Below are 72,089 nucleotides of genomic sequence, written 5' to 3'. Positions count from 1 at the left end.
TTATCAAATTGCAGAGTTTTGAATTTATGCATGAGAACCATGTCGGGTACCAGACTAAGCTTTTTAGCATCCATACCAAATTCATCAATGGATTCCATCGCTTTGACTTTATCATCTAGCTTCTTATAACAATCTTCCAATTGTTTGGCTATTTCAAGCTTAGCCTTTTCAGCCTCAGTAAGAAGATTGAAATCAGGGATTTCATTGTCGAGGTACTCAACATTGTCATTGAGGTGAACAAGATGTGTTGTAGATCTCTAGGTGCGTTAGTTCAGATTTCCCCTCCAAGTAACACATTTTTGGGTTGATCATTCACATGAGCTTATGAACCATGATCAACCATGTTAGAACCTTTGACATGACCATTTACCTTAGGGTCCACTCCAAGAAATGCGCTAATTTGATCTACCACATCTCTTTGAGACTGTGCCACTTGGTCCCTTGGGTCATTTTGGATGTTCTCCAGCTGAGTTTCTAGGCATTTTTAGCCTCTTCAAGTTATCTCAATTTATCTTTTATGTTCTCTTTGGTTTATTCTTGAGTATTATACTAGTGATAAGAACTTTTACTAGGAGCCAAAATATCTTTGAATGAATGAAATCTCAAATTTATAAAAGTTTTTATGAATGAATATGAATATAAGCGTAAATGAATATGAATATGAATATAAACGTAAATGAATATTAACAATGAAATGAAAATGCAAAATTCCGAATTGAAAATACATGAATACAAGAGGTTTCGATCTCGAAAAGTTTTCTATCATAGAACAATTTTCCAAACGAAAACAAAGTCTCATGCGCAATGATTTCTCTCTACAAGTACGACCTAGCTCTTCTACTCAACTCTTCAATCTTGGCTATCAAGGACAATACTCTCTTGTTGCTTTCTAAAATTGGGTCAAAGTAATGCTACGTATTTTAGACCGAACAACCAACTCTCCTAAGTATCGAGCGATCTCTCTCATCTGGATCAATGCCTCAGTGATGACACGCTCCCTAGCAGCATTTTGATCCTCATAGGTGTCAATCACCTCATGTCGCTCATCCTGGGCATCTTTAATAGCGTGCTCTAAATTGGATACCTGATTCTGACAATGTTATAATTCCTCCTTGAGGCCGTGAACCTGACAACATAAGGTAATCCTCTGCTAAAGAATCTTGTTGAGATATTCAAAGTCAGACAAACCATTTCTCTTTAAATAAATAAATGCAAACTCAATAGACTGGACACATGATCAGCTGGAAAATTGTCCCCTCTCCCCCTATGTAGAGCCTCATACCACTAGCGTAATTCTACACTGGGAACCATATGATGAAAGCTTTTTTTATCCATGTCAAGCCTTCTATTTCCATAGCTGACTAAAGATCCAATACCTTTGTTTATGATGATAAAATAAGTGCAAGGAAAATGAAAGAAAAGAAAAACAAAGAAAAACAATGGTTAGTATCGTCATAGTAATAAGTAAAATACAATAGTAATAATTAAAATAAAGATAAAACCTAGTCCGTATGATTTTCTAGTTCACATGAAATGACATAAAAAAGAGATAAAGGTTTAGAGTTAATTTCTCCTTCATGTACTTAATCGGGTACCTACGGTGAAATTTCGGTAGAGTTTCGCATCGGGTGGATCTACAATAATTTAGATGCATGGTTTTGGATCTAAAAGGATAGGGTACTCGAAATTATCCTTGTTGATGCCCCCTTGGGCGAGTCAGACCCTCAATCCTCACCCATTACAGGCTTATGGATCAAGTTAAATTTTGAGAATGAGGATTTCATTATGCCTGACACGAGGAATAAATTCCTACGAAGACATAGGTACTTTGAACTCTGAAAGTTACTCGCTAGGTCTGTACAGAGAATAAATTCCCACAAAGACGTCGTTTTCACTCTCACTTAAAAAGGACAGCTCGGGTATAGAGCGAATGTCATGAATGTGGACGTGTTGTGTGTGAGCAAAATTACTCAAACCTTTAATCAAACGATCAGAGAAATGAACCAAATAAAAAAAATTGTCTCGAAAATATTAGAACATATGAAAAAGTAACTTAAGTCACACATTAGTACATCTGGTTAGAAAAATTAGGGAAATTATGAATTTTAAAGAAGATTAAAAGAAATAATATATAAGAAAAGAAAATTACGAGGAAATTAAAAAGATCATGAAAGAAAAAAATCTGAATTTCTTATTTTTTTTAATACATGGACAAAGTATAATTGTTTTAAGTCCTGACAATCTAAGAAAACAAAGGGTTTTGGTTAGACGTCCCCAGCAGAGTCACTAAGCTAACGCGACAACTTTTTCGAAGTGGCAAAAATTGAAATAAATTTAAAAATTGAATTATATAAAAGATTTGAAATGTTTGGAGTCGCCATCAACCTTTGGGATTAGGTAGGTTGAAAACCTGGGATACAACCTTTTAATAAGAATTTTGAAAGGACGCAATATGGTTTTCCATTCAGAGATTTTGGGTTTGGGAGTCGATTACGCTTGGGGAATGATTAGTACCCTCATAATGCCCAAAATTGGCACCTTCAATTATTAATTTGTCCCTACATTAAAAATTAAAAAATCAAATATTTATTTAGTTAATGATCCTTTTATTCTCTAAAATATTTTAAAATTTTAAAGAGACTAACAATATTCGTTATTTCAAAATAAAGAAGAAACTAACCCGCTAATTAGAAATAAGGCGGTTATTTCTCATTTTTTTTAATCAAAATAATAAAATATTTCCATCCTTAAAATTTAAATAATTAATCAATTATTAAACCCTAAAAGAAAAGATTAAAAGGTGAAAAATTAATCAAATTATTATTAAAAGAATAAAGATGTTCTTAGATTTAAAAAACACGAAGGCCAAGCCTTTGACAATAATCAAACAAATCGTCCTAAGCAATTTAAACGTATGAACAAACTTTACCCTTTCGTTTAAAACTAATGAACCTATTTAATTTTTATGGTGATCACTTGATAAAATATTTGTTTATTTGAAAAATATTGAGCAAGAATGTGTAGTTATTTTATGACAACCCCTTCCAATATTTAGGAATAAAAGAATATTTTTTAATTAATTATGAATTTGTATTTATGTGTTTCTAATTAATTTTATTAAAGAATCTTAACTTAAAAGTAATTGCTAAACTTATTGAGTACGAATTAAGAAACCTAAACTAAGGTTTGAATCAATAACTAAAACACTTAAAATTAAGGCTTAATTAAAGAACTAATTAATATTTAGTGATCAAATTAAAAGATTGAAAAAAATATAAAGGTTTTATTTAATAATTAAAAAAGTGAGCAATTTAAAAGATTCACAAATTAACAATTAATATTAATAATTAAACACATTCAATAAAAGATTCAAGGTAATTGAAAAGGAATTAATGACTAAATTGCATTCAATTAAATTTTGGAGTACAAATTACAAACAAATGGTGACTAAAATAAAATAAATACAAAGCCAAAGCCCATATCCAAAACACGCGTGAAGTGTAGTGTTTTAATGAAACAAATATCCCAAAAATTTAACACTATATGAGCCAAAACAATTAGAAACAAGCTCATCTTTACAACTCCAAAAATTCTCCTACCCCCTAAATGCTCTCCACCGAAAAATTGTAACACCCACCTTGTTCATCACTTGTTCTTGATGTTCTTCATATATTCAACCCAAAAAACAAGCTTAGATCCAAAACTAACATCAAACACCCATATTTCCTAAGAAATATCAAATGTTCATCCTCTAAAACCCATTTTAATCCTCCACAATACCCAAAAACCATCCAAACTTATTTTTCAAAGATTAACGTCAACCTTTTCCCTTAAAATCTCCAAGAACACCCAAATATAAACCAAACTCTTCTTAAACCCCTAAACTTAAGAACACCACCCAAAAACCCAACATCCACCAAACCAAAAGTCGAAACACCTTCCCGTCTTCGGATCCAACGCTGGCCGACCACCCAAATCACCGGCTAAAATTCACCCAAACCAAGATCTATTCGAACCGATGTTGAAAACATTTTGATGTTTCAATATAACAAACTAAGTATAAATGAATTTTAAGATTTTATAAATGATTTGCTAAAGAATATTCGATACAATTATTCTAATATTCAAATTGTTACTCCAAGTCCTTCAAATGTCATTTTTAATCCTTACTCAAAGTGTAAATTTTAGTTTCAATCTTAAAATAATCTCAAAACAATTTTACAAAGTATTTCAAACCTTTTCAAAACCAAAAATTACAGTTTGTCCAGAGGGAACCGATTCCCCCCAGGTTTTTGGCTCCGAGAGAAACAGAATGTCCAGAGGGTACCGATTCCCCCCTGTATAACAGTCGAAATATTTGAATTTTACACTACATGAATCGATTCCCTATGAGGGGGTATTGATTCTCCCATGCTCCAAGTTGTTTTATTAATTGTTTTCACATAACAACGGCTCTATTAACTCCACCAATGATCCCCCAACATTTAGAATTGATCCAAGGAGTATTTAAACAAGCTTAGAAGCCATTGATCAAAAATAAGAAAGAATAATCAAGTGAGAATCAAAGAGAAAGCATCAACTCATTGTTTAAGCACTTCAAGCCTATTTTTTATTCAATATTCATCTTGCTTTCAAGAACACCATTTGTGCTCTATTGTATTTATCTTTGAGTGTTATTTCTTTGTTCTAGAATTGTGCAAACAATCTACCTTGTGAGGTTTTCCTTGTAAGTTTGCAAATTTGTGTATTTCTCTTTGAAAAAGAGTATGCTTAAGAATTTGGGGTATAATTCTTGAGGGAGTTGTAAGGTTACTCTTTGGCATCAAAAGAAAGAACAAATTAGTGAATTTGTTGGAAAATCCTTATTGTGGATAGCTAAGGTAGTGGACATAGACTTTGGTTGAGAAAGTCGAACCACTCTAAATCGCTGTGCAATTATTTTGAATTTTCTGCAAAAGCTTCCACCAAAATTTTAATTGTCAATTCACCCTCATCTTGGCTATTTCGTCGATCGATTAACTCAACAACCGAAAATAAAGAGACTCACCCAAAAACGTGCTTCTCTTCGGCGAGGAGAAGCTTCCCTTCCTTCTTTCCTTTCAAACTTTTAATGATGCTTCTGCTTGTTAAATCTTGGTGTGTTTAATAATAATAATTAAAGCCTATTTATATTGATGATTTTGGTTCTTGATTTCTTAATTCACGCTCAAAATCATTGAGAAAAACGATTGCAATAGCTCTGAATTCCATTAGAAGCTTTATTTTTTCCTAATTTTTCGTGATTATTGCATGCTTCGAATACAACAGATGATGGCAACGTACGACGGCGGAGTGACAATAATATGGCAGCGGTGCAACAGCAGTTCATTGGGGAAGACAACCAGACCGGTGTGCGAGTCACATGAGCCAGTGATGCTTAAGCAAGCCCCCGATCGATGACAATGTTGGTGATGACCTAGTTTCCTTGGAGTAGACAACATCTTGGCCATTGGATCTATTTTTGACTCAATGACTTAAGATGCTTTATGTTTGTTTGATGTGGATCGATGGTGTGGCCTTGTGTGAGTCATTGGATCAAGTTTCCATCCAAGGGTCTTCATCTACTTATGTTTGTTTCACTAGGATTGAAGCACCCATAGTTCTTGGATCAAGGCTCATCAACGGTGGAGATTTATTTTGTTTCTTTTGCCTTGGAATGATGTTGCAAGCTTCCTTGAGAGTTGGGTCATTTAATGCATTTGACTTTGAAAATCAAATCAAACTCCTTCCCTCCTACATCAAATAAAAAACGGCAGTAAAGGCATAGATTAGGGTTTTTTTTTTATTATTAATGCATATATTATGTAACAAAAAAGTGGGCTATGTATTGGGCCTATGTAAACTATTGCAAATGGACCTATCTATTAATGCAAATGTACTTATTTTTTTGGTTATTTATTTATTTATTTATAACAAAAAAATAAATAAATGGGTTATCCTAATATGAATTAATCTAACATGCAACTATTATTTCAAAACTATATAGTATATACAAACTATATAATATGCAATGTAACACACACTAATTATTTAACTATTTAACATGCAATGAATAATGAAATGCAACATGAAATACAATATGAAATGCAATATGAATTAATACTACGCAATTCCATGCAATTATTTAATGTTATAATATCTAATAATTGCAACTATACCAATATGCAAAAATATAACCACATCATGTAATGCATTTTAATACTTAAATTATACAATATATACTATGCCCACATTATTTACTATAAACTATATATTATAAAAATGAAACGTCCCATGTGTGTGTGTCACCACCCAGATAAAATGGGTGATGACAGTATTATTATTGAATTTATATTTTTATGCAAATTTAGATCATGAAAAACGAAAATTATAAAATATATATATTTTATTACATGATTATATAGTAATTAGTTTGAATGTTCATCATTGATTTTAGATGTTTGAATCTTTATATTTTGATGAAATTCATTCTTTTACTTTTACATATTTGCATATGTATGTTTTGTTTTTACTTATTTAATATGCAGATGCAAATGGTTAAATGTTGATGCATATGTTCTTATTAACAATTAATGTCCACATTAAATCCATGAAATTGTGTAATACTTTATGTATGTGAGATTTAATGTGTCATTTCTAGTTGTTACATAGAGTATAACAAGTCTTGAATTTATTAAATTTAATGTGTTACTAACATGTTTTTTCATCTGCATTGAAATTCAATATCTTTCTTAAGTGTCAAAGTTTTTTGTAGTAAAAGATTCATGGAATATCTTATTAAGGGTAGTTTTTTTCTCAATTGCTCTTCCGTTTATCTTACTTCCATTTTTATTTTATGTTAAATTTAGTTTGAATTATTTTTTATATAATAAAAAAGGGATAAGTAAGTTGAAAATTTCAATTTCTCAAAGAAAAATGGGACGTTTAAAATATTTTTAAAATAGATTCTATTTTTCAAATAATGTTTTGCTAAGGGATATTTTATCAAAAACATTTTTAAAGGTTTTTTTTATAATAAAAAGGGGAAGATTATTGAACCTGTATTTTGATATAACAAATATTTGTAAAATTAATTTAAGACTTAATTAAATATTTCAAAATAGTTCAAAGTCCAAATGAACTTGAAATTGTGTTTCTATTTAACCAAATATTTTCAAACATCTTCTCAACCTTTTTTTCACATTTAAATGTTTAAAACGAGTCAAAATTATTTTTCAGCTTTGAAGTATAGATACTATATGAATAATATCAATATTGTTCATGTAGTACCGATACTACTCTTTGTTTTCAAAATCTAGAAAATTCTAGTATGAAAAATATGATATTGATACTCCTAAGAGTAATGATACTCCTATTTCCCAACAACTATATTTTTTATTTTTAATGCAAATAGTATCAATACTCCAAAAGGCAGTATAGATTCTATTATGGTTTGGGCAAATTTCAATGCTGAAATTAATTACTCCAACAGTTAGAATTTAATCCTAAAGACTAGAAATTCATTCCATCATATAAAAACGATCCAAGTACACTTGAAGAAAGTTACTACACCTATCCAATCTTAAAGATCAAGAGAAAAGAGTTTTCATTCTTATTTTCTTTATTTTCTCTTGTACACAGTGTATTGAGATTTATTGCATTTCTTTTTATTTGATTCTTTCTAAAATTAAATTTGTAAAAACCTACCTTAAGAGGTCTTTTTGTTTACACAAAGTAATTCTTTGTAAAAGAGGAGATGTTTTAGTTTAGCCTTTGGAAAAAAAATATAGAGTTGTAAAGGTTACACCTTATCCTTGAAATATAAGAACAAATTAGTGAATTTGTTAAAAATCCTTAGTGTCGATGCTATGGTCTTGGATGTAGACTTGGTTGAGAAGTCAAATCACTATAAATCATTCTACAAATTATACCAAGAATTTTTAAAGATCGATTCACCCCCTCTTGGCTTATTTCAATTGATCCATAGAGCCTCAATAATCCCAAAAAATGAGACAGGTTCGAGAACTAAGGCTCGCTATTTCCAACTTGTGACGGATAGGCAAGGCATCGTGACATACCCACCGACGAATGAGTTTTATTTTCGACAATTTTGGAAGTTTCGAAATGACTCTCCAAATTGGTGATCATTCTCGAATGGATCTACCAGCCATAAGCAACCAGTTATATATGAATTTTAAGGAGTACGTATAACTCTATAAAAGGAGTAGATTTTAAATTCCTTTATGTGATTTATGGTTTGAACTTAGGTACATTTCATTGCATATTTATTTATTTTCATGTCCTTTGTATGTAATTTTTGTTTTACTGCATTTATTTTGTTTTGTAGTGGAAAATGTGTTGTTCGGTTTGTTGTTGGTGTGCAGGTGGAAGACGGGATGACTGAAGGCAATCAAAGGAGAAGAAGTTGCCAAGGCATTTGAGGAGGAAGGCGATCTACCAGCTAGAAAGCTTAAATCGGTCTAACTGTGTATCTGTTGACCTAGAAACCCTAGGGATTTCAAAACAAGGAACAATGGACGAAGATAAGAAGGAGGAAATTTAAATTTGGAAAGCAAACCTTGCCTAAAAGAGAGGTGCACGCATATTATAAAAAGCCAAGGGTACTTCATTAAGCCCTTTGCCAAAAGTCTTCATCTTTCCTTACCCTCATAAGTAGTTGTTGTCAAGAGGAGTTGATGGTGACCCAGGCCTGTTACGAGAGCTTTGAAGAATATCATTGATTGCTTATTAGTTCTTTTCTTCTTTCTCCTTAGATTTTTTTTTCAGTGTTATTGAATACTTTTGCAAATGGTTTTTTCCTTGCCATGAACTAATTTAATTGACTAGGGTTTTGTGGATTTTATGATGTTTTAAACGGTTGTTATTTTCATGGCAGTTATTTAATTTGAATGTTTATTCAGTAATTGTGTTTAATTGGAAGTTAAGTAGTTTAGAAATAAATGCTTGACTTTATTCTATTTACTTAAGATTCAAAAGACTTGAGTTAATGAAATACATTGCTTGAATACATGTGTTCATTATTTGAAAGTTAATGAAGACTAATTTACCTTAGACATAAGGAGATTTCATGCGAATAAAAGGAGTGAATGTTAATTATGCCAATCGTTCAAGGTTTTCAGGGCATGACTTACTATTACTTGTGATGTGTATACTTACACCATTGGTACATCACTAAAATCACACAATAAGTTTTTGGTCTTCTTATTAGGGATCAAACCCGAGTCACCTGGGTGATAGATGGGTATACTCACCACTATACTACAAAATAATTATGTCTAACAGAAGACCTATTGATAATTATGCCACGATAATACATGTCTGCGTGAATCATGGAGTGATTATCACCAATTACACTCACTCCTTTGAGTGGCTTGAAATACTTCCTTATGTAATCGATAATACAAACCCAAACATTGAATCAATTAAGGAAAGATGAAGAAGAAATAAGAGTGATCAAATCAGATCTCTTCCATTGTCTTATTGCTAGAATTGAGGGGTGCTTATGGGCTAACCCTTCGTCGATAGCCTAGTGTGATGAGTGCTCGATCTTAGTTCCAACAATGGTGATTGCCCCTCATGATGGGAAAAAGAAGAGAATTAAGGTTTCTCACCCCTGCTTCACCTTTTTTTGTGATCAATGCCTCCACCTTTTTAAAGACAATATATTCCCTTAGTTTAAATATTTCCTTAGAAGATAATTCCAAATTTGAAATATTTCCTTATCTCTTTTATCTTTAATTTAAATAGGAGATAACTCGAAATGAATTCAAACATTTCCTTATTTCTTTTCAAAGAAGAAATAATTTAAAATAAATATAATATTTTCCTTATCTTCTCCTTTAATTTAAATCTCTGAAATTCAAATCCCCTTATCATTGTTGCACTAGCTTTCCTATTCAAATCTCTATGTATTTCGAAATTTTCTTAATGTAATCGAATCTATAACACCCTAAACCCGAATGGGCTTAAAGTGACACATTGGACTGTTGAGATAACCACTAAAATTTAAAAAAAAAATCATTTCCATTTAAAACACCATATGGTTATTAAAAGACATTCATAACTGTTATAAAACACTTTTACAAACCAGAGCTTTGTAACACTTAGTTTAAACCAAAATAACATAATCATAGAGTTTACAAACTCAATACAATTAAAAGGGTCCTATGAATATGCATGCCCACTAAAAGTATTAATATAATACTTTGGAATTAATGTTGGAAGTCCTACTGTGATGGTACTCCTCAAGCGTCTCAAGCTACTAACCTGGAACAAAAACATCCAAATGTCGAGCTTATGAAGCTCAATAGTAAAATCGCCAATCTAGAGTAGCATTATGAATATCATAAACATAAGCATGCTAGAAGACATGGTAATAAGAAGTAGGTACATACATGGTCATAATCAAGTGCTACCTACATAAGGTTCAACAGTTCCATCTCAATAGTACGGGTTTCATGCTTTCCTTAGTCTACTACTAAGTTTATGTCCATGAGTATATGTATATTGGTTCTTTAACCACAATATCATACAACTATGCATCATCATAGCTTATGCACAATCATTACACAAACACAATGATAACACCCGGTGCAATCATAGTTGTTAGGTACTAATCATTTATGGGGGAATCTGATGTCACATAGTACTTAGTAAAATTCTCACCAATAAATACAAATGATATCTAAGTCTCAATATAGTAATCAAGTATAGATCATGGAGGGGAACCTGATCTCAACATAGCCTCGGTATAATTTTCGCTCAAACATAGCATTCACTCGGTGTCATAATAGAAGAAAAGTCAACCATTATAAATATACAACATAAATGAAATCCCAAATACATTCAAGGGTGCCCATAGGCTACACACATCAATCAATTCCACACAATGACAATTAAGGTAGCTATAATACTCACTATTATATTTCATCACTATCAGGCGAGGTCATCCCCTCACTCGTCACTATCTCGCTCGTTCTATCATCTAGAACATTATGAAATGGTTTATTAGTCATTTTACATCCATTAGTTCATTAAGTCACACTATTTCGGTCCCTTCCATGTATAAGGGCATTTTGGTTATTTTTCCTCTAAAGAAGTCTTATACTGTTTTATGCTCATATGATAATTAATATTATCACTACCCACTAGGTAAATTATTTACTAACCATATACTCGAATCAGGGTTTATTATTCATAGTGACTCTCTAGTTAAATTCATCACACGTTCGTATGGTATATCATCTCGCTTGTAGGCATATCCTTCACAATGATCATTCTATCGTGATTGTTCAATACATGTTTGATTAGGGTTACTCTGAAGTATTTTATCCATTAAGGATATTTTGGACATAAAAAAACTCCCAAGAGTGTTTCTAGTCAATTTTAACCATTTAAGCCTCCCACAAGCTAAATCTCATTATTACGGGTCATCCCTCGCTCTCACAGGCCTTAATAAAGTCAAACTTGACACTTAAAATATGTAGTATCGATACCATACATGTAATATCGATACTTCCTTGTCATGTATCGATACTCCCTTGAGTACTGATATGAAAAATAGCTTCGAAGTTACAAAAAAATCACTCAATATCGATACCGACACACAATTATTGATACCATAAGATTAATATCAATACTAACCCTTACAGTATCGATATTACCCTTATAAAATGCCAACAATTCAGCCCATCTCATAGAGTAGCGATACTCAAACCCATCAATGCCTATTTTAGGCTTAGGAAACACTAAAAAAAGCCTCTCAAACAGTTTAATCCCAAATAATGTCCTAAAGCTTAGAGAAGTTATCTAGGGTCATCTAGTACCATAAAAACACAAGCTTTACAACAAAAACAACATTTATGACATAAATCAAGCAAGATCCCTAACATGCTTAAACACCCAAATCTTAATAAAGTATCATGATTATGGAAGCCATAGAACCAAAAAGGGTTAGAAATACACTGCTTGATCGAGAATCCTGGAATGAAGTTCTTTTCCTCAACTACACTTGATATTTATTTCTATGAAAAAAATCCTTTATTAAGGTCAAAATAAACTTAACTACTTCCAATTAAGTCAACATTCGACCCAACGACTTCAAATACAAACTCCACATGATCCACATATCTCTAAAGTCAACTATTATTTGTAAACCTAGAAATATTGGGTTACAAAATCAGTTAAAGTGATTTTGACTTGAAAAATTCTCTTCGACTTATCATGGAAACTCTTTTCCTTGGGTCGGTAATTATCATGTAAAAATCAAGAAAAACAATAACATTTGTCCATAGAAAATAAAAAAGAGAGACAAGGTACAAAAAAAGGAAAACATTAAATATATGCAAGAAAATATAATATGCAACCAAAATATCCCAAAGTACAAGCATTCATTGTTATAAAGGGATATAAATTTCACTACTTTTGTTGACGTATCAAGTACATATATGTGTTGTTGTTCTCCCATAAAACTTGGTCACCCAAAGATGGGGTGATTATTGTGGCCAAAATCTTCTTTTCATCTTACTCATGAAAGATCTGTCACACCTTATTCTCATCCCACCCTGCCTTTCCTTATACCGTGAAATCCCCACATTGGGTGGGTTACTCCATATTATCAACATAGTTGGTAGAACAGATAATTGAATGTGAGCCTCCCCAACGGTAAAGGAGCACTAGTGTAAGGCTCTTAATACCTACTTTCCAAAAGAATCATTCTTTAAGAGTTTTTTTTTCTTTGAAGATGATTGTCCATATATATGAGACTTTCTTATCAAGTTTAGCTTAAAGAAACGAATAACTCGTGAAGTACTTAGCTTTGAAGACTCAAAAAAGAAGAGACCTCAGATAATGAAGATAACGCCACACTTGTTTCCCAATGAGCAACACGTTGAAGAGCATAAGATCACGAGATTCCATCATCTCACTTGGCTCTACACACTTTATCCCAAGTAATCACTAAGAAAAAAAGAGGATTAGCGGTATTTTTACCTATAGCAGCATTTCTAAGCGCCGCTAAAAACACTTGCGGCGATATGAAAAATGCCACAAGAAGTACCGGGAAAACCAGCGTCACTAAAGTTGTCGGCATTTGATAACAAAAAAATGCCATAATATGTTAAGAGATATAGTGGTGTTTTTGGAATAAATGTCGTAAAAGGTCGAATATATAGCGGCGTTTGTGGGACAAACGCGGCAAAAGGTTGAGATATATAACGACATTTTTTTGATACAAATGCCGCAAAAGGACTATATCTATAGCAACGTTTTTAAAAACACCATAAAAGGTCGAGATATTTAGCAGCATTTTTTGGATACAAAAGCCGCAAAAGCTCTATATCTATAGCAGTGTTTATTACAAACGCCGTAAAAGGTCTGTTATATAGCGGTGTTTTTTATACAAATGCCGCCGATTATCTAAAATTTTGTGTTGCTTTTATGTAAAAGGTCGGTATTGTTTGTTTTATTTAGCGACATTTTTTACTACAAACGTCACTAATGAACACATAATTGACAACAATTGATTTTTTTCTTCGATTACCCCAAACCTTTTTTTCAACCTGTTCTATTATCCAACAAACATGACATCTATAACAACAAACTCTACTTTCATAACAACCAACATCAAATCCATTATAGTAAATAAAAGTTTACATTAACGTAATAGTAATGCAATTAAACATTATTTAGTAACATTAACAAAACATATAACATAAATAAGACCTAAGATGGTGGATTCTGAGGCTGTGTTTTTCGTATCAACTGCATCATTCATTCTAGTCGATTTTCAAATTCTTTACATTTCTGCTGATATGATGCTTCTCTCTCTGCTTCCCTCGCTTTATTTTCGACTTTCATGTTAGCCATTTTTTGATCCATTTCAGCCAACTGTTGTTTTAAACGACTAACTTCTAATTGGGAAGACTGAGATTGTGATGACATGTATTGAGATGAATTGGGTCCAAAATATTTGGTGGGAGTAACAAATGATCCTTGACAGTGAACCCGGCCATATCTTTTAGAACTCAAAACTCATTAATAACTTGATTTTCAATGTCATCCACATTAAAGACCATGACTCAAAGCCGTAGCTTCATACTCCGCCCTTTTATCCCTCAATTTTTCCTAATAATAAAGTAAATAATTAATTCAAATAAAAATGCCATACTACGGATATAAATAAAACATTATTCAAATCTTCTATCCAATAAATGTACCATAATTTTTGCAGCTTCAGCAGTCATAGGAGTGTCGTCCTTTTTTGTATGTGTCATGTCGAAGAATTTGATTCGGCCAACTAGAACCAGATGTATTTTCCTACAATGTACCATAATATAATTAATTTGAGTTAGTATGTACATGGAATACAAATAACTATGTGAATAATATATAATACCTCGTCATTAACTATACAAGCAAAGCTTTTCGATCCAGTCGTGTGAGTAAACTTTTGTTGTTGCCTGCTAGCAACACCAACATGCTCTCGGTCCTACATTTTCAAGAAACCACTTATAAAGTCAATATTATAATTCGTTAAAATTATTTTTGAAAAATACATCATACATGTCCTTTTTGTGAACTCCAAAATCTGACTGTATCTTCCCATTGATACCTGAGCATTCCAGGTGGGACAGTTTGTAACTTCTCTTCAAGGCTGAGATCATTCTTAAAGTATTTCTTTTTTAATGAACTCTTGTGGTCTCTCCTTCTCTTCCCTAACGCTGCTTCAAATAATCGTCAGAGACCTCTAAAGAAAATTTCTCCTATACAACAAATAAGTGTTCAAAGTATAAATTACTATTGAATTATTATAGAGTATCTATTATAATGGTAGTATTACCTTAACAAAATTCAAAGCCTGATTTTTGTTACTGTTGAAAACATTTTGATGTTTCGATATAACAAATTAAGTATTAATTAATTTTAAGATTTTCTTGAATTATATATTCGATTAAATTATTCGAATACGAAAATTATTACTCCAAGTTTTCAAAAGTCTATTTCAATCCTTACTCAAGTGTAAAATTAAGTTTCAAACTTAAAATATTTTTTGAAACAATTTTTACAAAGTATTTCAAGCCATATTCGAGCCAAAAATAAAAATTATTTAGTATGGTATCGATAACCCCCTATAAGGTACCGATACCCCTGTGAACACTTTTTTTCCGAGAAATAACAGAATGCTCAAAAGGTATCTATACCCCCCATAGGTATCGATACCCCCATGCAATGGTATCGATACCCCTCAGATGGTACCGATACCCTAAGGCATATAACAGACGAAATATTTGAATTTTACACTACATGTATCGATACCCTATGAAGGGGTTCTGATACCCCCCACACTCCAAGCTATTTTATTAATTGTTTTCACACTTAAATGGCTCCATTGACTCCAGTAATCATCCCCAATATTCAGAATCATTTGAAGGTGTATTTAAACAAGCTTAGAAGCCACTGATCAATAACAAGAAACAACAAGCAACTAGAATCAAGAGAGAATCAAAGAGAAAGCATCAAACCTCAAGTTTGTGCATTTCAAGCCTATTTTTCATTTAATATTCATTTTTCTTTCAAGAACACTACTTGTACTCAATTGTATTCATTCTTGAGCGTTCTTTTCTTTGTTCTAGAATTATGCAAACAATCTACCTTGTGAGGATTTCCTTGTAAGTTTGTAAATTTGTAATCTTCTCTTTAGGAAAGAGTGTTCTCAAGAATTGGGGTATATTCTTGAGGGTATTGTAAGGTTATCTCTTTGGCCTCAAAAGAAAGAATAAATTAGTGAATTTGTTGGAAAATCCTTAGTGTGGATAGCTAAGGTAGTGGACGTAGACTTTGATTGAGAAAGTCGAACCACTCTAAATCATTGTGCAATTACTTTCAATTTTCTGCAAAAGCTTCAACCAAATTTTTAATTGCCAATTCACCCCCTCTTGGTTGATTCCCTCAATCGATTAACTCAACAATTGGCATCAGAGCTTAACTCATTTGAAGGTTTAACCGCCTCTTGAGTAGATCCGAGAAGAGTTACATCGATAATCAAAGTCATCAATGGCCTCCACTTCAAACGTCGACTCTGGCTCGATTCGATGCCCGTCAACAAGCCTCATTTCTTGAATGGAGCTAAATATACCTATTGGAATAATAGGATGATGTATTTCATTCAATCTAGTGACATGGGAGCATGGAATGTTGTAGAAGAGAAATATATCAAACCTCTCACTCATCCAAGATTGTGGAGTGAAGGAGAGACAATAATGTTCCAGCTCAACTCCAAAGCTATCCATATCATATTTTATGCTCTTGGACCAGATGAATATGGAAGAGTTTCATCTTGTACAACCGCTAAAGAAATATGGGATAAACTACAAGTCACTCATGAAGGCACTGACGAGGAAAAAGAATCTAAAATTAGTCTTCTAACATATAGCTATGAAAATTTCAGGATCAAACCAAATAAAGATATCAAAGCTATGACGGATAGATTCTCAACTATTGTCAATGGTCTCAAATCGTATGGAGAGATCATTCCTAACTAAAAGCTTGTACTTCCAAAATCATGGCAATCCAAGAAGACGTCAATCATCGAGGCTAAGAACCTAAAGTCCTTAAATCTTGAAGAGCTAATCGGTTTTCTCCTCACTCATAAAATGATGCTTGAAGATGAGGTGGACCTCGATAAGATTAAAGAGACACCGAATGAGAAGGAGAAGAAAAAAACATTGGAGTTTCTCTCAAATCCTCAAAAGATGAGAGTGATTCGGATGAAGATGAAGATGACGATGACGAGGAAATAGCATTGTTTAACAAACGATTTAGAAAAATTACGAGACCTTACCGAGGAAGAAAATTCAAATGAAATGAAGGCCTCAAAAATAAACCAAAAGAGAATGACCCTATCATTTGCTATGAATGCAAAAAGCCAGGGCATGTCAAATATGATTGCCCATAATTGAAAAGAAAGGGTCAATCAAAGAATAAGCACAAGGCTCATGTGGCTACATGGAGCGATGAAGATGGTTCCGATGAAGAGGAACAAAAAGTAGCAAACTTGTGCTTGATGGCATTCAGGGAAGATTCTAAGGTAACCTCTAACTCATCTGAATTTGATGATTTATCTTATGATGAGCTATTAGAGGAATATAATGGGTTGGCATCGGATTATGAGAAATTGTTTTTAAAATATAAAAATGATGTTTCAAAATTGAAAAATGAAAATAAACTCATATCCAAAACCAACAACGATCTTGAAAGTAAAATCAAAGATTTGCAAATCAAACTAGAAGAGTTTGAAAAGAAAAATTTGGATTTGCAAAATTTACTTTCAAAGGTCAATGATAATCATCAAAAGAAAATTAATGATCATAAAGCTTCTTTTGATAAAGTTGAAACAAAACGTTTTGAAAAAGGAGAAAATTCAAAAACCAACTTTGTTAGAAAAAGTTTTAAAAACTACAATCATAGAGGTCCCCGAAGAACCTCTAATGGAAAAATTGTTAGAAGTATGTGGGTTCCTAAAGAACTCATTACTACTAAAGATAAAGATATCCTACACAAATGGATACCTAAAGGGACTAGGATTTTGGAAACTAATGAATATGGACCCAAAAGAATTTAGGTACCAAAAATTAGAAATTAATCTATGTCTGTAGGAAAAGGAGCATGGCTACAAGGCACAGGAAACAAATTCAAATTCATGGTACCTTGATAGTGGATGCTCGAGACACATAACCAGTGAAAAAAGCCGGTTCATTGAGCTTAACGCCAAAAATGGAGGAGAAATGACTTTTGGTGATGATTCAAAATGTCACTTTGAAGGTATAGGTACTATAGGTAATACATATTCCATACAAATTAAGAATGTTTTATATGTGAATGGATTAAAGCATAATCTTTTGAGTATTAGTCAATTTTGTGATAAAGGATTCAATGTCATGTTTAAAACTAATGGTTGTAAAATTATTGACATTGCATTTAATCGGATTATGCTTGTTAGTCATAGAATAGAAAACATTTACATGGTGCATTTAGATTCTATTAATGTGACTAATTTAAGCCTAGTTGCAAAAGATGAACATGATAGTTGGTTATGGCATATGAGACTAGGACATGCTAGCATGAGTGTTTTGCAACGGTTAATTCATGGAGACTTAGTAAGAGGGATGCCTAAACTGAAATTTGATAAAAATAAAATCTGTGATGCTTGTGCTAAAGGAAAACAAAAGCGTGTTTCTTTTAAATCCATTAATGACGTATCAACTAGTAGAGTATTACAATTGATCCATTTAGATCTTTTTGGGCTACTAGCTTGGGTGGAAAACAATATGCATTTGCCTTGGTAGATGACTATTCTAGATATACTTGGGTTCTATTCTTAAGTACCAAAGATGAAGCATTAGAAAAATTCATCACGTTTTCAAAAAATAATCCAAAACGAAAAAGGTTACTCTATAACTAGTGTTTGGAGTGCTCATGGAACTGAATTTGAAAATCTTGGATTTACTGAGTTTTGTAATTCTAATGGTATTAGCCATAATTTTTCAGCACCTAGAACCCCTCAACAAAATGGAGTTGTTGAGAGGAAAAATCAAACTTTAGAAGAAATGGCTAGAACCATGCTTTGTGAAAACAATTTGCCAAAATATTTTTGGGCGGAAGCCACAAATACTGCTTGTTATGTTATTAATCGAGTAATGATTAGGCCTATTTTAAAGAAAATGCCATATGAACTTTTCAAAAATAAAGAGTCTAACATTTGCTATTTTCATCCTTTTGGATGTAAGTGTTTTGTTTTAAACAATGGTAAAGACAATCTTGGCAAATTTGATGCTAAAAGTGATGAAAGAATTTTTTTTCTTGGTTATTCCTTAAATTCTAAAGCTTATCGAGTATTTAATAAAAGAACTTTAGTTGTAGAAGAATCTATACATGTTTTTTTTAAGATAATCTCCTTCCGAGGAAGGATTCTTGTGTAAATGATGATGTAGGCATTTTAAATACAAATGACGTTAGACATGACGTTGGAGAACCATCATCAAAAAGAAGAAACGAAAGATGAGCAAACTCATGATCCTCTCGAGAATCCAACCATTGAAGAAAGGGAAGTATCTTATCTAAGAGAGTACAACTATGTCAAAGATGGTGAGATTATAGGTGATCCATCAAAAGGGGTAACAACTGGATCCTCTCTTAGAAATATTTGTAATTATGTGGCATTTATCTCATGCATAGAGCCTAAGAATATTAAAGAAGCATTAAAAGATGAACATTGGATTATGGCTATGCAAGAAGATTTAAATCAATTTTAGAGGAGTAAAGTATGGACATTAGTTGAAAGGCCTAGTAATAAATCTACTGTAGGTACTAGATGGGTATTTAGGAATAACCTTGATGAGAGTGGTAATATAGTGAGAAACAAGGATATACTTGTTGCTCAAGGCTATACTCAAGAAGAGGGCATAGATTATGATGAAACATACGCTCCTGTATCTAGGATGGAAGCAATTAGAATGTTATTAGCTTTTGCATGTTTTCATGAATTTAATATCAAATGGATGTTAAAAGTGCATTTTAAATGGTTTTATAAAAGAAGAAGTGTATGTGAAATAACCTCCTAGTTGTGAAGATTTAAAATTTCCAAATCATGTTCTTAAATTGACAAAAGCGCTTTATGGTTTAAAACAAGCTCCTAGAGCTTGGTATGAAAGATTGTCAAATTTTTTAATTGAAAAAGGTTTTTCAAAAGGGAAGGTTGACACTACATTGTTTTTAAAGCATAAAGGTAAAGATTTATTAGTAGTTCAAATTTATGTTGATGATATAATATTTGGTTCTACTAATGATGTTCTTTGCCAAGCATTTTCTAAGCTAATGCAAAGTGAATTTGAGATGAGCATGATGGGGGAGCTCTCATTTTTTCTTGGGACTCCAAATCAGGCAAAGAAAAGATGGCATCTTCATCAATCAAGCTAAATATGTCAAAGATATGCTCAAGAAGATTGGTCTAGAAAATGGGAAACCTCATGACACTCCAATGAGCTCATCAACAAAGCTTCACTTAGATGAATGAGGTAAATGTGTGGATGTTAAATTTTATAGGTCAATGATTGGATCTTTACTTTATCTAACTGCAAGTAGACCGGACATTATGTTTAGTGTTTGTTTATGTGCTAGATTTCAATCATGCCCTAAGGAATCACATTTACTAGATGTTAAGAGAATCTTTAGATACCTTAAGGACACTCTTAGTTTAGGACTTTGGTATCCTAGAGACTCTAGCTTTAGCTTGCATGCCTTCTTTGATGCGGATTATAGAGGATGCAAATTAGATAGGAAAAGCACCTCCGGTACTTGCCAATTCCTTGGAAATATGTTGATTTCTTGGTTTTCAAAGAAACAAAATTGTGTTGCATTATCTACCACTGAAGCGAAATACATTTCAGCCGGTAGTTGTTGTGCACAAGTTTTATGGATGAAACAACAACTTTTTGATTATGGAATTGAAGTAGGTACCATTTCTATCAAGTGTGACAATACTAGTGCTATTTGTCTCACTAAAAATCCAATCCAACACTCTAGAACTAAGCATATTGAAATTATATATCACTTCATTAGAGACCATGTCGTTAAGGAAGATGTAGTTCTAGAATTTGTTGATACTTTGCATCAATTAGCGGATATCTTTACAAAGCCTTTAGACAAAGAAAGATTTTGGACACTTAGGAGATAATTAGGTTTAACTGACCTATCTTCACTTAGTGTTTAAAATAATTTTAGCACTTTTAAGAATAAATGAAAAATGCATAGATTGCATTCATTGTTATTAGTTAGGGGGGAGTTTATGTTGCTCGATGAAAATTAATTTTATGTTCAAATGTAGTTTAAGGATTAATTTGATTGATTGAACATGATTAATTTTCAATATATGAGTTGCCAATACCACTAGAGCTGATTAATTTAGAATTTTGAGTGTTTTAAAAAACGGATTTTTTGACCTTTTTGTGCATAAGGTATAGATACCCTTGAGAATGGTATCGATACCCCCTTTGAATAGGTATCGATACCTCTTCAATAGATATCGATACCCTCCCTTGAATGGGTATCGATACCCCCTGATGGTACCGATACCCTCTTCGGATTTTGTTTTAAACAAACCCAAAATCCTCATTCTCTCAAATCCTCCTTTCTCTAAGCCTTGTCATTGTTTCCTCCCTCCTTCTCCCTAAATCACTACATTGCTTCAATACATCAAATTTTAGTTGAAATTTGGTTTCATATCATCTCCCAAACCTGCTTCAATCATTGATTTGTGCAAACAACATCAAATTCCACTCAATCTGAAATTTTTAAGGTATTTTTCAAAAACTTTTATCTTTTCAAATTTTTGAACTTAAGACTAGTTTGCATTAGTTCTAGGTTGAAATAATTATCAGGCATTGATCATATGTTGTTTCTAAACTAGATTCTACAAGTAATTTCATCAAACATACAATTTTTTTTATATCTTTCTAAATTTCGAAACTTTCCTATTATTTAAAAAAATGTGTTTAATTGATGTTTTTGATTCAATTATGTTGTTTTTATGAAAATTATACATATTATATTTCTCAAACGTTATTTTCAAAATAATTTTCAAAACTTTGCCCATTAGGATTGTTTTAGAGAACCTTAAAATATTGAGGACTCATTTGAGTTTTGGGAATTGATATATATATTTGCATACATGTGTTTTCAAAATTGCAGGTTACCTATTCTATTCCGATTTCATAAGCCATGTCGTACAAACGACCTAGGTCATCCTCTTGTCGATTAAACCGACCTCAAAACCCTCCTCCATATCCAAACCCTCCTATTCATCCTCAAATTCCTGATTCCCTTATGACTATAGGTAATTCGTGCTTTAATGAACCTGGAAGTAGGCAAGATCTCTACTATAGGTATTCTCATTACTTTGAGTCATATAAAATTCATGAAGAACGCATCCCGTCCCTTCAAGCTATGGTAGATATGAACTTTAGATATCTACCTATCCTATTAGATTGGAAATTTGATAAACTCTGTCAACTCGAACCTATTGTTTACCAACAACTCGTTCGAATTTTCTATTCCAATGTCGTTTGCATTCAAAATCGAGAACAAACCGCAACCATAGGGATCCGATCCTATCTTCTAGGTCAATTCATTCACCTTGATTCTCAGTATATAGCACATGCTTTTGGCTTAGATGATAATAGATTATGTGATGAAAAACAAATCGTAGGTTCCCGTTACAAGGTTAAATCGAGTGTGAGTATCTTATATCATCACGATCGATTTCTTTATCTTATGATCTCTTGGTGGTTTAGACCATCCAAAGGAAAATACTCAACTCTTAGAGCTTTAGATTTGTGGTGGATACATTGTATCCAGAATAATATGAAAATTAACCTTCCTCATATCATTTTATTTGTTCTCGTTGACACCGTGAATCTCGCCCCTAATAAGAAAACTTGTCCAAGTCTAGTTTACGGTTGTCTACTGAGCAACTTGTTTAAGAAAGTCGAGCTTAAGGTACAACTTGATGTAGCCATTCCCCTCAAAAACCAAATTAATCTTCTTTCCTTAACAAGATCGGGATGGATAAAGGATAAGGAGACCGGTGAATGGATTCGATCTTCTGAGGAAACTCCAGGAGCTAGTTCTTCACGCGCTCCACCAGGAGCGGACGATGATCCAGAGCTTCAACAATTAATGCAAGATATTGACGAAGCCAACGACGAGCTGGAGCAGCCCGAAGAACCAGCACCACAAGACGATCAAGTGCCTCCATATTTTCGTTCGTTTTTGGAGACATTTGATCTACGGTTTTCTTCCATCGATTTCCATTTAACTAAAAACACCGAAGCGGTGAATCATCGATTAGGCACTTTGGAAGCTCAATAGATGGAGTTTCAAAAGGAAATGCTTGCACGTATGGATGCTCTTTCTCTTGAGATGCAAGCACGTTTTCCTCCTCCTCCTGATCCTTCTATGGACGAGTAAACCTTGATTTGCTTTAATTGCCTAGGATTGAATTTCAAACTTATTGATTTTATCATTTTGATGCTTTTGTGGATGTTTAAGCTTGCTTTGAATGGTTTGACTTTATTTTGGATGTTTTGGATGGTAATTATTGGTTTGAATATGTTTATTTAAATATTGAACTTAAAAGTCTGTCAATTTTGCATCATTTAGAATATATGACCAATTTCCATTGCACATTTATTATGAATATTGATCATGGAACTAATGGCTAACTTGTCTCTTAATTTTGATCTTAGAAGCTTAAGCTTTATCTAATTAAAATCAATTGGCAAAAACTTGTTTTCTAAAGTTTTAGCATCTTCTTTTTGATTTAACAAAAAGGGGGAGAAGTTAAAGTGTTAGAGTAAGGGGGAGTAATTCAAATTTGATTTCAATTTTTTTAAATCTTAAAATTACTAAAATGTTTTGTTATATCAAAAAGGGGGAGATTGTTGAAAACATTTTGATGTTTCGATATAAAAAATTAAGTGTTAATAAATTTTAAGATTTTCTTGAGTTATATATTCGATTAAATTATTCGAATACGAAAATTATTACTCCAAGTTTTCAAAAGTCTATTTCAATCCTTACTCAAGTGTAAAATTAAGTTTCAATCTTAAAATATTTTTTGAAACAATTTTTACAAAGTATTTCAAGCCATATTCCAGCCAAAAATAAAAATTATTTAGTATGGTATCGATACCCCCTATAGGGTATCGATACCCCCTATAGGGTACCGATACCCCTGTGAACACTTTGTTTCTGAGAAAAAACATAATGCTCAAAATTTATCGAAACCCCCCCATAGGTATTGATACCCCCATGCAATGGTATCGATACCCCTCAGATGGTACCGATACCCTAAGGCATATAACGGTCGAAATATTTGAATTTTACACTATAGGTATCGATACCCTAAGAAGGGGTACCGATACCCCCCATGCTCCAAACTGTTTTATTAATTATTTTCACACTCAAACGGCTCCATTGACTCCACTAATCTTCCCCAACATTCAGAATCATTTGAAGGTGTATTTAAACAAGCTTAGAAGCCATTTATCAATAACAAGAAACAACAAGCAACTAGAATCAAGAGAAAATCAAAGAGAAAGAATCAAACCTCAAGTTTATACATTTCAAGCCTATTTTACATTCAATATTCATTTTGCTTTCAAGAACACTACTTGTACTCAATTGTATTCATTCTTGAGTGTTCTTTTCTTTATTCTAGAATTGTACAAACAATCTACCTTGTGAGGATTTCCTTGTAAGTTTGCAAATTTGTAATCTTCTCTTTGGGAAATAGTGTTCTCAAGAATTTGGGTATATTCTTGAGGGTGTATTAAGGTTATCTCTTTGGCCTCAAAAGAAAGAACAAATTAGTGAATTTGTTGGAAAACCCTTAGTGTGGATAGCTAAGGTAGTGGACGTAGACTTTGATTGAGAAAGTCGAACCACTCTAAATCGATGTGCAATTACTTTCAATTTTCTGCAAAAGCTTCCACCAAATTTTTAATTGCAAATTCACCCCCCTCTTGGTCGATTCCGTCAATCGATTAACTCAACAGTTACTATTAGTCATTGTTAACTTCCTAAAAAGGCTACTTTTAAAGCCTTTTTCACTTAAGTTATTGTTTGTTTAAAAGCTCATTTTAGTCATTTTAGGATCATGTAGTTACATATAGTTGCATTTGTGGTGGTTGTGCTATTTTATTTCTTAATGGTGCTGTTTGAGGGAAAGATGCAGTTTGTCTATGGTGTGTAGGGAATAGCAAGAAAAAGGATTCTTTGGGAAGTAATGCCGCGGCATCACACATTGCTAAAGCAGATTGAAATGCCTTGGCATTTCTGGCGCAGAAAAAGACAAAAAAGATATTTCTGCATAAGGACAGCTGGCACTGGACAGCTGTCTTTGCACGTGAAGGACTGCTGTAACTGCCTGCCAGAGCTGCCAAAGGACCACTGCCACTTGGAGGATAAGGTTCATGCACAACATGTGATTCTAGGGGTATGAAGGGTATTTTGAACCCAATAACCTCATCATTACCCCTAGATATTTTTATTATATATGACACCTCATGGGAGAGAAGAAAAAAAAGACAGAGAGCACACGCATAAAGCAGAAAAAATCACATTTTTATTTCTTCTTCCTTGGGATATTCCTCCATTGATAAAGCTCCAAGGAGTGGCAAGTTAGGTGTCGGAAGGAGCTAGCGAGCTAGGTGGTTCGTGGTGGCCGATAGGAGACTTCCGGTGGCACGTCGAAGGCTTCTTCTCACTTCCCTTTTGCTGCTATTTTTCTATTAATTTGTGGGTTGTTGGAACGAATATTTTCATGACTTTGTGTTTGGATATTTCAAACCCCACCATGAACTAACTTATTTGGTGGTGGTTGGTTGAATGATTGTTTAAACTTTATTTTTTAAGGTATATTTAAGTTTATTTTGGGTTCTTTATTTTCTTTGCTTATGAATGCTTCACCATCTAGGCTTGTAAGAGGCATGGAAATGTCCATCTCTTAGATGAAGGTTAGGTATTCGGAAGAATCCTAAGCTAAAAATACTTGTAAGTATTCAGAAGAAACGCAAGATAAGATCCTCATAAGCAATGGGTTATGGTATTTTCAAGGGGCTTTGAACCAGCCTAGGAATATTATAACTTAATCCCTTAGATCTCGGAAGAGACTAGGATAGGATTTCAACGACTAAAAAGGGTGTCTTTATCAATAGGGTAGGATATCCAACATCGTTGAGTGAGAGCAGATGCCTTGGCATCCTATTCTGTTAGGTTCTTTTGAACACCTTAGGAAAGCCCTGTTGAGTAAGTAAAGACAAGATAGCTTAAATATACTTGAGAAATAAGTTTAGCAACCTTAGACCAATCCTTACCATTCATTTCATTGGAACCTTAAACCAATCCTATTCCACTATTGTCGGGACTTGAAAATCCCAAGTCTAAAGACCCTGTTCATGAGCAATCTGCAGGTACTTCAGAATAGAATGCCGAGGAAAGGTTACTTGCTCTCGAGGAAGCTGTGACGCAGACTCAAGCTCAACTGCATACTTTACACGGTGACATCCATAATTTCTTTGGATACGTGAAGCATAGAGATGCTGTGGTGGAATCGTTGTTTCAAGAAATTATTCCCCACGGTCAACGAAATTTCCCTGGTTTCCCAGACGAAATTCTGTCGGCATTCAATGTCGAGGCATCTCCAGAGCCTGAGCATGATGCACCCGATCCTCCTGCTGCTTACCCTACTCCTGATACACATCAGTCCGAGACTCCTGAATATCTGCCCACTGTCCCTGTCGAAGAAACACCCAGCCCCGTCCCAGCACCCAATCCTTCTCATGCACAACGTAGTGGTCACCGCACCAAGACCACGGCTGGACGCATTGCGCACTATTACTCCACTTCTTCCGAGTCCAGCCCAGTACCTATCCAAAGCGCACCCGACGAGGAGCTACTAGCACCTCCAAAGCACCACCACCACGTAAACATTGAGGTACCTCTCTTGCATCCATTTTCATTTAGTTGCATTTCATTTCATAACATATAGTTTATAGTTAGTTTAGTTCTCTTTAAAGCATTGAGGACAATGCTTCCCTTAAGTTTGGGGAGGTATTGTTCTGGTAGGTCATATGCATGATAGCATTAGCATAGTATTATACCATGGCATCAGTAAATGGTAGGACAGTTAGATGAAATGTTTTGAGGATACCCGATGATGATAATTTTGTTAGGCTAGAATCTGAATGTAAATGACTGTTGAGAATGATATAACTCACTCTAGGGCTTGATGCTTTGTGAAAAATATTTACACGATTTGTATGTTTTCTGTACTTAGAAAATTTAGGAAATTTTTATGAAGGAACTTTAGTTAGTCTTGGCATTGAAATATAGTATGGTGTTTAAAAGAAAGATCAAAAACAAACTCCCTTAGAAATGAAACTGTGAATAAATGCTTAAGCATAGCTGTAGAGGGACACTCCTCTTTGCCGTGGCATTTCCTGGAACTTTCTTTAATAAATGGAAGCCTTGTGCATATGAGTGAATAAAAGAATTCATGGGATGACTCTACTTAACTAGCTCGGGGATGGAAGGTATGCTCTCGTTCATCTAGAGTGTGGGAGAGTAGGTGTGATGAGCTGACTCCCTTCGTAACAGCATATAAAAAAATCAAAGAAAAGGGAGTAAAAATGTGCTTAATGATAAGTAAATGCCTTGACAAAAACTAGGGGACTTGATTAGAAATTGTCTAAATTCTCTAAGTATAGATTGGATACAATCACGCACACACTACCACAAAGGATTTGACCTAGGGAAAAGTACTTGAATTCTTGATAAGTCTAGCATGTTGAAGCCTATCGTTCTGAGGGTTGAAATTCAATTTTGTCCTACTGTCTTACTATCGAACTTTGCCATGACATTATGCTTATGTAACTGCTATCCATTGCTTGAGGACAAACATAGCTTAAGTTGGGGTGTGTTAACTTCCTAAAAGGCTACTTTTAAAGCCTTTTTCACTTAAGTTATTGTTTGTTTAAAAGCTCATTTTAGTCATTTTAGGATCATGTAGTTGCATATAGTTGCATTTGTGGTGGTTGTGCTATTTTATTTCTTAATGGTGTTGTTTGAGGGAAATGTGCAGTTTGTCTATGATGTGCAGGGAATAGCAAGAAAAAGGATTCTTTGGGAAGTAATGCCGCGGCATCACACGTTGCTAAAGCATATTGAAATGACTTGGCATTTCTGGCGCAGAAAAAGACAAAAAAGATATTTCTGCATAAGGACAGTTGGCACTGGACAGCTGTCTCTGCACGTGAAGGATTGCTGTAACCGCCTGCCAGAGCTGCCAAAGGACCACTGCCACTTGGAGGATAAGGTTCATGCACAACATGTGATTCTAGGGGTATGAGGGGTATTTTGCACCCAACAACCTCATCATTACCCCTAGATATTTTTATTATATATGACACCTCATGGGAGAGAAGAAAAAAAGGACAGAGAGCACACGCATAGAGAAGAAAAAATCACATTTTTATTTCTTCTTCCTTGGGATATTCCTCCATTGAGAAAGCTCCAAGGAGTGGCAAGCTAGGCGCCGGAAGGAGCTAGCGAGCTAGGTGGTTCGTGGTGGCCGAGAGGAGACTTTCGGTGGCGCGTCGAAGGCTTCTTCTCACTTCCCTTTTGCTGCTATTTTTCTATTAATTTGTGGGTTGTTGGAAAATATTTTCATGACTTTGTGTTTAGATTTTCGAACCCCACCATGAACTAACTTATTTGGTGGTGGTTGGTTGAACGATTGTTTAAACTTTATTTTTTAGGGTATATTTAAGTTTATTGGGTTCTTTATTTGCTTTGCTTATGAATGCTCACCATCTAGGCTTGTAAGAGGCATGGAAATGTCCATCTCTTAGATGAAGGTTAGGTATTCGGAAGAATCCTAAGCTAAAAATACTTGTAAGTATTCGGAAGAAACGCAAGATAAGATCCTCATAAGCAATAGGTTATGGTATTTTCAAGGGGCTTTGAACCGGCTTAGGAATATTATAACTTAATCCTTTAGATCTCGGAAGAGACTAGGATAGGATTTCAACGCCTAAAAAGGTGTCTTTATCAATAGGTAGGCTGTCCAACATCGTTGAGTGAGAGCAGATGCCTTGGCATCCTATCTGTTAGGTTCTTTTGAACACCTTAGGAAAGCCCTGTCGAGTAAGTAAAGACAAGATAGCTTAAATATACTTGAGAAATAAGTTTAGCAACCTTAGACCAATCCTTACCATTCATTTCATTGGAAGCTTGTCACGTGAGGATTATTTTCTTCTTATTTATTTATTTTTTTTATTACTGTCTTTACCATTCTCATTGCCTCAACATTCACATACTCAACATTAAACATCCATCATTGCCACTGCATTTCCATTTGCTACACCATCATTGCCATGACATTTGTATATATCAAGACTAACTATACTTAGATAGAATATTGCATCGCTTTGGTTAGACTTTTTGTGATTTCACCCAATCCCTGTGGAGACGATACTCACTCATCATTATATTACTTGAGCGATTGTGTATACTTGCACATTATTTGCGTATATTTTATAGTACTCACAACACGCGAACAGTCATTTCGCGCCATGACTCGTAATTGATCGGTAAAAGATTAGCATTACATCCAACTATGCCTAAGTAACAGGATAGAAGACGAGCTTCTGGGCCAATAGGTTGACTGACATCTTTTCTTGAAACTTTGACACGGTGCCTATGAGGAAGTTGGTATAATTCCTTCAACGATGTACGTTCTCTAGTCTTGCGTGTTACAATATTTTCAACTATATAAGAAATTATTAAATGTAAGTTTTCAAAATGAACAAACTATTAAATAAAGTGTCGAACATTACCTTGAATATCTACAACTTCTTCAACAGTTATAGGAACTTTCAAAGATTTAACAGCATTCCATTCCTCATTATTTGTTTGTTTATGCTCTTTAGAAGCTCGAACAATCCACAAATCACTTATTTTTCTCCTCAGCATGTTATCTGTAATAAACAAACAACATTTTTAGTAAGAAAACGGTTTAATTAATGAATATATTGAAGGACAATATGTTAAAAGTTATAAAATTATAAATAAATAAATTAAGATATAAAATCTTACGATACTCTTATGTAATATCAGTTGTCATAAATATCTTCATCAATATCCTCCCGAACCCATTGAAATTGTGTTGTGTTATTGATAGTTTCATCTAAGTTTTGTTCTACAAGAGGTAAAGACTCTGATCTTGTTTCAATGTCATCTATACTTCCATCCTCGATGTCTATCAAGTCTCTAGGGGTATTACGGAGCACAACATACCAACCGTCATCCATTGGATCGTGACAGTAAAAAACTTGTTTCACTTAAAAAGAAAATACATAAGGTTCATCCATCAATCGTTGACCAATGTGAATTAATCGAGAGAAATTCACCAATGTAAAATCGAATTTATCTATTTTTATGCCTTGAGTACTGTTTACATCAACCCAATCACACTGAAACAACATAAACTTTCGTTTTCCATAATAATCTAACTCAATAATGTCCGTAAGAAATCCATAATAATCAACATCTCCCTAAAAGGATTATTGTCCCTGGCACTAGCATAACTTGTAGTTGAAGTAGTAACTACGACTCCACAATTTTGTGTCCTCCTTAATCTTTCATGAGATTTCGTGTGGAACCTGAACCCATTAATAAGGAAGGCATTATATCTTATAACTATTCTATTCGGACCTTGAGAAAGCCATTTAACATCTTCATTAACTTCTCTCCCACTCCAAACCCATTTCACATGAATGGTGAATTAATTTGCATTGATGTCGATATAAAAAGCAAGACATATATTATTTATAACTATGTCAAAAGATTTAGTTGCTTACTATCTGACCTAACCATTCATGAAAAGTTTTTGTGAATAACTTATATATCTCTCGGTGATGTAATCTTCGGGATCGTGCACGAGATCTCAAGACTTCTTTAAACTCACTATAAAGTATATTATGTCGTCTAGTGGTTGACCATAACTTCCAAGCAAATAATGTAGAGGTAAGTCATTAGTACTGAACACATCATTTTTATTTGGTCTATTCCATCTTATTTCAACATTTTCCAAATATCTAGAGCAAAATGTTATACATTCCTCTAGCAAATCCCTTCAGCAATTGATCCTTCCTGATAACGCTTATTACGATAGTAAGACCTCAACTTGCCCAAGAACCCTATACACAAAACAACATACTATGTAAATACATTTTATTAAAAGGTATAATCACTAGTCATTTGAAACATATAATTCAATTAACACCTCTCTATAGGGTACATCCATCGATAGAAAACTGGTCAATTAACTCTTGCTTCGTGAGGAAGATGAATTAGCAGATGCACCATAATTGTGAAGAATGAAGGCGAAAATATCTTCTCCAAGTTGGATAAAGTCAAGGCGGCTCAATCTTGTAGTTTATCAAGTTCTTTAACCATCAGAACTTTCCCACAGATGGATTTCATTATATTAGAAAGCTCAATGATACAAGACGTCACCTTACTCGACATGCAACCGCGTGCAACTACTGGCAATAAATCTTGCATTAATATGTGATAATCATGTGACTTTAAAGAATAAAGTCTTCGATCTTTAACACTGACACATCGAGATATATTTGATGCATACCCATCTGGGACCTTTATATCATTCAACACCATGCAAAACACTTCTTTTTCTTTCTTCGAAAGAGAAAAAATAGAAGGCGGTAAGAAATATTTTTCATTAGGATGTAATTGTGGATGAAGATCATGCCGAATTTCCATTTTGACTAAGTCAAGTCAACTATTGAGATTATCTTTAGATTTTCTGCCATCATTCAAAATGGTCCCGATAATATTCTCACAAACATTCTTCTCAATATGCATTACATCAAGATTATGTCTCAAAATCTTATTTTTCCAATAAGGCAACTCGAAGAATATACTCCTCTTTTTCCACAAGTCTACCTCATTTGGATCATCCTCTTCATCAGACTCATTATCACTTTGTTAGTCAACTTCAAGTTGTTGTTCATTCACCTGTTTTACCTTTTTCTTTGATCGTGTATTAGTTGGCTGATTCATCTTTGCATAAGTAAAATTGATATTCTTAATATGGAGAAATTATGATTCGATATAACATCTTCGTGATTAACTCTTTTATGTATTACATCCTTTTGTCCTTTACATCTAGAATAGGTACAAGTCTTAGAATAGTCACACTTGTATAGCCCATCTATTGTTTCTTGATATCTAGAGTAGACTATAATTAACGAATAATTTGTGATATCACATATCAACTTATTCGAGCATGGCCATGCATTTCTAGTCTCACTCAATCAAGTGGTCTGTGATATATTTCCTATTATGTAGGAAGGACAAATCATATCTTAACCATATACACCTTACTACATATATCGAGATATATTCAATAACAGTCTTTATAGTGCAACCGGTTACGGAGCATGTTTAATTGTATCAAAGCATACAACAATATATGTTAGGATGATATTGATCTCAAGTCTGAGGATCATACATATAGTCATCACCATGAGCAATGTTATGACTGTTACATAATAATCCAAGACATATGCTCATGATGGGTCAATCAAATACATTGTTCTCTAACAAAATAATCAAGTATCAATTTTTACATCTCTATGTCAATGATAACTCCTTGTCATCAATCAATAACATGTTAGTCTTAATCATATTATTATTATCCATTCCCATAATAATACTTGACTATGGATCTTTTAATAATGTTATTATATGGACTTTATTATCTTTTCAGATTATGTTAAACACATACATGTAATTGAAAATAATATTGGCAATGCCTTTATTCAATAAAATCGGTAAATAAATGTATTATTATAATCATCATATGATTGGTTTTTGGGTATACTCTAACACAGATTACTCAGACTAATACATGTGTGTTTCCTGTTGGTGTTACATTACTATTTTCAACTATCTGTCTGAAATATTTTAGATTTATGATAATACTAAATATTTTTAAGACAAAATTATTGATTTTCTGAACACGATTTATCTGATATTTGATTTATTGTATATTTCTGATATGATCTCTAGATTACTGTATTTTCATATATGATTTCTGAAAATGGAATATTTTCATGTTTTAATGGATTAAACTACCATTTTCATTTGACTACATACATGTTATTTCTGTCATTGGGGTTTTATTGGAGGAAGTATCTTAGGCCTAGTGTATGACTTGTAAGACCTTACCACTTTTCGCAGGCTCCTCTGTTTTGTGCACAGGATAAGACTTTACCACAGGCTCCTCTGCTTTGTGCACAAGGTAAGCCCTTACTGGTGTACATGTGGGTGTATGGTTCTGGGGAACCTACACATTCTGGTCATCGGACGGAGGTAGTGCTCATATTTTTAAAGTATTTTATCTGTATGTTTTTATACACCATATGGAGAACATTGGGCTTTTTAGCTCATTCGTAAATTTTAACCTTTTTCAGATAATAACAGACTAGGCTAGCAGACTTGGCATAAGGAGGATCAACTACTCCTACTTTTATCTCTATATGCCTTTGTTATACTTTGGTGACTCGTGTTTTGCTACCTTTTTTATATATATGTATTACTAGTATTTTGTTTCGTAAATATTTTATATGATTTTCTGATATATATATAAATATGTTTATCGTATGAATCTTTATTATCGAAAAATTTCATATTATATTGTTATATGGATTTTAAGTTTTTTTTTAAAATATAAAAAGAATTTATGAATGCGATATGTGACCGCCTAGATTTTGGCATAACATTCAGATCGGGTCTAGGGGGTTATACTTGGTGGTATCAGAGCTTTTGATTTTAAACTCTCAGACTGTGGATGAGTTCTAATATCTAGATTTTTCAAGAAATATTTGATATTTTAAAAAAATGTATCACCTTATTTTATGAGTTTTAAATATATTTAAAATCCCTGATGCTAGTCTTACTTAAGTTCAAAATCTTTCTGTAAAGCGTTATAGATTTATTCGATAAGTGTTTCTCGAGGTCGTAGGCCAGGCAGTGGTCGTGGTTAAAGGCGAGTGACTCGACCTTCTGTTACTATAGATGTTTCGATGTCACCGCGAGATCTTCCTGTTCTACAGGTAGATCTGTCTATTCCTAGAGATTATTTGATTACTCCTACAATAGTTCCTCCCATCACTAATAACGAGGACACGGATATGGATGAGGATACCTTTAATAGGGTTGTCATTCGTATGTTTCGGAGAGCTGCTAGAGTTCCTGATAACATGTGTACGGTTGAGATTTCAAAGTTTTTGGTAGTTGATGGAGTAGTTATGTTTTTAGGGTTTTAATATCTCAATTGAGAATACTGAGAGTTCGGTGACGGTTCAAAGTCCCATAGGTCAGTCCATAGAGTTAGATCGTATATATAAAGGGTGTCCTATAGAGATCCATGGGAAAATCTTTCTGGCCAACCTGATGGAGTTACCTTTGGAGGAGTTTGAGTTGATTCTTTGCATGGATTAGTTGAACAATCATCGAATTAATCTTGATTGTGAGACCAAGAGGGATGTTCTGAAGACTCCAAATAATGGAAAGATTGTGATGATCGGGGAACGTCATGGATTCTTGACGAATATTGTGTCGACATTAGTAGCTGAGAGGATGATTATGAAGGGTTTCGAGGCGTTTCTTGTTTATATTCTGGATATTAGGAGTTCTCAATTTGTCATTAAAGGCATCTGAATTATTAAGGAATTTCCCAATGTTTTTCCTAAAGTGTTGCCTGGATTACCATAAGAGAAATAAGTTGAATTTGAGATTGAAGTGAATTATGGTTCTACCCCAGTTTCAATGGCTCCTTACCGTATGGCCCCAAAGGAGCTTACAAAATTGAAAGTCCAACTATAGGAGTTGTTGGATAGGGGATTCATTCGATATAGTGTTTTATCGTAAAGATCCCCATTTCTCTTTATCGGGAAGAAAGATGGGACATTGAGACTCTGTATTGATTATAAGAAACTAAACAAGCTCACAGTTGAAAAATAATTATCCTCTGCCCATGATCGATGATCTGTTTGACCAATTTCGAGGGGCTTCTATCTTTTCAAATATAGACTTGAGGTCTGGTTATTACCAACTCAAGGTGAAAGATTTTGTTGTCCCAAAGACTATTTTCCATTCTCAGTATGGGCATTACGAATTTTTAGTGATGTCATTTGGGTTAACTGATGCCCTGCTGCTTTTATAGATCTGACGAATCGAGTGTTTCTACCTTACTTAGAATAATTTGTAGTTGTATCAATCGATGACATACTGGTGTATTCTCAAACTAAAGTAGAGCATGATGAGCACTTGAGGATCATTTTACAGACTCTGAGGGAACACAAATTGTACGCCAAGTTAAGCAAGTGTGATTTATGGCTCAGCGAAGTAACTTTTCTTGGACATATCATTTCTGCTGAGGGTATCCGGGTGGATCCGAGTAAAGTGGAGGCTATTCTGAATTGGAATCAACCCAAGAATGCCTTAGAGATCTGTAGTTTCTTGGGCTTAGCTGGTTATTATCGTCGTTTCATTGAAGGGTTCTCCATTATTGCATCTCATCTGACGAAAATGTAAAGGAAAGATGTTCTATTTGTCTGGTCTGAGGACCAATAATCTAGCTTTGAGAAACTGAAGATTATTCTAACTAAATCTCCAGTGGTGATTCAGCCTAAGTTGGGGAAAGATTTTTCTGTCTACAATGATGTTTCTCACTCTGGATTAGGATGTGTTTTGATGCAAGATAGAAATGTTGTCGTTTATGCGTCGTGTCAATTAAATATGCATGAGTGCAACTATCCCACTCATGATCCAGAGTTAGCTGCTGTGGTTTTTCTCTGAGGATTTGGAGACACTATTTCTAAGGAGAAAAGTGATACATCTATACCGATCATAAAATTTTGAAGTATCTGCTTACTCAGAAGGACTATGATTGTGAGATAGAGTATCATCTAGGGAAGGCTAATATGGTGGCCGACACCTTAAGTCGTAAGACAATATCTAATATGAGAGCCTTGTTTTCCAGTTTGAGTTTGTTTGATGATGGTAGCATGTTAGCAGAGTTACAAGTTAAACTCACTTTGGCCGAGGAGATTAAGGCTAAACAACTCCTAGATAACTCCTTACTTCCCATGATTGGGCAGGTTGAGTATGGAACGAATTCAGAGTATACTTTTGATCAGGATGGTATTATGTGCTTTCGTGGCTATTACTGCGTCCCTAAAGATGATGAGTTAAGATGGGCTATTCTTCAGGAGGCTCATAGTAGTCCTTATGCCATGTATTCTGGTGGGGACAAAATGTACAAGAATCTCAGGAGCGCTACTTTTGGACTGGTATTAAGAATAATAATTAAGATTTTATGGCGAGGTTTCTGACTTGTCGGTAGGTTAAGGTAGAGCACCAGCATCTATCTAGATTGTTGTAGTCAATTAAGATTCCTGAGTGAAAATGGGAGCGCATTACGATGGAATTCGTTACCGGTCTTCATTTTACTCCTTTCAAAAAGGATTATGTTTGGGTGATTGTAGATTGACTCACCAAGTAATCTCACTTTATCCTTGTTCGAGTTAATTATTCTTTGGACAAGCTAGCTAGATTGTGCATTCCTAAGATCGTTAGACTTAATGGTGTTCCATTATCTATCATATCAGACCGAGATCTGAGGTTCACTTCTAGGTTCTGGAAGGCTTTAGAGGATGCTCTAGGTACTTATTTGAATTTTAACACAGCTTTTCACCCACAGACTGATGGCCAGTCTGAACGAGTGATCCAAGTACTGGAGGATATGTTACAGGGTTGTGTGATTGACTTCCATGGTAGTTGGGAAGATTTCTTACCTTTAACTGAGTTCGCTTACAATAATAGTTAGCATGCAAGTATTCGCATGGCACCGTATGAGGCTCTATCTGGACGTCATTTTCATACCTTACTGTTGGACTGAATTTCATGATATGAAGACTTTGGGTCTAGAGTTAGTTCGAGAGACTGAGGATACTGTCAAATTAGTCCATGATCATTTGAGAGAGGCGTTCGATAGGAAGAAATCATATATAGATCAGTGACGGAAGGATATCGAGTTTGAGGTTGGGATCAAGTTTTTCTCAAGCTATCTCTATGGAAGAAGGTATTGAGATTTGGATGTAAGGGTAAGTTGAATATGAGGTTTATTGGGTCGTATTATATTCTGAAGAAAGTTGGACATGTTGCTTATCAGCTTGAGTTGTTTCCCCAGCATAGTCGAATTCATGATGTTTTCCATGTATCCATGTTGAGGCGATATTGTCCAGATCCAGGTCACATCATTTAGGTTGAAGAGGTAGAATTGAGACCTAATTTTTATTATGATGAGGAGCCCGTCCAGATTTTAGATCAGGATGAGAGAGTTCTTCGGAATATGCGTATTTCGATGGTAAAATTTCAATGGAGTAACCGTGGCCCCTTATATACTTGGGAGACATTGGAGTTAATGGAGGCTCAATTTGCGCATCTATTTACTTCAGGTAAATTTCGAGGACGAAATTTCTTTTAAGGGGGAGAGTTGTCACACCCTAAAATAGAGCTTAAAATTCTCTTAAAAATTTTTGATGACAAAATTGAATTTTGATTTAATTCGGGGACCAAGTGAAATTTAAATTAGGATCCAAATTCAAAAAACAACTAAAGTTGGATGACCTATAATGTGGTTTTACCATTTTCTTTTTAATGTTTATATAACCCCTCAATTGTGGAAAATTTTCAAATTTATTTTATTTTCTCTCTCTTCATTATTTCCTTTTTTAGAAATAAATCTTTGATCGTTGTTTCTTCATCGATCATTGCTCCGTTTTCGACACCTCTCGCAGCATCATGTTTCTTGTGTTATCCCGAGTCCACCGATGTCCTTCTTGTCTCTTTTGTCGCCGATGTGAGGAAGATAAAGTTTTTGACATTTCGAAATCGAGCTCTTCGCCATTCATCGTTGTGAACCGAGCTTGGTAAGTGTCTCAAAACTCCTTAAAATAACTGTATGAATTTGTTTTTTAAAAATTCATACCCTGTACGATACCGCACACTCCCCCACTCGCCGCCTTCTACGCATGGGGAAGTCTCACCACCTGGTGGTTTCTAGATCCTGCCCGAACCCGACCCGCCTACCTGACCCGATCCAACATGAACCGTTGCCCGTTGATCATTGACTTTAACGTAAAAAGTCAACATTTTTGAAAAGTCATATTTTATTTTTTTAAATGTTCTGAGTCCGATTCGGAACTCTGTTTTTTCAAATTCTTAATTGAAAAACCCCAAATTGAGCTTGTTAATCCAAAAATGCTTGGTGTTTTTAACATTTTTGCTTAATTTTTAGGATTTGATTATAGAATTGATTCGAGAATATATTTTTATAAAGATACTCGTGTTTCACCCGACCAAGGGTCTATTAGATCTGGTGTTTCCCGTTCGTCAGACCTGCTAGATCCGCGTTCTACGAGAGTTACCCGTAGGTTTCCATAAATTATTTACATAAAGGTTAATATTATTCATATTAGGATTCCGATATGGATTTTCTGATTCGTAGGATCTAGTGTTGCAGCTGATCGTGATCGATAAACTCAATAGTAGGCTTCCCTATCAGACTACTCAGACTGATACAAGTGTGTTTCCTGTTGGTGTTACATTATTGTTTTCAACTATCTGTCTGAACTGTTTTATATATATATTTCTGATAATACTAAATATTTTTAAGACACAATACTTGATTTTCTAAACACGGTTTATCTGATATCTGATTTAATGTATTTTTCTGACATGATCTCTAGATTACCGTATTTTCGTATCTGGTTTCTAAAAATGAAATATTTTTTGTATTTTAATGGTTTAAACTATTGTTTTCATTCGACTACATACATGTTATTTCTATCATTGGGGGTTTTATTGGAGTAAGTATCTCAGGCCTAGTCTATGACTTGAAATACCTTACCACTTTCTGCAGGCTCTTCTACTTTGTGCACAGGATAAGACGTTATCGCAGGCTCCTTTGCTTTGTACACAGGGTAAGCCCTTACTGGTGTACAAGTGGGTGTATGGTTCTGGGGAACCTAACCTACACATTTTGGTGATCGGACGGGGGTAGTGCTTATGTTTTTAAAGCATGTTACTAAGGTATTTTATTTGTATGTTTTTATACACCATAAGGAACTGAGCTTTTTAGATTATTCTGTAAATTTTAACATTTTCAGATAATAGCATACTAGGCTAGCAGACTTTGCATCAGGAGGATTGAATACTCCTACTTTTGTACTATTGTATATCTCAATATTCCTTTGTTATACTTTGGTGACACATGTTTTTCTACCGTCTTGATATATATGTATTATTGATATTTAATTATGTAAATGTTTTATACGATTTTCTGATATATATATATATATATATATATATATATATATATATATATATATATATATATATATATATATATATATATATATATATGTTTATCGTATGAATCCTTATTATGGATAAATTTCATATTATACTATTATATGGATTTTAACGTTGTTTTAAATATAAAAAGAATCTCTGAATGCGATATGTGACCGCTTAGATTTGGGCATAACGTTCAGGCTGGGTCAAGGGGGTTACACTGAATCTTTATTTGGTTGTGATCTTTCAAGAAGATAATTTTTTTTGTCTTAAAAACTCTTTTATGAGGATAAGAGTAATAATTATTTCTTGGAGATCACTACCTTTTTATAGAGATTTAATATTAGGTCAATAATTTAAATATGTATAATTCTACCCCTCATCAAATTATAACTACAACTTATGGTATCTACACCTTAATTTCATGTCATTTTTAATACCTATTACACATGTAGCATAGTTGGTCAATTAATTTTGTGTTATATTTTATGATAGCATTGTACATTACACATGTGTCCACAATTATGGATTTTAATCCAACATTTTTGGCACTCCGTTTTTTGTTACTAGTATTGTCCCTTTGTTTACCTTTATCACTACTCTCCACTAATGTTTTCGTGGCTGGTTTCACAAGGCAAGCGAGGGCTTGAGATCCATTCACGGTCATGTCTTCCATTGTGATAGCTAGGGGTCTTTTAGGCTTCTTCTATCATGGTTTGGACTAAGGCAGTAACATTATGCATTTCCTTGTCTTTACTTCTAGTCTTTGTGTTAGTATCATCAAGGTTTGGCCTCGATTTCTTATCCACAAAAATGACACCCTTCTTACGCTCAACTTTAGAATCTGTATTTTTTAATTGATTGAACTTTGAGCCAGTCTTAGTCTTGTGGTTGGTTGCTTGTATCATTAGTCTTAGTTGGGCAGGTTTCTACATTATGTCCGATGACACCGTAACTGTGGCAGAAGGAGGGAAGTCATTCGTATTTGATCAGGCAAATTCTTGGTTGGCCATCAACCTTAACTCCAAGTTTGATGCATCTCCTTAATGGCAATACTGTTAAGTTCTACGCGTATCCAGAGAAAATCTACAAGTCTTTCTTCTCTTTCACGTAGGTTAACAGCCATGACCTTCCCAATGGCATTACCGATTTTCTCCCCCATTTCTCGGCTCATCCACCCCAAAGGAATGTTAAAGATCCTTACCCATACTAGGAGCGGTGAGAAGTCATATTGATCTATGCTAAGGTGGAACTCGAAATCCTTCAGTTCTAAAAGTTCACCATAAAAACTCCATGGAGTTCTTCTCATGACCGCATGCTTCTCTTCAAGCGGTGAGAACTTGAACATGAAGATGTTTTGTTTCAAACATGAAACTTCACAGAGCTTACTTAGTCCCCAAATCGTTCGAAAAACCTTCACCACTACCTCCCTATCGTCGAGTTTGTTAGAGATAATTTTAGCAACCGTCCATTACTTCATTTCCTCAATTAAGTGGGTTTCTTCTACCGTCAGAGTTTTTGATGACCAGGGCCTTAGTTTCGGTGAACTTGAGATTGCCAAGCATAGAGAGAACTTCATCTGCCATATTTGGTATGGTAGGGCAAGTAGGGAGGGGTTGCATTGGAAGGACTTGAGCAAGGATATTCCCACGAGTGATAATATAATGTAAAAGACCTAATCTCTTAAGAGACTACTTAGATCGGTAGCTTGGCCGGTGAACCTGCAATCGTAACCAGTAGTGGCGCTCCCTATACCCAAGCTCAAACCAGTAGTTAAACATATGGAGCGAATGATATGTCCAAAAGGTGATGAAGAAAGTCGTGAATAAACCATAGTCAAACCAGGAAATTCTGACCATGCAGCTAGGAACATTCTCCAAAGTGGACACGGTAGAAAAAGAGATTACTGTAGCATGCAAGACCCGTAAAGTTTTTTTTTTTTTGCATTTTTGGGGAAGGATACAGAAGGAGCTTCACTTTTGAAAGGTTGGAATCGATATGACCATCCTTCGTCAGAAGGGTTCCATGGAGTTGTTTAAGCCAAAACATATTTATGTGAGGGGGTTAACAAAATCCAGTATATGTCCCTGTGGCAGGTCCATAATATCCAGCGAGTAACTGATGTTAGGTTGGTTAGGGCGATTTTGACCCTGTCGAAGTTTCCCAAATGGTTGATAGAAAACTCTTAAGGTTGACTCAAAATCAGAGAAAAGCCTCTTCCAAAAGATATTTTCATCTGTCACAATGGATAACTTGTTCCAACATCTTATGTAGGCATATCCTGAAGGATCTGGGCGCATGGGTTCCACGCCATGCATGGCTCTGCATGTGTTCTGTAAATCCGTTTGGTTCTCCCCGTCAATACTCAAATGCTACTTTCGGTTATGTGTTGGCCAACTACCATCTTCACTGAACTCGTAGTTATGAAAATATATTTTTCTTGTAGTAGAACTTTGTGGCTGTCATATATCTCTCAGCCATCTATCAGCCCCCATCTTACTACTTCTTTAGTTGTATCTCGAATACCAGTGGCAGCCCTGACTAAAGGTTCCTTCTTTACCTATATAAGATTGTGAGCTATGTAGCTGCGTTGGGGAACGAGTGATGGTTTGTAAGAGTTATTCCATATTAGATCCTTCTAAGGTTGTCAACTTCCCAAATATCCAAGGTCCTTGTTGGCTTCTATTTCTTCGTTTTTTTTCGTTCCCGATGCCGCTCAATTCTTGTTCCACTCTCTTTCCATCCTCCAATTATGAACCATCAAAAGTAACTCTGCAAAGAGAAGAAAATAAAAGCATTAAACCACGGAAAACACCTTGAATTTGATTGGGATACCAAACTTGACGGCTAAGGCACCTCCCTCTACAGATGTCCCTCTTCCAGTGAGAGAAATGATACCCAAAAACATGACCATTGTAAAGACCTATAATCACCGACTGGAGACCTGCCAGTGGACCACTGGCTCCAAAGAGAACTTCGTTAAAACACAACTCCTCTAGTTGAAAGATAATCCCCATTTCCTTATCTGTTGTCGAAGGATTCAAAAGAGAACCGAGAGGGTTTTACCTCACTGGAATCCATTTGTTTTAGTGATAAAAATGAATAATAAATAAGTCATGTGATTAAAATATCAAGATTTGTAACTTTAGTGATAAAAACGAAAAATAAATAAGTTAGATGATTAAAATGAAAATACACTAATAATTGGATGACTATTAAAGTAGTTTACCAATAAAAGGGAATAAAAAATAAAGAAGAGTTAGTGGGGTTTGGATGGCTGGTTTTCAATTTCCTCATTTACTATTTATTGTTATTTAATTTATATTTTTTTTGTGGAGAAGAGAAAAGAACGCTCATTCACTTTTATATATATAAAAAACACAAAAAAATATATATTTTTAAGAAAATATTTCCACGAAGAAGAGTTCTTTTTAGTATTTTGTTTCGTCTCTAAAAGGGGTAACCGTTTTTTAATATATATATTTTTGGTTTTCTGTTGGGAGAGAGTGTGTTTTGAGGTAAGAGTGACAGCGTGGGTTGTGAGTGGGGAATGGGAATTCCACGTGGAGGTCGTGCTTACGTGACAGTCGTGGTGATGGAAGAAGACGACTTCTGAATGGAATTCTCATTCGGTGCCGGAATTCTCATGTCCCGAACTGCAGCAACGGGGACTGAAGGAACCTCGTTTTCACCCTCCTTGAATCCAGGCATTCTTTTATTTTTCAGTTTTATTTTATTATTTTTCGTTTTCTATTTTGTGAAACTCAAAATGCTGTTTGTTGATTATTTTTCCTATATTGATTTGTCCCTTTTGTGGTGAACTCTGGTTTGATCATCGTTAAAGATAGTCATTTTTCTTATGTTATCTTAAATAAAATATTGATGGAATTTTAATAAGTGATCATAAATTCTAAATTGTGTTTCAGAAAAAATAAATAATGAAATGTGAGATTCCACCGCCTTAATATGTTTAAATCAAATTCGAGGTTCCAGGAAATAAAGCGATATTGAAATTGTGTTATAACTTTCTTTTCTTTTTTATTATTGTTTTTAATTTTTCGCATAAGAACTTCTAGGAAACTGATTAAGCTTAATTATTACTTTCTTTAGGATTGAGCTCTATTAGATTATTGCTTTTACGACTTCAACTTTCAAACTGATCATTTTTTTGGAAAAGCAAATTGATAGAAAGGAAAAAAATGGTTGATAACCAAATTTTGATTAAATTGCTGTGTATACAGATGGTTTTTCTCCTTTTTTTTTTATTAAAAAACTTGCCTCTATGTCTTTTAATGCATTTGATTTGATAATGACAAAATCTGAGCTGCATTAATTTTCTCTTCATGAAATTATGAATTGTTCTGTTCTTCAAATGTAATTCAGGTGGATATGGATGCCTCTACATGTTTTTTTTTAAAGAAGGTATTTTGTATTAAGGAAAACAAAGTACACCACACAAGGATCTCATTAAAAAACCTCCTTAATCCTAAATGGAGGAAAAAGAGTATTCCTTGAATGGTGAAGAGAAAATACACATAACACACTTACAACATTCAGCCAACTGAAAAAGACCACCACAGACAAACCGACAATATGAATATAGTATACACTGAGAAACATACACAGACAAAAATAAAACCCGACCCCATACCATGACCAAGGCCAATGCACTAAGAAAAAATAAACCCACTTTTTGACTCTAATCCACTAAAACATAGCCTTGGAGCTCAATATATAACATGCAGTCTCCCGACAACCTCCTGATTTCCCATAAAAGGAATAGCACGCGAGAACCCTCATGACAGAGCACCATCACTGACAACCTACTTGTATCCCAAGACAATACTTACCCGGGAGCTCAAACACCCAAACTTTGAATCACCACCCGTCGAAGCTGAGACAACGACGCCCACTGCCTCACCCAGTCAATGAAGCTCAAACCAGCTGTCCCAATGCATCACTTGTGATACGCAACGAAAAAATCACAAACACCCAAACTATGGAAACAGCATCACAGACGTTTCCCCCTCATTTCAAAACCTAACTACAAGAGCAGCTAACACACATCACCCAGCTCCCCAAACTACGAAGGATCGAAAAAAAAAATTATATCGCAAAGACGACAATGCAATACATAAACGCAGGATCGAACATTGGACAACCTCTATAAGCAACACCAAATGTAGCAGTAGCACACAATCAAACACGGCAGAACACTAAGGCACAAAACAGACATCACCCACCAGCATAGGCACTGTACACCGCCCAAAACAGCAAACGGTGAAGTGAGGAAAACCACCAGAAAACAACTTGGCAACCAATAAACTTGAGCCACATCAATTCAGACTAACATTAAAAAAAACCTACTAACGACCTTACACTAAAAAACCATATAAAAATCTACTCCAGCTCCTCTAAAAACAACTGCAAAAACCTCCCTAACTCCTGACAGGCACGCACCAAGCTCAAACAATTATGAAGACGCTAGAACCTTGAGAACATCAAGTGCAGAACCAACATCATTAACGAAGGAAGACCTGAAACACTCTCCCTCAAATTGAAATTTTCAAAAGAGCAAAAACTGGATCACTATGGCATTTACACAAGCATCTTCCATGCAGTTATATCTATCACAATCTGACTCCAAGAACTGACTGGAAACCCACACATAATCTCAAAAACTTTGAAATTAATTTCATAAGAGAACTAATACTCGAGCACGAAACAACACTCGATAAGAAACAAGAATAAATCGCATCTGGAAGAGAGAGAATCGATCTCACCAAGCTAGAAGGGAGCACCCAATCAATCGATAGGCAAAATAGGGACGAATGCCAACGAACCCTAACTCCAAAAAGACCAGAACGGGGCAGACCAATCCCTTAATCAAAGAACATGAAAAAGGATTCAACGTCATTGTGTAGGGCTTTTGAGGTCTTGAGAGAAGCGGTCGAAGGAGAACGAAAAGCAGCAAGAAAGAGGTGGAGGCGGCTACCGCCTCGCGAAAGAGGCAGCCACTTAAATCACTGTTAGATTGGGAATTATATAATTTTTATGGTTTGTTCTCCATTTTCTCCTTGACTGGTTGTGGAAATGCAATTAGGCTCTATAGTGTCAACAGGTCTAAACTAAATAATAAATTCTCTAATTTGTGCTGAAATTTACGAGTAAAAGTTTGGTACTTTTGCCTGATGTTTTGTCATAAAATCAAGGTGGCTACATGGTTGCGAGAAAAAAAGTTACTTTTGTAGTTTCTAATTTCCTTTTATAAGTGAACATATGATCTTTCTTTATTATTATTATTTGAAAGAAGTTGAGGTCATAATCAAATATACTTAGATTTCTCCTTGTTTTTGGTGTTAAATATCATTTATATGAAACAATGTTCATCAAGCTGGAAGAGGGACATATAACTTAGAGTTGTCATTCTCCAATGAGTTCATTTGGTTTGTGATAGACATAAAAGAGAAGAAACATAAACCTTTGGTCTCACCATTGCATTATTTTAACGTTTAGGGAAGGTAAAGAAAGGGGAGAGAATGGGTGGAGGGAGAAGTTTGAGGAGAAGAGGGGGGACAGAGTGGGTAAGGTTCCTTTTGCTTGGATTTCTTAAAAAAGATACAACGTGAAGGAACGAGTAAGTTCCCATAGTAACAATGAAATGATAGCTTATAATGTTTCTTTCATTACTACATGGTTTACCTGTTAAAATGGAACTGTAGTTATAAACTTCGTCTGTACAATGAAATACTTTTAATGGTGAATGTTTTCAGTGTCTATGTCCTAGGAATTTTGTTTACTAATTGAAAATTCCAATATCTTTTTCTTGTTCTTTTGGCTTCATTTTGTGATGTATTGTCCGAACCAATTAATTTAATATTATTTCAGATTGCTATGTGGCAATTAAACTTGAGATCCAGTGAAACGATGGAACCTGTCCCCTACCCTGAGCGTCCTGGAGAACCAGACTGTTCTTACTATATCAGGACAGGCCTATGTAGATTTGGGGAAACATGTCATTTTAATCATCCTCCTAACCGAAAGCAGGTATAAATCCAATGTTTTCTTGGGAAATTCTTATTAATTCAGAGTTAATGCTTTACGAGTCAGATATTATCGGTACAATGCAAAAGAGCTTCTTAATTTTTGTTCCTTTTCATTTTACAAGTCTTATTATCATCATCGACTTAAATATAATATTGGAAGTTGAAGTTTAGACATTTCAAACTTTTAAAATTGGCATACTTTGTTTGCTTCTGTCATTTCATTTAAACTTTTGTCCTACTACGAGTTTTGGGCTTTTGCATATCAACTTTCATTTGAAATATTAATTTTGATTATATCAAATTCCAGGCTATTGCTGCTCCAAGGATGAAAGGAGAGTTTCCAGAAAGAGTAGGGCAAGCAGAATGTCAGGCATGTATTTCTTCCTTGGTTTCCCATATAACCACAATGTTTCTGCTTTTACTTGTTCTTTACAATTTTAAATGTATGATATTATGATTAACATGGATTGATAGAGATATTTCTATATAAATTCAACGTGCTGTTTTGGTGAATTCTTATGAATTTGACAGTTGGATCTATTTGCATTGCTTCTCAGAATTTGTTCACATCTTTATGGATGATGCACTAGAATTAAATGAGTGCTCTCTCTTATTTTAAAGTTGTTCATGATGAAACAAGGATTACTTTCAGGTTTAGAGAGAAATCCCACCGGATGTTGAAAACAGGGAACTCATGATTGTGGGTTGAATAGAAAATTTATTCAAAAGAATCGTGTAAGCGATGCAGATTATTGATGATAGAAGTTTCTATTACTTCGGAAATAGGCTTTTCTTCCCTTGTCCCCACTTTCCCTCTAAATATTCTTCTCATAGGCAACTCATAAGACCGTCCTGTCTTGTCTTGATACTAGTTTTAGAAAATAAACAAATAAAGGAACTAAAGAAGATAAATTGAAATCCTGACAGAAGCTACTCTTTTGGCTTTACTGCCTCATATCAGACGTGAGACTTTACATTTCTCATTTTCATGTATGTTTGGATCAGACAACTGACATTTTGCTCTCATCTGCTCTGCAGTACTACCTGAAAACAGGAATTTGCAAATTTGGAGCTACATGCAAGTTTCATCATCCTAGAGACAAAGCTGGGTTAGCTGGGAGAGTTTCCTTAAATTTTTTGGGTTATCCTCTTCGCCTGGTACTGATTTCGTATTTTTCTTTTCCAACGCATAGAAAGTTAATATCAGATGCAAATTTAAGTCAATATTCAAGCCACCTCCTGTCTCATGTTTGTTTGTTACTTTGTTTTCCCAAAACAATAAATCATGATTTCTAATTGCATTAGTTTAGCTAAATGCAAAATTGGTAGCATCCAGTTAAGCTTACCCAATTGTATAGTCAAATTTTCTGAATGTATATCGTTTAGAATTTTAGATCGAATATGAACAATATACACACGTAGAGAATTAGGATCATAAAGTAAAATCTTTCTTGGTTTCTATGACTCAAAGGGAAATCTTTTCTCTTCTGATCAGAGTTATGAATCTGTTTTTTAACTTGAAATATGGATTCCATGGACAAAAATACTACTGAATTTTGGACCATTGCTTGCCTCAAGGTTGAGGTTGAATTATCGTGTAGGGCTGGACCTCATTAAGGAAAGCTGTATTTCTTCAATGATTAGTTTATAACAGGTTTGTTTATGGTTAGTAGTGTTTCAAAGGCTTAATGTAACTTGCTTTCTTTTTTCTACTTTTTCTTTAATATAGAATGAGACTGAGTGTGCATATTATCTAAGAACTGGACAATGCAAGTTTGGGAGCACTTGTAAATTCCACCATCCTCAACCAGCGAATATGATGGTTTCCTTCCGTGGCTCTCCTATTTATCCGACTGTCCCATCTCCAACCACTCCTAGTCAGCAGTCATTTCTAGGAGGGCTTACAAACTGGTCGCGAGCTTCTTTCGTTCCCAGCCCCTGCTGGCAAGGTCCTCCAAGTTATGCCCCTTTGATTTTACCACAAGGGATGGTATCAGTTCCAAATTGGAATGCTTACAGTGTAAGTTTTTCCTGTGCTTATTACTAATGCCGTGTTCACTAAGCATTTCTATTGAGCATTTACATGTGATAAGACAGTACTGTAGGTGAAAAGTGAGTGGTGGGGCAACTTATGACCCTTTTTTTCCCCTGAAAGAATTAGATTTTTCTTATCTTGACTATGGTTGCGTAATACTAATAGTTGTGTGCTTCATTTAATGGAGCTAATGTCAAGACATAGAAACAGTAGTCTTGTGATGCTTTTCAATAACATGAAATTAGACAGGATTGGTTAAGGTAGCCTAGAATTAATTCTGTGGAGGTTGGATAAAGCTTTGGAGATCACAAGCCTACAGTACTGGTGCTATTACCCATGTTGGCAGAGTTGTTTTGCTTTTTGTTGTTCTTGAACTTGTGGCTGGCTGATGATTTGATCAGGCAAGTACAATTTGCTCAAGATTTGGTTGGTATTCTGGAAGAAAGTATCTTGGCATAAAATTTAAACATGACTCGTTTTTTTTTTTATAGAAGTTGGAGGTCTCATTAAAAACTCCCTTCGTATTCTTCCACATACTTATTAGTATGTTGAAGAACATTGGAAGGAAGAAAAGAGTGTCTCATATTTTATTAAATAGAAGACCAAGTACATGTGAGAACACCGAACCCTCATACGGGTATAAACACCATTACAAAAAACCTTATCACCTAAAAATCTTCCATCGTCAAACAAAAAGCCCCTAAGACAGTAACCCAATTTCTAAAATACACCTCAAGAAGCAAAAGAGCATAACAAAATAAAAACCAACATTTACAACCAAAAACTAAAAAAACGCCTCTGAATACAGCTGTTGAACAGTTACGATCTAATTGGAGGGACAATTTCTAATGAAATATCGCAATCTTCAGGGACCCAAGAATTAGGTTTGAAGGAAGGATCAACTTCATGCACCATGATTTTGAATAAATTAGCACCGACCTTCAACTCGAACAACTTATCAATTCTCCCTTGAGCCTTTGTAAGTATTTGAATTTTAGCCCGATCAAAAGATGATGGAAACTCACAACTGTTGTCAATTGCTAATAATTTTCCCCACTTAGTTGCAATGTTTTTGAAAGTATCCCAATTCTAAGCGTGAAAAGGAATACCTTCGCAAACTAACCACACGCGACGGCACTCCACCACTAGGCTCTCTGACCAAGTTTCCACTCTGCAAAACCATTCTGCAAGAGTCTCTAATTTATCATCCTTCACGCTTCTCAACGAATCATAGTCTTCAAAAATCATTAGAACTACATTTCCAACGGCTCTCATTAGCGTGAAACCAACTAGTCCTTTAGCTTGTATTTGGTTAGCAAGATTACCAATTTTGATAAAGTTCTTGCACCACCCCACAAGATAGTTACTCAACACGTGAAGTTTATCTTCGCCTACAACACCCTGAACTTCACAGTGTTTATTCCTCGAAATATCTTTCATCCCAGACTTACGTTGAACAACTGTCGAAGACTTTCTCCAGTAAGAGTGTCGAGGTTTATATTTAGCCAAAGAGACTCTAATTTTGCTGCCGTAAATATGATTACCATTCATCTTTGATATTGCTTTCCTTGCTTCTTTAATTGTTGCATAGCGAATAAACCCAAAACGAACCCCTTTCGAGTTTCTTTTGTTAGGAATGAAGGCATCAATATCTTGACCGTGTGTGCCAAATATAGATCCGAGTCTCTTCCAATGGATCTTTTCTGGAAGGTTTTGGATAAATATCGTGTAACAACTATTTCTGAACCCATCACCGATTTTGGCTGGCCTTCCTTCCACCAATTATGAAACCCATTTTTTCTCCTTCTCGCTACTTCGGAAAACTTTTCATTGGAGTACCCTTTCGTGGTGATCTCCTTGGTTCCATCATGATCAACATCATCGACAGAAAGAGCTGGTGTTGCCTATACTAAAGAAAGCTTTCCAATCCTAAGGTTTTTCTCCTTGTGAAGGAGACAAACCAATTTCATCGATTCTGACAACAAGTGGTTGACAGTCCAATGTTGCTTTAACAGAGCACTTCTTCAAAGGATTGATTGATAATGGACTTTCACCTGACCTCGCTGAATATGTTCCCAAATTTTGCTGATTTTGGGGCATAGGAGAGTGTCTGTAAGTAGTGCCCTCGGGCTCAACTGTCCAACCAAGCTCACGGGGCGGCCAGTACATCGTTCATAGCAGCATGTGGTGGAAGAGGGAAATTACCATATTGCCTCAATCCGGCCAGCATAACTCGCATGTGCCGTTTCCGAATCTTTGTCCTCTCCTTTTCTATCTCCATTTCACATTTTTCCTTACCGGAGTAAGATGAAGTGGTTGCATCGGCGGATCCAGAGGTCTTGAAAAGCCTACCTCGTGCTTTTGCATTCTCCTTCCTTTTTAATTCCTGTTCCCGCTTATTCAAATCAGCCACTTTTACTTTAAGTTCCTTCACTCTCGCTTCTAAATCCTTGGCAGAATCAAGAGGAATATCAACATGACTCAATTTCTTATTGTGTGTAGTAATAGGTTTTATGGTGTAGGACCAAATAGGCATGTAAAACTCTGGGTCACTAGAAACAAACATTTTCTAGTGGTTTAGCACTAATGCCTTGATGATGTATCTAACATTATAACTGTATCAAAATGCCTGAGAGCATACATCTATACTATTTATTTATGTTTACATTTAGTTATGCAGTTACATTACTTGATTCTGTTGGTTGATTTTCTACTTAAATTAGAAGCATCTATGCATTTGTAACTTGCATTTTTTTTATAAGTGCTAACATTTATTCTCCCAACAAAAGGTGAAGTTCTACCATATTTCTAATACTCTTTATTTCTACAGGTTCAATTGGCTTCGGTATCTTCTTCAGAGAACCTGCAGCAGACAAATGGGAATAATCAAATCTATGGGACCTCACGACCAAATGAATCGGTGACTCCAGGATCTCAAGCATCCTTTTCCCAATTTCGTTCTGGCTCTGCCCCTGTAGGTTTTTATGCATTGCAGAGGGAGAATGTATTTCCCGAGAGACCTGGTCAGCCTGAGTGCCAATTTTACATGAAGACTGAAGATTGTAAATTTGGTGCAGTATGTAGGTTTCATCATCCAAGAGAAAGAGTTCTTCCCGCCCCTGATTGCATGTTGAGTCCTATTGGCCTTCCTTTACGTCCGGTGAGTTACATAAACTACCATTTACTTGCATGACCTTTTCTTCATGAAAACCTTGTCTTCCTAATTGTTGGGTTGTATTTGTAGCTCAAACGGATATTTCCCTTGATACTCTATCTGGGAAATTGACCATTTTGTCGTTTCTACACTTTTTTTTTGTAAGTAGAGTAGAAGGAATTAACGTGTAATCAAATTGGATATTTAGGACAAAGGATGACTTCCTTGCATGTTTATTGGGTTTAGCAAATAAGGATTTTAGGAATTATGTTGTGGATAAAATGGTCAAAGGATATCTGGTTGAGTCTTGATTGTGAAAGGTGCTGCAATCTAGAATTAGGTCACTGCAATTTCCGCAGCTATTGTACTAATACGATTGTATTGGCACACTGAAGATGGGAAGTGTTTTTGCAATCAATTCTAGGAGTTTATGGTTTAGAGGATAAGCGAAATCATTCTAGCTCTGCAGAGTTCTGAGAGCAACATGAGGACTCTGCCCTGATTCATGTAAAATAAATAAAATATTATTGTGATAAAGCTATTTTGAATTAAATTTTCGTGATGCAGTAAAGAGTCATGGAGGATAAAGCATTCGTGTAGGAGATTTTGTTTTTTCTATAATATATATATATATATATATATATATATCTAAGTTCAAATTTGGGTTTAGTTATGTGGGTGTTTCATTATGCTAATTTGAGCAAGTTTTACATGCTTTAATGTAGAGATTCAATTCTCTTTCTCTGGTTTCCCTTTTCCATCCTCTCTCTCTCTCTCTCGCACTCGTGTGTAATCTCTTGTTTTGCCTCTTATCCTGCATCAATTAACATCTTGTACCGTTTGAAAATTTATATTACTTAATAGATCTGTTTAAGTGTTTTATCTCACATCTGTTAAATCTTGATCTCATTTTTTTTCTGTTAACTTTATATTCAAGTTGAAGTCTTCCATATATTAGATCTCAGGTGTATTTTGTTCTCATGCTTTCTACCCCATGTGATGTTTTCACAGGTAAGCCTTGTATTGAGCTTGCATATGAGGAGAGTGTTAAGTAGCGGTATCTCATTTCTATTAAATATCGGATTTCCTATGATCTTGTATTCAAGTTAGGTCTCTACCTTGGTTCCAGTTGATTTTAGGTTTGATGTTTAGCAAAGTAAACTAGATTTAGGTTTATCACTTTATCTTGTTTAAATGTTTACAAAAATAAATCTGGATTTGGCCTTTGTTTATATACAGAATAAAAACTATAGCAGTAGCATGTATATTTATATATATAAAAAATATAATGTATGTATGTATGTATGTATAAGAGTAGTTTAATCTATTTTAAATAATTGTTCTTTTAGCAACTACGAAAGCGCAAACTAAATGGATTGTGTTAAAAAAAAGCTAGTTAAAAGGGCCACAAAAACTAACCACGTGCAGTTATGACTTACCTATATTCTTCTTCTTGTCATTTCAGTCACCTACAAAAGTTTGTCCAAATCATGAAATTTTCCCTTTTTCTTTTTGACTGAAACCAGTGAAGAAAATCTAAAAGAAGGGTGCAGTGTAAAACAAAAACTAGGGTTGCAATGAAGATGGTTTCATATCCTTTTAATCTTCATTCTTATTTTTTTCCTTTTTTTCCTTTTTTTCTTGTCCTCAATCCTTTCACTTTATCTTCTAAGACCAAAGTGTTTCCCTCATATACCTCATTTATGTTGGCCTCCTGTACTTTTTGTCAATAGGTTTTAGGTTAATTGGTTAAGGCTTGATGTTCAACATGTTAGCTGATCCAAGGTACATTTTGTTCTTCTTGTTTGTTACCCCATGTGAGGTTGTGCCACATGCGAGGGTACTGTTGTCAATAGGTTTTAGGTTAATTGGTTAAGGTTTGATGTTGAACATGTTATCTTATCCAAGGTACAGATTGTTCTTGCTTGTTACCCCATGTGAGGTTGTCTGTATAGGCCCTTGTTTTGCCACTTGCGAGGATAGTGTTACGTGGTGTTATGCTCAAATTATTAGATCTTGGATTTCTTGTGATTTTATATTCAAGTTGGCCCCCCTTCGAGTTATTGTCAATTGGTTTTATGTTAATGCTTAATATTCTTAAATTGGAAAACTGAGGCTGTTTGGACTGTTGTGTCCTGTTTTGTTTGTAACTGTTTGGGTTGTACTAAACTGGGTTATTTTATTTGTCAAATTAATAAAACTTGAGGTACTCTTTTCCTCTTTCCGCTGGTTGCTAGGCTATCGGTTGGTATTCTAGCAATTAAGAAGGGGGGTTTTAACGAGACCTCCAATTCTTATCAAAAAAAAAAAAAACAGGTAACATGGTACTCAAGTATTCATATTGGCATGTGTCTACTAGTCTGACCCATCTTTTGCATAAATTTTTAGACTGGCAGAGTCAGCCTAAAAGAACCCATAAATTAGATAGGGATGTGTGGATGCGTCTTTATAACAATATTTTGATAGAGATAAATAAATGTAAATTAGGTAAAACCATATATAAATATGTTTATTAACTTCTATACATATTCATATAGTTTTATATAAATTATTCACTTTTAATACATTTTTCTTGATTTAATCAATTTTACTCGAGAAATGTTTTATATTGTTATATTCATATTTTTAAAAAAAATATTTTTTTCAATTAATTATTTTTTTTTTTGCTGAAATACTCATTCTTTAATAACCATAGGTTCTGTGTGGATGCTAATATTAGCTAGTACAAATTTTCCTACTGCTGCAAACAACTTTACATCCTTATTTCTATTTTTTACCACACCAGTTCAAACAATAAAGAGAATTGATGGTGTTGCTCAAGAGAAGTTGAGTATTGAGGATACTGAGATTAAAAGAGGAAAGCCAAGAGTGGGTGAGAGAGTAAATATATGAATCAAAACACATAAATGGTAGACTAAACTTCTTTTTCCTCCAATTTTTGTAGTCACAAGACCTGTGCTGACTTGTGTGGCGAAGTATTCACTTCTATAATGAAGTTTCAGACACATTCAATATTCTATCCTACCGATGAAAAGTTGGACACGAGTATGACAATCATTATTGAGTGGGGTCCATGTAGCAAAGTGTACAAGTTTTTGGAATTCAATTTTTGTGTACTTTTATAGTATTTTTGAAATGTAAAATGTGTTCATGCATTATCCGATATTCAAGCCTACTCTGCTTGTTCAAAGTTTGGATGAAAGGGGATTAGGTGTTTGGATACATATTTGTACTAGATACCCCTGTGAGTGTACAAATGTTAGAAGGTTATCTTTCAAGTTTACTTCATTTTATTCTTCATTATTGTGTCCTGAATTTTTGTGGCAGAGAGGTTTACCTTGTGCACACTTTTTGAAGCTTTCATGTTGTTTGGATTATATGTTCGTTTGTAGATTTTTACTATTTTGAATTTCTTATTTTAATTGTTATTTACCAAGAAAATGTTTTGCGTATCCATTGCGCATACTCATTCTGGTCTGAGGTTTGCTATAGTTCTTGTCAGATTGCCGTCCTTGCAGTGTTCCCATTCTGGTTTGAGCTGGTTAAGTGTTTGCCAGTTTGTCTTCTTGCAATATTTCCATTTATTTTATGGTGCTTGTGTATAATTCACAGTGAGAGGTTCTGTACTGTGTTCAGATGTTCTTTTATGGTGTCTGTAGTTTTATTCTTTTGTTACTTGATACTTTTTGCATTATTGATTGCTACTTTTGCATTCTAACAGGGAGAACCTCTATGCATTTTCTATTCTCAATATGGAATTTGCAAGTTTGGTCCAAGTTGCAAGTTTAACCATCCTATGGAAGTTTTCACATTCAATTACTCTGCATCATCTCCATATGATGCCCCAGTTAACCGTTTCTTAGGATCTTCTTCGGGAACTGCTGGGTTAAACCTTTCATCAGAGGGGCTTGTTGAAGCAGGCTTCACAAAGTCCAGACGACTTTCACTGTCAGAGAATAGACAATTGTCTTCCAGTGATGACAGTATTGATACAGAGGGATAAACAATGCAAAAAGATATGTGCTGATTAAATTTGACAATCTTTTGGTGGATGAGGAAGAGTTATCTGTAAATTCATTTCCCATTGTTGGAGATGTACAGAGTTCATGTTATGTTGGTTCTGTTCTTTTAAAATATATGCAATTCAGTTGACAGTTGCATCTTCTGAATTTCACATTCCTGCATTGTATAAATCTGAAACTGATGTCACATTCGGAAAACCCATTGTGTACAAGGTATTTCTTTTGCAACTTTTAAGCATCTGACTAATTTTCTTGTGAATCTTCATCTACCACCAGGCTTTGGATTCAAAAAATGGTTTAGTAATTATCTGCCACCCTGCTTGGTTTTTACACCGTAGCTGCACCATTCACATCTGCAGACATTTCTTAATACATAAGCCTTGTTTAATGAGGTGGCAGTTACTGTGTTCCCCAATATTGAACAATGTTGAGTGATTTTCTTAAATGATTCGCTCAAGATGAATTGGTTAGTCAATCTGCCTGAATCTCATGTTTTATTGGATTAGTTTGTATTGACCAAGCACCATGATCTGCTCTGTTCCTTGCAGGAGGCTTCTGAGAATGATTAAGAGTCATCTTCAGAATATTTCTCAATAAAAGATTCCAGGTACAAGGAATGTGGTGTTTTTATTCTTATTGTTTATGAAATAAATTGTGTAATTAGTGGATAGTTTAAGATGTAGGAAGGTTTTACCATCTTATGTTTTTTCTTTTTGAATAGTCTGGTGTGATTACAAGGTAGCTGGCGCAGCTACTCAAACCTAAGATCTCTAGAGAGAATAACACTTCTTTTAACCATTGAGGTCACTTGATGGGTTCACCGTCTTATGTTTTGGGGTGTAGTAGTTTGTGGGTAATGTGGCATTAATGACCAAGTGATTCAATGTCCGTCTGCAGCTGAAAAAAATGTAATGGCTTTGTTGTGGCATATAGAACTAGTTACTAGGCGGAAGGGGATTGTTATGTGTTTTGATATTGAATGTTTTATAAAATGAAGTTGAGAAATCAAAATCTAAGCTTATGATCTTAAGAGGAACAGCTATTGTATTTCATTGTAATTTAACCGGAACTCATTCTGCTTGTCCTTTGTTAGGTGGATCTTTCTTTATTCAATATTTATGGATTTATAAAGCACTTTACTTTTTTATTTTTTATTTTTTTTAGAAATAATCGAAGAGTTTTTTTAGATTTGTAAATCAGGACACCATTTTAGATCCTCCTCTAAATTCATGTGCATGAGTTGTGGTAGCTGGTTTATTAAGGAAAATGAGAATCATGGAGAGGGAAGAAGGTTTGAGTGAATCATTTGGGTGTTTTACTTGGTGGTTTTGTTGTACCTGATTTGATTAGTTTAGTTAGTCGTAATTTAGGGTTTAGGTTTAAGGTATGGTGTAATTTAATGGTTTAATTTAGCTAAATTATAATTTGGGATTCAATTAGTTAAGATGAATTAGGGTTTAATATTCAATTAGATATATTATAATTTAAGGTTTATGATTTAATTTCAATATAAATTATTGATTCTATCATCCTATTTTGTGTACTTCATTATTATATATGGTAATTTTAATATAATTTACCTATACAAAAAATTAATGAGGTCAATTCAAGTGGTAAACAATTTGATATTGCTTAAGTAGGTCTCGAGTTCGAGTTCTTGTATATGTAGAAAATCCTCACTAAGAGATTCACCCACTAAAGCCATGTGTATAGAACTAGGGTTTGTACATTCTACCATTTTTCTCAAAAAGATCAAAATGTTATATTCAATGCAAAGATGTATAATGCATATACAAAAATAATCACAAACAAAATAAAAATATTGTTTCTGCCAACCATAGAAACAATCTATCAATGGTAGTATCCTTAAGCTATACAACAAAAAATGACACTTAAAATATATACCAAAAGAGTTAATTTAATAATGTTACCCTAAATCTATACTAAGAAAATGGAATTTAAAATTGTAAAGATCTAAAATGTTTGAAATTCATTAGTGGTAAATCATCTTGATCTCCAATTTGAATTTTCTAACTAAGCCTTGTAGGTTAGATAGTTAAATTGAATGATTAATAATATATGTATGTGTTTATTTTATTTACAAAATTTATGTTAAACTTCTAAGGTTATTCGTTTCTAAAAGGATAAAAATCTTATTCTTTAGCATCTTCTACTTTTATTACAATTTTAAATTAAATTTAAATTTTATTTGTTTGTTAAAAACTATATAGGTTTTTTATATATGGCATTTGAAGAGTTGGGATGTAATGCCTCAGATTTTAGGTCAATGATCTTGAGTTGACTCGGTGGTTATGGATGAACAAAGTAGGCTATTAGAAATTGTTGGGCCAAGATTGAGCTTGATTGGGCTAGAATTGAGCTCAGATAGCTATAAAAGGGTATTTTTAAAATGAGTTCCAAGGAGGAAATACCAAGGAGGTAATTAACTCCTAAAGTATTTTAAAGGCTAATTTTCATTTACATGAGATGAAGTAACCAGACACAATATTAAGGAAAAGCTGATCCCTTCTTCCTCATTTTCCCTTAAACCTTATATTCATCTCCATCTCATTTCTCTCATTTATTCCTCTTGCAAAACCATTAAAGGTGAGACTTTTATTCCTCTACATTCTTAGTCTAACTTTCAAAAGGTAAGGAGAATAACCATCACCTCTAGATTTTCTATTCAAACCCTTTTTCTCAACGTCTAGCCATAGTGGCCATGGTGGGGGTTCTAGAAGGGTTTTGAGTTCTAGCACTTTAGGATGATTCTAACTCATTTCTAGTGTTGAGAAATCATATTTCTACTTCCCTTAAGTTCTTAGATGAGTTAATAACTCATTCATTGCTATGTGATTAGTGAAAGAAGTGGGAGAAAGCTATAATGGCAAGAACAAAGAGAACCTTGTGCTTGGGTGAGCTTGAGGTCGTTTCTAGTAGCTAGGAGTAAACTAACACACTTCTAACTAGCTTGTACCACTTGTAAAATGTCCTATATGTATGTCTTGCTTGTACATGAAGCGTATAAGTGCATTATTGTCTTGTAAATGGTTTTGGATGAATGTGAGATAATTTATGCATGAAAATGACATATTATAATCCACTTAAACTTCTATAATTTTTAAATAACACTTGAGGGCCTTAGAAGGGCTTTGGGGACATGTAGGAACGAAACTCTCATGATAAATAGGGCATTTCTGGGTTGAGGTATTGATATTGGATGAATAATATCGATACTAGTTCATGTAATATCGATATTGTTCCCTGAGCCTCGATATTGAAGGTATGGTATCAGTATCGGGGTTTAAACTTTAGATCCTAGTAGTCAAATTTGGTACTGATACTTCGGGGTAATATCGATACTCTAGGTAAGGGTATTGACACTGAGAATGAATTTTCCAAACATCAAATGCGAATTTGGTACAAATACTCGGGGTAGTATTGATACTCTAGGTAAGGGTATCAATATTGAGGATTAATTTTCCAAACATTGAATACAAATTTGGTACCTATACTCAGGGTAGTATCGGTACCACCAAAGGGTAATATGGATACTTTGTATGAGAGTATTGATACTAAAGAGTTATCCAAAATGTCGAAGGTAAAAAAGGTATCGATACTCAAGGTGAGTATTGATACTCTAAAGTTTGTACCAATACCCAGGGCAAGGTATCAATACTATTGGGAAAGATAAGGGCTATGGGCTTTGTCTTGCTAAAAGACTCAAGAGAGGAGTCTAAGGACGTTGAAACTTACTAATAAAAGCTTGCAAGTGAAAACATCGAATAAATTGTATGTAATGCATAAGAAGATGATGAGGTAAGATTTTATAATACTTATGCCTTTGTTTGATGCTCGAAAAACAATCACTACACTTTAGTTACTTATTTGTTTGACAGTCGTCTATTGTTGTGGGGAATATCCTGATATATCCAATTTAGTGTTAGGGCACTTTAAATGCTAATTGGATGTTTCTCTGATGTTCTGTGACCTAGACACGTCCCATGTACTTGAGAATAGTAGACTATCCGGGATAAGATACTAATATTTCGTGACCAAAATCTCACCCTAGGTACATGGCGGTGAGTGTCTTTTGAATGTAAGATGATGACGTTGTGTGATCCAGTTCTTATCAAAAGTACCTTTATTGTAATATAAAGAGGTGTGAGTCTCGTGATGTTGATGTAACCCTAGACTACAACATGATGCGTACTTGTGATTATATGCTTAGTGCATTTATATTTTTCATGACTTTGCCTGCTAGAATGCTCACTTGATGAATGTATGTAGTATAATATAGTTATTTGAGTGGAACTAAGCTTGTGAGCTCAGCGTTCAGAATGTGTTTTCTTTTGTAGGTTCTTAGGTGAAAATTCGAGCTTATCTTTGGATTGTGGTTTCCAAATTGGTTTGACCTATCAGAGTACATATTGAGTATTTTAGTGGACATTTATTATTTGTTGAAAACATTTTGATATTTTGATATAACAAATTAAGTGTTATTGAATTTTAAGATTTTACAATTATTTTCAAAGTATATTCGAGTCAATTATCCGAATATCAAAAATATTACTCTAAGTTTTTCAAAGGTCAATTTCAATCCTTACTAAAGTGTAAAATTGTGTTTTAAACTTAAAAGATTTTTTAAACAATTTTTACAAAGTATTTCGAACCAAAATCGAGCCAAAAATCAAATTTATAAAGTGATGTACCGATTCACTCTATGATGTATCGATGCACACCCTAATTCGAATGCATTTTGTGTATAGTGCACATCCATGCATCGATGCACTCCTGATTTTATTGAAACATCGAATGCATTTTATGTACTAATGCATAGACCATGCATCGATGCACTCCTGGCTCTTTTGAAACATCGAATGTAATTAGTGTAGCGATGCACCCCAAGTGTACCAATGCACTAGGTCTTATAAGGGTCGAAATACTTGAATTTTACATATAGTGTACCGATGCACTATTGAGAGTGTATCGATGCACCCATGCTCCCACCAGATTTTTAAATGATAATTACTCAATAATGAATCTATTGATTTCACCAATGATCTCCAACGTTCAGAAGTGATCCAAGGTGTATTTAAACAAGCTTAGGAGCCATTGATCAATAAGAATTATGAGAGAAACCAAGAGAAAGCCTTAAACATCATGTTTGAGCAATTCAAGCCTATTATCATTCAATATTCATTTTTGCTTTCAATAACACTACTTGCACTCAATTATATTCATTCTTGAGTGTTATTTCTTTGTTCTAAAAATGTGCAAACATATTGCCTTGTGAGGTTCTTCTGTAAGTTTGCAAATTTGTGTATTTCTCTTTGGGAAAGAGTGTTCTCAAGAATTTGGGGTATAATTCTTGAGGGAGTTGTAAGGTTTCTCTTTGTCCTCAAAAGAAAGAACAACTTAGTGAATTTGTTGGAAAATCCTTAGTATGGATAGCTAAGGTAGTGGGCGTAGACTTTGGTTGAGAAAGTCGAACCACTCTAAATCGATGTGCAAATATTTTCAATTTTCTGCAAAAGCTTCCACCATATTTTTTATTACCAATTCACCCCCTCTTGGCTATTTAGTCGATCGATTAACTCAACAATTAGTATTAGAGCCTCTCTCATTTGAAGGTTTAACCGCCTCTTGAGTCAATTCGGAAGAGTTAAATTGATAAAAATGGTGTCCACTTCCGGTTCATTCTCTATGGAAGAATCCAGACCAATTAACGTACCTCCTTACTTCAATGGAACAAATTATCATCATTGGAAGAGGTTCATGATGATATTTATCCAAGCACATGATATGGAAGCTTGGATGACAATCAAGAAAGGATATTCCTCTCCTACTAAGAAGGCAAAGAAGTGAAGTTATCAAGAACGGAAGAAAGCTCAACAAAACACAAAGGCTATGCACATGTTATGTTGTGCAATTGATCCAGAAGTGTATAAAGGAGTTTCTTCTTTTTCAAACGCCAAGGAGCTGTGGGATAATCTTGAGGAAATCTATAGAGATGAGAAAGAAGAACAAATTCCGGTGACGTCTCTATTAGCTCTAGAAGAGCCCAATGTATCTTCAAACTCAAATAAGTTAAATTTACGTTCTTTTAATGAGTTACAATATGCCTATGATGAATTATTTCCAGAGTTTGAGACCATGAACACCAAATATAAGAAATTGATTTCTAAATTTATAGCTAAAAATGATCTTCTTTTGAAAACTAAAATAGACTTGAAAAATCAAAATGAAATGTTGAAAAAGGAATTAGAGCTTTCAAAAACAAAATCTAAAAAATTTGAAAAATAAATTTTCGAATTAAACAAACTTCTTCTAGAAACTAAAATAGATTTTGAAAATCAAAATGAAATATTGAAGAAGGATTTAGAACTTTCAAAAATGAAATTTGAAAGTATGGGAAAAGAAAATTTCGATTTGAAAGTTAAGCTTGACCGCTTAACAAAAGAAAAATAGTTCATTTTAAATAATTCATCTAGTTCAATAATGACAATATGCTCACATTGTCATTATCATGGTCATAAGGAACATACTTGTCCTTTAAAGAAAGGAAAACGATTTAAAATTAGACAAGTATGGGTTCCAAAAGGAACAAGGGGCCTTGAAACTAACGTTCAAGGATCCTAAGTATTTTGGATACCAAAATCTACTTAAATGTCTCTTGTAGATGTGTGGGAACAATGGTTATGAAAGTGAAGATATTCAAAATGCTCTAGCCACACTTGAAAAAGGAATGGGCAACCTCTAAACTTAATGTTATTATTTTATTTGGTTGCTCATTTAGTTTATGCATATATGAGTATTTATTCTTAAATAATTATGTTTTATCTCATGTATGTTGAAAAATGTTTTATGATGAACAATCTAAATTTTTCAGAAAATTTTCATAACTTTTGTTCATCATAATAATTTTTGGTCAAAATTGTTTTTAAATGTAAATGATATCTCTTTAACAATTGATATCAATTTTCAAATACTTTGTAAAATTGGTAAATTTTTTACCTTAAATTTCTTAATGTTTATGCATTGAATTTAATTCTTATGATATCTTTCTAACAATTGATATCAACTTTTAATGCATAACATCTTTCAAAACTTTATGCATACGTACTTAATCTCAATAATCGATATTGCATAATTTTTTATATGTGAATGGGTTAAAAGCATAATCTTTTGATTAATGAATTTGACAAAGGATACAATGTCTTATTTTAAAAGGTTGCAAAATTGATTGACATTGCATCTATTTTGATTATGTTTATTGGTCGTTGAATAGGAAACATTTATATGGTGCATTTAGATTCAATAAATATGACTAATTTATGCCTAGTTGCTAAGGATGAACATGATAGTTGGTTATGACATAGGAGACTAGGACATACTAGTATGAGTGTTTTACAAAGACTTATTCAAGGAGATTTAGTATGAGGGTTGCCAAAGCTAAAATTTGATAATGATAAAATTTATGATGCATGTGCTAAAGGAAAACATAGAAGAGCCTCCTTTAAATCATTAATGATGTATCAACTAGTGGAGTATTACAATTGATCCATATAGATCTTTTTTGGGCCAATTAGGACTGTTAGCTTGGGTGGAAAACAATATTGCTTTGTATTGGTAGATGACTATTCTATATATACTTGGGTTCTATTCTTAAGTACTAAAGATAAAGCATTATAAAAATTTATCACGTTTTCAAAAGTAATCCAAAATGAAAAAGGTTACTCTATAACTAGTGTTAGGAGTGATCATGGTACTGAATTTAAAAATCTTGGATTTACTAATTTTTGTAATTCTAATGGTTTTAACCATAATTTTCAGCTCCGAGAACCCCTCAACAAAATGGAGTTGTTGAGAGGAAAAATTGAAATTTAGAAGAAATGGTTAGAACCATGCTTTGTGAAAATAATTTGCCAAAATATTTTTGGGCGGAAGCCACAAATACCGCTTGTTATGTTATAAACCGAGTAATGATTAGACCAATTTAAAAAAAAACTTCATATGAACTTCTCAAAAATAAAAAGCCTAACATTAGTTATTTTCATCATTTTTTATGTAAATGTTTTGTTTTAAACAACGGTAAAGAAAATCTTGGCAAGTTTGATGCTAAAAGTGATGAAGGAATTTTTCTGGGTTATTCCTTAAATTTTAAAGATTATCGGGTATTTAATAAAAGAAATTTAGTTGTAGAAGAGTCTATACATGTTGTTTTCGATGATAATCCCTTTCCGAGGAAGGATTCTAGTGTTGATGATGAAATAGGTGTTGTAAAAGCCAATGATGTTAGACATGACGTTGGAGAACCATCATCAAAGGAAGAAACAAAAGATGAGGAAACTCATTTTGTTCTCGAGAATCCAACCATTGAAGAAAGAAAAGTCTCTTACCCAAGAGAATATAACTATGTCAAGGATGGTGAGATAATAAGTGATCCATCCAAATGGGTAACAGCTCGATCTTCTCTTAGAAATATATGTAATTATGATGTATTTATCTCATGCATAGAGCTTAAGAATATTAAAGAAGCATTAAATGATGTACATTGTATTATAGCTATGCAAGAAGAGTTAAATAAATTTGAGAGAAGTAAAGTATAGACATTAGTTGAAAGACCTAGTAATAAATCTACTGTAGGTACTAGATGGGTATTTAGGAATGAGCATGATGAAAATGGTAATATAGTGAGGAACAAGGCTAGACTTGTTGCTCAAGGCTATACTTAAGAAGAGGGCATAGACTATGATGAAACATACACTCTCGTAGCTAGGATGGAAGCAATAAGAATGTTATTAGCATTTGCATGTTTTCATGAATTTAAATTATATCAAATGGATGTTAAAAGTACATTTTTAAATTGTTTTATAAAAGAAGAAGTGCATGTGGAACAACCTCCTGGTTTTGAAGAATCAAAATTTCCAGATCATGTTTTTTAAATTGACAAAAGTGCTTTATGGTTTAAAACAAGCTCCTAGAGATTGGTATGAAAGATTGTCAAACTTTTTAATTGAAAAAGGTTTTTCAAAAGGGAAGGTTGACACTACATTGTTTTTAAAGCATAAAGGTAAAGATTTATTAGTAGTTCAAATTTATGTTGATGATATAATATTTGGTTCTACTAATGATATAATATTTATTTCAAATTCGAGATGGGCATGATGGGGGAGCTCTCATTTTTCTTGGGACTCCAAATCAAGAAAAGAAAAGATGTCATCTTCATCGATCAAGCAAAATACGTCAAGGATATGCTCAAGAAATATGGATTGGAAAATGGGAAACCTCATGCCACTCCAATGAGCTCATCAATAAAGCTTGACAAAAATGAAAGAGGTAAATGTATGGATGTTAAATTACATAGGTCAATGATTGGCTCTTTGCTTTATCTAACCGCAAGTAGACCAGACATTATATTTAGTGTTTGCTTATGTGCTAGATTTCAATCATGCCCTAAGGAATCACATCTACTAGCCGTTAGGAGAATCTTTAGATACCTTAAGGACACTCCTAGTTTAGGACTTCGGTATCCTAGAGAATCTAGATTTATCTTGCATGCCTTCTCTGATGCGGATTATGAAGGATACAAAATAGATAGGAAAAGCACCTCCGGTACTTGTCAATTCCTAGGAAATATGTTAATTTTATGGTTTTCAAAGAAACAAAATTGTGTTGCATTATTTACCATTGAAGCGAAATACATTTCAGCCATTAGCTATTGTGCACAAGTTTTATGGATGAAACAACAACTTTTAGATTAAAGAATTGAAGTTAGTACTATACCTATCAAGTGTGACAATACTAGTGCTATTTGTCTCACTAAAAATCCCATCCAACACTCTAGAACTAAGCATAATGAAATTAGACATCATTTCATTAGAGATCATGTCACAAAAGGAGATATAGTTCTAGAATATGTTGATACTTTGCATCAATTAGCATACATTTTTACAAAACCTTTAGATAAAGAAAGATTTTGGACACTTAGGATAGAATTATGTTTGACCAACCTACCTTGACTTAATGTTTAAAATAGTTTTAGCATTTTTAAATTAGAATTGAAAAAAGCTTATAAAAATAACATTTTTGATTGTATTCTTTGCTAATAGTTAGGGGGAGTTTATGATCTTTCGTGAAAATTAATTGTATGTTCAAATAAAATTTAAGGGTATTTTTATTTGATTGAACATTGTTAATTTTCGATCTTTGAGTTGTAAATACCACTAGAGCTAATTAATTTAGCATTTTGAGTGTTTAAAAATAGATTTTAATATTTTTTGTGCACTAGCATCGATACACTATGAAAGTGTACTGATGCATCACTTGAATATGCATCGATACACTATGAAGGTACACCGATGCATGCCTTGAATGTGAATCGATACACTATGCAGTGCATCGATACACTCATCGGGTTTTAGGCATATAATCTCTAAATTTTCTTATTTTCTCAAAACCCAAAACACGCACTCTCACCTGCCGTACGCCTCTTCTCATCCTCAAATCTCCATTCTTGCTTAAATCAACAAAATCAAGTCGAAATATACTCGTTTTTTAACTCCTAAACCTGCTACTATCAACAAATTTGTGCAAACAACATCACTTTCTCACACAATCCAAATTTTCAAGGTAATATTTCAAAAACCTCTGTTTTATTGATTTTTGAACTTAGAACTAGATTTAATTAGTTCTAGGTTGAACTATATATTGGGTATTGATTACATTATGTTTCTAAACTAGATTATAGTACAAATTTCATAAAAAACACAAGATTTTATCAAAATTTTCAAAACTTCGAAATAAAAAATGTTTTGATTTTAAAATTGTTTTTGAATTGATTATGTTGTTTTGAAAACTCCATATTGATTTTCAAACATAGTTTTCAAAATTTCCCATTAGGATTTATTTTAGAGAACCTTGAAATATTTAGGACTCATTTGAGTTTTGGGATTGATATTGTTGGATACATATGTTTAAAATTGCAGGTATCTATCCTATTCCGATTTCTTGAACCATGTCTCACTCTAAACGCCCTAGGACGTCATCTAGTCGTTCAAACCAAAACCAACCTCCTATTCCACCTCCACCACAAAATCCAAACCCAAACGATCCTGAATTGACTATTCTTAATTCTTGCTTTAACCAACCTGGTCGTCGTAGAGAAGATCTCTACCATAGGTTTGTTAATTCATTTCAGTCATACAAAATCTGGGAAGAACATATCCCCTCTATCCAAGCAATGGTTGATATAAATTTCGAATATCTTTCTACCCTCTGTTCTTGGAAATTTGATAAACTATTTGGGCTCCAGCTCATTGTTTATCACCAATTGTCCCACATTTTTTATTATAATGCGATTTGTGTTTAAAACAAGCGTCGAACTGAAACCATAGGAATTTGATCCTATCTCTTAGCTGAATTCATTTATATCGACTCCGACACAATCGCTAATTCTTTTGGGTTAGATAACACGTGTCTAGATAATGAAAGAGATATTGTGGCTACACCCTATAAAGCTAAGGATGGTGTAAGTACCTTAAGAACTCATCACGAGCAATTCCTTCACTTGATGATATCTTGTTGTTTTAGATTATCCAGAGGTAGGTACTCCTCTCTTAGAGTCTTAGATTTATGGTGGATACATTGTATCCAACATAACAAGAAAATAAATTTTCCACAGATCATTTTCAGTGAATTAGTAGATACCGTAAATGTTATCCCATCCAAAAATGTCAAAACTTTAGTTTACGGTTGTCTCCTTAGTAATCTATTTATCAAACTCGAGCTTAAGGTTTCGCTTGATATTCTCATCATTCTCCAGAACCAAATAAATCTCACATCATTAAAGAAATTGGGATGAAAGAAGGAAAAGAACCAATGGGTTCGATACACTGAGCAAACACTGGGAGCTAGCTCTTCACAAGCTCCTCCGGCACCGGCTGCAGAAGATGATCCAGAGCTTCAGCAACTTATACAAGATATTGACGATCACGTACCCGAGGACGAGACGACACAGCAAGAAAGTCATATGCCTCCATATTTCCGATCGTTTATAAAGACTCTTGACATGAGGTTTACTTCCATCGAGTCACATTTAACTGCTAACAAAGAAGCGATGAATCATCGTTTCAATGCTATGGATGAGAGGGTCGATGCACTTACTCGTGATGTGGCCAATATATGGCACATTTATCTCCTCCTGATCCACCGATGGACGATTAGATCTTTTTCTTGCTTTTGTTTTCTTGGATTGAACTTAGGATTTATTGTGTTTAAACATTTTGAATATTTAATTTGGATTGTTTGTTTTGAATATATTTTGGATGTTTGGTTTTTTAAATGATTATTAGTCTTTTGAACTTAAATTGAATTTTTATGTTATATTTTGCATCATTTATGTTTTAGACCATTTATGACCAATTACCATTACACATTATCTATGAATATTGATTTATGGAACTAATGACTAATCTTTCTCTTGATTGTGATCTTAGCAGCTTAATCTTTATCTAAATATCAATTCGCTAATTTTTCAAAAACCTTGTTTAAAAACGTTTTAGAGTCTTTTTGATTTAACAAAAAGGGGAGAATATAGTAATGGGTAATTTTCAAAAATGATTTTCAAAGAAAATCATAAAATTTCTTAAATGTTTTGTTATAACAAAAAGGAGGAGATTGTTGAAAACATTTTGATGTTTCGATATAACAAATTAAGTGTTACAATTATTTTCAAAGTATATTCGAGTCAATTATCCGAATATCAAAATATTACTCTAAGTTTTTCAAAGGTCAATTTCAATCCTTACTAAAGTGTAAAATTGTATTTTAATCATAAAATATTTTTTAAACATTCTTTTACAAAGTATTTCAAACCAAAATCAAGCCAAAAATCAAATTTACAAAGGGATGTATCGATTCACTCTATGATGTATCGATGCACACCCTAATTCGAACGCATTTTATGTACCGATACACTTCCATACATCGATGCACTCCTGATTTTATTGAAACATTGAATGTATTTTATGTACCGATGCACATACCATGCATCGATGCACTCCTGGCTCTTTTGAAACATCGAATGTAATTAGTGTACTGATGCACCCCAAGTGTATCGGTGCAATAGATCTTATAACAGTTAAAATATTTGAATTTTACACATAGTGTGCCGATGCACCATTGAGAGTGTACCAATGCACCCACGCTACCACCAGATTTTTAAATAATAATTACTTAATAACGACTCTATTGACTTAACCAATGATCTCTAACATTCAGAAGTGATCCAAGGTGTATTTAAACAAGCTTAGGAGCCATTGATCAATAAGAATTGTGAGAGAAACAAAGAGAAAGCCTTAAACATCAAGTTTGAGTAATTCAAGCATATTTTCATTCAATATTCATTTTTTCTTTCAAGAACACAACTTGTACTCAATTGTATTCATTCTTGAGTGTTCTTTCTTTGTTCTAGAATTGTGCAAACATATTTCCTTGTGAGGTTTTTCTGTAAGTTTGCAAAATTGTGTATTTCTCGTTGGGAGAGAGTGTTCTCAAAAAATTGGGGTATAATTCTTGAGGGAGTTGTAAGGTTACTCGTTGTCCTCAAAAGAAAGAAAATATTAGTGAATTTGTTCGAAAATCCTTAGTGTGGATAGCTAAGGTAGTGGACGTAGACTTTAGTTGAGAAAGTCGAACCACTCTAAATATCTGTGCAAATATTTTCAAATTTCTGCAAAAGCTTCCCCCATAATTTTTATTGCCAATTCTCCCCCTCTTGGCTATTTTGTCGGTCAATTAACTCAACATTATTGATAAACCTTATGTATATTCTAGTTGTAACTCTATTTTTTATAAACTCAATGTATTTTGGGATGTACTATTGGGAGGTCCCTATTTTGTAAACTTTACTATTTATTTTTAAAACAATGGATTTTAATGCTGAATATGGTTAACGATTTAAAAAAAAATGATTATTCACATTGGTGATTTTGTGTAATGCTTTGATCATTCGAACTTCGAGTTAGATCGGATTAGGGTGTTACATGAGAAATATGTTGAAAAAAATAGAAACATTAGGGTTTTAGGGGAAGGAGTTAGGCGATAACTAAACATTGAGCTTCAGTTGAACCCCAACACTATCAATACCAGGGGTTCAACCGTACCCATTTACCTAAATCATATCCAATCCAAATCCTTTCTCGACCCTCACCCTACCAATTCACCAGAACTTGACCCATTAGATCACCTAAACCTGTTTCAGTGACCTAACCCACTTCATACCAATTTTACTCCAATCCAACGATGAGGCCTATAATACCCCAGACCGATGCGGGTAACTCGATCCGATTTGAGGTGTCACATTTAGGCCACCGGAGTGACCCACCGTAAAAATAACAAAAAATTTAAAACTTTTATTAAAATATGTAAACTCATGAAATCATTTATAAATACAAAGTAAACTTTACCAGTATTCAAAAATAAAACATTTTCAGACTCTTATATAAAACAAGATACAATCTACATGCCCCCTAATCACATGTACCATACTCTACCAGCAACTCCGGAAGAATTCCCTTGCTGATGTCGATAGATGCACTGATACGATTCTTGTAACCTGAAAAAGTGAGTAACAGAGTGAGCTTTGGGAAGCTCAGTAATACAATACTACCAGTTGATGCTACAGGACATGCAGATAAATGGAAAGCCATATAATTTCCTTGTTGAATCTGACGTATAACTATTTTTTGGATAATCTGGGGTTATACTGGTAATTCATCAAGTAAAAGCCATAAAGATCTCAGTTCATAGGAAGCATTCATAGTATCACATTTTCAGGAGATCGATCAAATAGGATGTCTAGTGTGTTCCAATCAAAACCAATGAAAAGATATAAATCTTTTAAAACCATACCCGAACCCTCCAACTAAACTCTATTATGCATTTCCTCAGAATTGTGTCCATGGGGCTTACCATAAGCACATAGAGAAGGGAGCCAATCTAAGATATGCCTTAGGGCCTACCCAAGGGTATCCTTAGGTCCGTAAGTTTTTACCATCTGGATCAGGGCTATGCCTCTATACTCCAGAATCCTATCCATATAAAAAATCAAGTAGAAAGTAGTTTTAACCGTAATTCGTAATATCTGGATCTTGATCCAGTAAATCTCATCATCGTAACCATGAAGTAAACCATATAACTTCCCTCCACTCGTATGCCATAAGTAGTCCTATGATTAACTTAAGGGGGATGCCTTAGGGCCTAAGAGGCTACCCAAGAGTCACCTTAAGTCCGTAAAGATTTACCAACTTGATCAGAGTTATATCTCCATACTCCAGTCTACCCAAATATTGTTCAAATAAAACAGTTCAGGTATAACCCATTAATACATAAAACCATAGTTCATAAACTAGTAAATTCCATGATTCCCTAAATCAGGAACAATTCATATTTTCCAATGAAAACAGGAAACCCGATAACACATTTTAGGTACCATAATTTATAAACTAGTAAATTCCATGATTCCATAAATCATGAACAATTCATAGTTTTCGATGAAAACCAAAATCATATATCACATACCATGTTGCCATGGTTCATAAACCAGTAAATCAATACTTTAAAACTCATTTCAAAACACATAAAATTGTCATGTAGTACATGTGGAACACACTAGAGATCCAAGTACTTCTTTGAGATACTAGGTAGTTATCAGAATGGATAACATGAAACAAATGTAATTTGATCGGATTCCAGGACAAAGTTTTATTAAAGTGAATCGATTACTAATTGATCTAATCAGACATTTAAGGTTTATACTTTAGAATCCCACTATGATTCATGTACATCAGGAAAGTGTTTAGGAACCTTTATATAGAATAATTCTAGATTCAGATTTACTAAGAGTGATTCCATTACCCAATAATCAGGGGTATTCAAGATTAGGCATTGAATTAACATGATTTTAATCCAATTGAACCAAATGGGGGTATTCAGGATCCTTTGCATCTGAGATACTTGTGTGTTTAGATATGACCGGAGTGATTTGAGCTGATAAGGGAGAAACAAAGATTCAGAATATTTACCATTTATATTGATCGATCGGGTTATCGAATAACTCCCATAACTGAATGCCTGTTGACTGGTCAATTCCTTACCCTTCCAGGGTATTCACTCTTTAATACAAAAATTTATTGTCCATAGATCCTCTTCAGAATCATCAATGAATAGATATTAAGGGAGCAAACAGATATTCCAATGGTTTTTAATTCATTTCCACGCTTCGACGATATCATGAAATGCTGACGTGCTTGATTTGTAGTTCACGACCCATAAGGACATTACATCATGTATGTTCATTAGCATTCCCAGACTCATCCAAATCACTTATTTAATCTTCAGTCATTGAGCTTATTTAGTTTAATTTGGTATTCGTGGTTGATTTGTTTAATGAATATCCAATTCTTAGTACCAAATACTCTCTAGAGTTGAGCTGAGCTGAATATTTCCATAATTATCCTCGATTTCAAACTTAAAGATATGAACAAGGATTCAAGTGGTATATATACCATTCAGGTACTGATATAGCACTAGCATTGGTTTACCGACTTAAGCTGTGTTCCATAACTTTTAAGAGAAGTACAACATCCATGTTTATTTGAATTCTTTAATTAATCCAAGACATTTACTTATTATAGGTCATAAGGGTATTTTGGTTATTTTGG

The 72,089-nt window shown here is 34.0% G+C and overlaps 1 protein-coding gene across 2 annotated transcripts; it reads left to right on the top strand.

The window, feature by feature from the left end:
• Positions 1 to 42,605: 42,605 nt before the first annotated feature.
• Positions 42,606 to 55,587, top strand: LOC120170239 (zinc finger CCCH domain-containing protein ZFN-like). 2 transcript variants are annotated; one of them, XM_039178214.1, is made up of 7 exons: positions 42,606 to 42,812; positions 45,994 to 46,152; positions 46,459 to 46,521; positions 47,190 to 47,309; positions 47,881 to 48,171; positions 51,017 to 51,346; positions 55,062 to 55,587. In XM_039178214.1, exons 2-7 carry the CDS (start codon positions 46,000 to 46,002, stop codon positions 55,341 to 55,343), a joined length of 1,239 nt encoding a protein of 412 aa, XP_039034145.1. In that variant the 5' UTR covers positions 42,606 to 42,812; positions 45,994 to 45,999; the 3' UTR covers positions 55,344 to 55,587. The 2 variants fall into 2 exon arrangements, with proteins under 2 accessions (XP_039034145.1, XP_039034146.1); XM_039178215.1 differs by lacking the exon at positions 42,606 to 42,812 and having other exon boundaries at positions 46,083 to 46,224.
• The last annotated feature ends 16,502 nt before the right edge of the window (positions 55,588 to 72,089 follow it).

Source organism: Hibiscus syriacus, unplaced genomic scaffold (assembly GCF_006381635.1).
Source record: "Hibiscus syriacus cultivar Baekdansim isolate YM2019G1 unplaced genomic scaffold, ASM638163v2 tig00111774_pilon, whole genome shotgun sequence".
Classification (NCBI taxonomy): Eukaryota; Viridiplantae; Streptophyta; class Magnoliopsida; order Malvales; family Malvaceae; genus Hibiscus; species Hibiscus syriacus.
This window is presented reverse-complemented; position numbering and strand designations above follow the sequence as displayed.

What these genes read in the sequence shown, in the direction of transcription:
- LOC120170239 (XM_039178214.1), top strand. Translation starts at nt 46,000, where the DNA reads ATGTGGCAATTAAACTTGAGATCCAGTGAAACGATGGAACCTGTCCCC. An exon ending in ATCCTCCTAACCGAAAGCAG is followed by an intron (nt 46,153 to 46,458) that starts GTATAAATCCAA and finishes ATCAAATTCCAG; the next exon opens with GCTATTGCTGCTCCAAGGAT. An exon ending in TTGGCCTTCCTTTACGTCCG is followed by an intron (nt 51,347 to 55,061) that starts GTGAGTTACATA and finishes GCATTCTAACAG; the next exon opens with GGAGAACCTCTATGCATTTT.